At 46.3% G+C, this 72,089-nt stretch overlaps 1 long non-coding RNA gene across 1 annotated transcript; it reads right to left on the bottom strand.

Moving 5' to 3' along the window:
* Nucleotides 1-40,539: 40,539 nt before the first annotated feature.
* LOC126298711 (uncharacterized) lies at nt 40,540-65,679 on the bottom strand. The gene is made up of 3 exons (XR_007552657.1): nt 65,478-65,679; nt 51,029-51,637; nt 40,540-40,972 (listed from the first exon to the last, which is right to left on the bottom strand). It is a non-coding gene; the product is annotated as an uncharacterized LOC126298711 (long non-coding RNA).
* Nucleotides 65,680-72,089: the final 6,410 nt, after the last annotated feature.

The following is a 72,089-nucleotide window of genomic DNA, read 5'->3' as shown; positions in this document are numbered from 1 at the left end:
AGACCCGGCCGAACAGGTAGCGGGCGTTCTACAGGTACACCAAACAGGTAGCGCAACGCAGTTCAGCACTGCATCGGCACATCACAGTCGTCACACAGGGGTGCAAAACGATCGCTGCAGCGCATCAGGCAAAAAGCATGGGATCTACACAAGATCCGACCGATGCTGCAGGATAATTTCTGCAAGAACATCATTTGCTAATGAATGATGGGAGCAAATTTTTATTTGCAGAAGACGACAGAGGACCAAATGATAGGATATTGGTGCTCTCCAGCGAAAGGGGGGCATCCTGTTTAACAGATTGCAATTCGTTGTTTGTCGATGGAACGTTCAAAAGCTCCAGCAAGCAGTTTGGACAGTTATTTATTGTTCATGCCGATATTTCTAGTTCTGAGGAGGAAACAAACACAGTTCCAACCGTGTACGTCTTGCTATCCAATAAAAAGCGAGAAAAGTACGATCGCTTTTTCACAGCTGTTGAGAGCAAAGTACCTGGATGGAATCCTACAGCTGTCATGATGGATTTTGAAGCTGCAATCATCCAATCAGTAACACATTTGTTTCCTGATGCAAAGATTAATGGCTGCAACTACCGTTTCAGCCAGTGCTTGTGAAGGCAAGTGCAGAATTGTGTGCCGGCCTGAGTGGCAGAGCGGTTCTAGGCGCTACAGTCTGGAACCGCGCTACCGCTATGGTTGCAGGTTCGAATCCTGCCTCGGGCATGTATGTGTGTGATGTCCTTAGGTTAGCTAGGTTTAAGTAGTTCTAAGTTCTAGGGGACTAATAACCTCAGAAATTAAGTCCGATAGTGCTCAGAGCCAGAGCAGAATTCTGGCCTTGTTGCTGCCTACAAGGAAAACGAAGAATTTCGTTTTCACAAAAGATTGTGTCCCGCTTTGGCTCCCATTCCTCTGGACATGTTAGATGATGGGTGGCTATGCATTCAGGAGAGCACGCCAGATAATGAAAACCTGCAGGGTTTTTACGACTATTTTGTTGAACAATGGCTGGATAATGAAGACATGCCAAGAGATATATGGAACTGCGCAGGAAGGCGTCAGCGCACCAACAATGTTTCAGAAGGATGGAATCGGAGGATAAATACATTAATTTCGAAGGTTCATCCAAATTTTTACTCCTTAGTAAAAATTCTCAGAGAAGACGCAGTTTATCATGGGCACCGACTAGTTTTAAATCTAGGTGCGGCACGGAAATTGATTCACGATTCAGTACTGCAGGCTCCCCGATGACAAATCTCTAGAAAACTAATACCACCCTCAGGCCTCTAGTAGCTTGTAACTGATGCATCTCTGCCACTTTAGCGTAGTCGCTTCAACCTCACCTGGCGATGCGACAAAGAGATTGTTTCACAATTGCATGCTACAGCCTCCCTGTCGATGTATCTCTAAGAGACAAATACTACCCTCAAGTCTCCGGTAGCTTGCAACGGATCACCTTACTGTAGTCAAACTGATGCAACAAAGAATTTTCTAATCAATTGCATACTACAGGATCCCTGCTGACGTACCTCCAGGAGACTAATACCGTCCTCAAGTCTCTAGTAGCTTTTTACTGTTGTACCGCTGCCATTTTACAGTAATCCCCATACCCTAGAACTAATGATGCGAAAAAGAAATTGCTTCACGATTGCACACTACAGGCTTCATGCCAACGTATCTCCAAGAGACTTATATCACATTCAGGACTATAGCAGCTAGTTACTGATGCACCGCTACAACTTTACTGTAATCCCCACAACCTCACTCTGATAACGTGAGACAGAAATCGCTTCGCGATTACATACTGCAGGCTCCCAGTTGACATATCTCCAAGAGACTAATATCGCACTCACGTCTCTATTAGGTTGTGACTGATGCGAATGACGCACCGCTGCCACTATACGTAGTCGCCACACCCTCACAGGGACAATGTTCCACAGAAATTACTTCGCGATTGCATACTACTCGGTCCCTGCCGAAGTATCTCAAGAGACTTATACTGCTCTCAGGACACTAGTAGGTTAAAAATTATGCACTGCTACCACTTTAATGATGTCCCTGAACCCTCACACTGACTATGTAGCACAGAAATTGCTTCACGATTACATGCTACAGGATTACAGTCGACATGTCTCCAAGAGACCAAAACTGCCCTCATGGCTCTAGTAGGATGCAACTGATGCACCGCTGACACTTTACTGCATTCTCTGCACCCTCACAGTGAATATATGATGCAGCAATTCCATCGCCATTTCAAACAAAAGGCTCCGTTCTGATGTATCTAAAGGGCGTAATGCCGCACTCAGGATGCTAGTAGCTTGTAACGGATGCACTGTTGCCACTTTACGGTACACTGCACAGCCTCACACCTATGCGACACAAATTGCTTCGCGATTCGTTTCTAAAGGCTACCTATCATCGTATCTCTAAGAGATTAATACCGTCCTCAGGTCTCTAGTAGCTTCTAACGGATGCACCGCTGCCAATTTACTGTAGTCCCAACACCCTCTCACTGACGATGCGACACAGAAATTCCTCGCGAATGCATAGTACTGGCTTCCTGTCGACGTATCTCCAAGAGACTTATACCACACACGGGTTTCTAGTAGCTCGATCTGATGCTCCGCTGGCACTTTACTGCATTCCCAGCTCCCTCACACTGACCATGCGACACACAAATTGCTACGCAATTGCATACTACAGGCTACCTGCCGCCATATCTCCAAGACACTAATACCACCATCATACGTCTAGTAGCTTGTAACTGATCTACCGCTGACACCGTACTGTAGTACCCGTACACTCACACTGATGATGGAACAAAGAAAGTGAATCGCAGTTGAATACCACACGATCCCTTCCAACGTATTTCCAAGAGACTAATATCACCTGCATATTAACAGTAGCTTGTAACTAATGCACCGCTACCACTTTGTTGTAGGGCCCGATTCCTCACACTGACGATGCGACACAGAAATTTCTTCCTGATTGCAAACTACAGCCGCCTTGCCGACGTATCTCCGAGGGACTATTATATATCTCAGGACACTAGTAACTTGTAACTGATGTAGCGATACCACTTTACTGAAGTTCCCGTAACCTCACCATGACGATGCGAAAGTGAAATTGCTTCGCTATTGGAAAATACAGGCTCACTGCCGATGTATTTCCAAGTGACTAACACCGCTTTCCCTACTCCAGTAGCTTTTAACTCAAGCAATGCTGCCACTTTACTGTAGTCCCTGCACCACCGCACTGAAGATTCGACACGGATATTGCTCCGCGACTGCATACTACAAACTCCATATCGACGTATCTCCAAGAGACTAATAACACCCTCAAGTCTCTAGCAGCCTGTAAATGATGCATCGCTGGTACTTTACTGTAGTCCTCTTACCTGCACACTGACGCTGCGGCACAGAAATTGCTACGCCAATGCATACTGCAAACTCGCTCGCGACGTATCTCCAAGATACCAGTACCACCCTTACGTGTCTGGTAGCTTGTAATTGATGTACTACTGCTACTGTACTGTAGACCTCGCACTCTCACATTGACGATGTGACACTTAAATTGCTTCACAATAGCATTCTACATACTCCCTGCCGATGTGTCTCCAAGACACTAATACCGCCATCACGTCTCTTGTTCCTTGTAACGGATCTTCCGCTGCCAATTAACAGTAATCCCCGCATCCTCACAATGACAATGCATTAAGGAATTCCTTCGCTCTTCGATACTACAGGCTCTCTTCTGTTGTATCTCCAAGAGAATAACACCACCATGAGTTGTCAAGTAGCTTATAACTGAGGTACCGCAGTCATTTTACTGTATACCCTGAAAAATCAAACACACGATGCGACACCGAAATTGCTTCTCGACTACCTGCGGACGTTTCTCCAAGATACCAATACCATTGTCAGGTCTCTAGTGCCTTGTACTGCAACTTTACTGTAGATTCCTGACAACCACACTGACGATACAACACAGTGGCCGTGCGGTTCTATGGATGTGTGCGATGTCCTTAGGATAGTTAGGTTTAATTAGTTCTAAGTTCTAGGCGACTGATGACCTCAGTCGCATAGTGCTCAGAGCCATTTTTGACGATACAACATAGGAATTCTTTCGTTTTTGCGTACTGCAATCTCCCTGGCAACGTGTCTCCAAAAGACTACTACCACCCCCATTTTTCTAGTAGCTTGTAACTGATATACTGCTGACAGTATACTGTAGTGTCCGCACCCTACTAAACATAATGTGACACAAAAATTACTTCGCAATTGCATACTACAGGCTCACTGCCCACGTATCTGAAAGAGATGAATACCGCCCTCAGGTCTTCAGTAGCTGGTAACTGATCCATCCCTGCCACTTTTCTGTTGTCCCTGAATTGCAACACTGACAATGCGACAGAGAAATTGTTTAGTGATTGCTTAGTACAGGCTCCTTGCTGACGTATTTCAATGAGACTAATACCACCCTCGGGACTCTAGTACTTTGTAACTGATGCAACATTGTCACTTTGCTTTTGCTCCCACACTCCCACACTGACAATCCACAAAGAAATTGCTTCGTGATTTCATACCACAGGCCACCTGCTGATGTATCTAAATGAGTCTCACACCGCCCTCAGGATTATAGTAGTTTGTAGCTGTTACACCACTGCACATTTTATTGTGGTCCACGCACTCTCACACAGATGGTGCAACACAGAAAAGTTCGCGATTGCACAGTAGGGGCTCTCTGCTTACTTATCTCCAAGAGGGTAATACCGCCCTGTGGGCACTGCTAGTTTGTAACTGTTGCAACAGCCACTCTGGTGTAGTCCCCGCAACCTCACACTGGCGATGCGACATAGAAATTGCTTCGCTATTGCATACTACGGGCCTCATGCTGAAGGATCTCCAAGATACTAATACTGCGCTCAGGACTCTAGTACCTTGTAACTGATGCACCACTTTACTGTAGTCCCTGCACGATAACACTGACGTTACGACACAGAAATTGCTGTTCGATTCCATACTACAGGCTCCAAGCCGACGTATCTCCAAGAGACTAATAACGCCCTCAAGTTTCTAGTAGCTTGTAACTGATGCATAGATGGTACATTAGTGTAGTAGTCCTACCCTCAAACACGATGCAGCACGGAAATTGCTAGGCCATTGGATACTACAGTCCGCTCCAGACGTATCTCCATGAAACCAATACCAGCCTCAGGTCTCTAGTAGCTTGTAACTGTATCTCTGCTGCCACTTTACTGTAGTCCCAACTCCCTCACACAAACGATGCAACACTGAAATTGCTACGTGAGTGCATACTACAGGCTCGAAGGGACAAGACTCCACAAAACCCAATACCACCCTTAACAGTCACGTACTTTGAAACTGATGTACTGCTGCCACCGTGTTGCCACCCCGCACTCTCACACTGACGATGAGACACTCAAATTGCTTCGCAATTGCATACTACATACTCCCTGCCGATATATATCTAAAAGACTAATACCGACTTACGTCTCTAGTACCTTGTAATGTATCTTCCACTGCCAGTTAACAGTAGTTCCCGCATCCTCACACTGACAATGCAACAAGAAATTGCTTCGCCCTTCGACACTACAGGCTCCCTTCTGTTGTATCTGAAAGAGAATAATACCATCCTCATTTGTCAAGTAGCTTATAACTGAGGTACCGAAGTCGTTTTATTGTATACCCTGAACCCTCACACAGACGATGCGACACAGAAATTACTTCGCAATTCCATAGTATAGGCTCACTGCCCACGTACCTGAAACAGACGAATACCGCACTCATGTCTCCAGTAGCTAGTAACTGATGCATCCCTGCCCCTTTACTGTTGTCCCTGCATTCTAACACTGGCAGTGCGACAGGAAACTGTTTTGGAATTGCTTACTACAGGCTACTTGCAGTCGTATTTCAATGAGACTAATACCGCCCTCAGGACTCAAGTACATTGTAACCGATGCACCTATGCCACTTTACTGTAGTATCTGCACCCTCAAACTGACGTTGCGACACAGAAATTGCTTTGCGATTACAGACTACATGCTCCATGCGGACGTATGTCCAAGAGACTAATACCGTCCACAGCACTCTTGTACTTGTAACTGATGCACTGTTTCCAGTTTACTGTAATCCCTGCACTATAACACTGACGATGCAACAAAGAAATTGCTTCACGATTGCATGCTATAGGCTTCCAGTCGACGAATCTGCAATTGACTAATAACGCCCTCAGAAGTCTATTAGCTTGATGGATATGTACCACTGCCCCTCAAATGCAGTCCCCACACACTCACACTGACGATATGACACAAAATAGCTTCGCGGTTGCATACTACATGCTGACATACCACCATGAGAAAAATACCGCCCTCAGGTCTCTAATAGCTTGTAACTGATGCACCGCTGAAACCTTACTGCAGTCCCCGCACCCTTACACTGACAATGGAACACACAAATTGCTTCACCATTGCTCCCTTACGATGTATCTTCAAGAGACTAATACCGCCATCAGAACTGTAGTAGACTGTAACTCATTCGCCACAGTCACTTTACTGTAGTCCCCAGACCCTCACTCTTACGATGCGACACAGATATTTCATCTACACTCCTGGAAATGGAAAAAAGAACACATTGACACCGGTGTGTCAGACCCACCATACTTGCTCCGGACACTGCGAGAGGGCTGTACAAGCAATGATCACACGCACGGCACAGCGGACACACCAGGAACCGCGGTGTTGGTCGTCGAATGGCGCTAGCTGCGCAGCATTTGTGCACCGCCGCCGTCAGTGTCAGCCAGTTTGCCGTGGCATACGGAGCTCCATCGCAGTCTTTAACACTGGTAGCATGCCGCGACAGCGTGGACGTGAACCGTATGTGCAGTTGACGAACTTGGAGCGAGGGCGTATAGTGGGCATGCGGGAGGCCGGTGGACGTACCGCCGAATTGCTCAACACGTGGGGCGTGAGGTCTCCACAGTACATCGATGTTGTCGCCAGTGGTCGGCGGAAGGTGCACGTGCCCGTCGACCTGGGACCGGACCGCAGCGACGCACGGATGCACGCCAAGACCGTAGGATCCTACGCAGTGCCGTAGGGGACCGCACCGCCACTTCCCAGCAAATTAGGGACACTGTTGCTCCTGGGGTATCGGCGAGGACCATTCGCAACCGTCTCCATGAAGCTGGGCTACGGTCCCGCACACCGTTAGGCCGTCTTCCGCTCACGCCCCAACATCGAGCAGCCCGCCCCAGTGGTGTCGCGACAGGCGTGAATGGAGGGACGAATGGAGACGTGTCGTCTTCAGCGATGAGAATCGCTTCTGCCTTGGTGCCAATGATGGTCGTATGCGTGTTTGGCGCCGTGCAGGTGAGCGCCACAATCAGGACTGCATACGACCGAGGCACACAGGGCCATCACCCGGCATCATGGTGTGGGGAGCGATCTCCTACACTGGCCGTACACCTCTGGTGATCGTCGAGGGGACACTGAATAGTGCACGGTACATCCAAACCGTCATCGAACCCATCGTTCTACCATTCCTAGACCGGCAAGGGAACTTGCTGTTCCAACAGGACAATGCACGTCCGCATGTATCCCGTGCCACCCAACGTGCTCTAGAAGGTGTAAGTCAACTACCCTGGCCAGCAAGATCTCCGGATCTGTCCCCCATTGAGCATGTTTGGGACTGGATGAAGCATCGTCTCACGCGGTCTGCACGTCCAGCACGAACGCTGGTCCAACTGAGGCGCCAGGTGGAAATGGCATGGCAAGCCGTTCCACAGGACTACATCCAGCATCTCTACGATCGTCTCCATGGGAGAATAGCAGCCTGCATTGCTGCTAAAGGTGGATATACACTGTACTAGTGCCGACATTGTGCATGCTCTGTTGCCTGTGTCTATGTGCCTGTGGTTCTGTCAGTGTGATCATGTGATGTATCTGACCCCAGGAATGTCTCAATAAAGTTTCCCCTTCCTGGGACAATGAATTCACGGTGTTCTTATTTCAATTTCCAGGAGTGTATATTGCATACTACAACCTCACATTCGATATGTCTCCAGGAGACCATTAGCGGCCTAATGACTCTAGTAGCATGTAACTGATGCACAATGGTCACTTTACTGTAGACCATGCACCATCACACTGACGAATCGAGACATAAATTGCTTCATGATTGCATATTACATGCTCCCTGCTGACGTATCCCCAAAAGAATAATACCGCCTTCAGGACTGTAGTACCTTGTAACTGATGCACCAATGCCACTTTAGTGCAGTCCCCGCATTCTCACACTGACGATACGACACAGAAATTGCTTCGCTATGGGATACTCCAGGCTGCCTTGTGAAGTATCTGCAAGAGACTAATACCGAAAACATGACTCTTGTAGCTTGTAACTGATACTCAGCTGCCACTTTAGTGTAGTCACCGAACCCTTACACTTGAGATGCAACACAGAAATTGCTTAGCGATTTCTTGCTACAGCCTCCCTGCTGACGTATCTCCCAGAAATTAATACAGCACTCAGGCAGTAGAATCTTGTAACTGATGCCCCACTGCCACTTTACTGTTGTACCCACAACCTCACACTGTCGATGTAACACAGAAATTGTTTCACGATTGCATACTACAGACTCCCAGCCGACGTATCCCCAAAAGACTAATCCCACCCTCAGGACTGTAGTAGGCTGTGACTGATGCACCGCTGCAAATTTACTGTAGTTCCCGCACCCCTAGCTCCGTCTGTCTCATACTGTGGGCCCTCAAGCTGTGCGGGCTCTCGGTTGGTAAAAGGCAGTGTGGGGAAGGATGCGTCTCAAACAGCCTCTCCTTCTCAAGTGCCCTTACCTGCCTTCTTGAGGTGGAGCTGTTAAGCCTTCGGGCAACTGAAGGGTAGGGGCGCGACGGTGTGCTGAACAACTTGTACACTGGTTCTGATGGCTGCATTGGTTTGGTGGGATCCTGCCCCAAGTCGGCGAAGGCCACTCGCCTTGTCTTGGACTCCAAGGCATGCTCTGCCAAGCCAGGGAGTGGTGAAATGTCCCCAGTCAGGTTAGATGGGTCCAGACCTCCGAACGTCTGGGGGACCGGCCCGGCACCTGAGAAGGACCGGGTCCTTGGCCTTTGGTGGGAACCTGGCCTAGTAGGGGGCGAAGGACGGAAAGTGAATCCACTCTCCCGGAATGCGGGTGGCATTCGCCGATAAGGGAGCGGGTGAAAACTGTGGCGGTGTGGCTGTTGAAGAGGACTAGTGCGCTGTACCCACGGCGTGCTAAACCTGGCAGCTCAGTTATTGATAGCTCTTGGTCAAGGGGCGGGACCGGTGAGCGGGCTGCATATAGTCTCCCCCCATGCCAGAGAGGCCGGTCCGGGGCAAGAGACGGGCCTCCATTTTTCACTCTCTAATTATTCTAAAATGGCTGAGAATCTAGAGAGTGTTAATGCGTTAGATACTGGCGAAGTATCGAGTTTCGAGAATATCTCTGTCGCTGAGCGTCACGCGACATTCCTAAGACTACTGGATACGAGCATCAAAAACGGTAAGATAAGCAACTATGCTTTTAACCATATTACGGACTTCGTAGCCAACTGGGCAATCGCCCACTCTCAGCTAGAGGGTAGGGTAACTGAATTTGAAAAGGAAAATAAGAGACTCAGAGGTCAACCGGCCCAGACTTATGCTGCGGTTGCAAGAGCCCCAGTTGCCAAGGCACCGAGAGCGAAAGAAAGTATACAGGAGAACATCAAAAAAGTTACTCCTGCAGTGTTCATAAAACCTAAACATGGCGATGACATTAAGGCTGTTAAGTCAGTATTTGAGAAGTGCATTGATCCTAAGAAGGATAAAGATAAACAATGTACGTACTGAAAAAAGAACATGCTGATAGTAGAAACGGCCTCACAAGAGGACTGTAAAAAGATTTTAAACAATGAACAATGAAAAATTAAGTAACAAAGTGAAGTGTGAACCTCCTCTCAAGCGTCGATCTTTGATGTGTCTGTATGAAGTACCTACATTCATGACAGACAATCTGGTGGACGCAATATATACACAAAATTTTGATGTAAACATGTCAAGAGGAAAATTTGACGAACAGTTCAAGTTACGCTTCAAAGTAAGTCCAAGTGAGAAGTTGACAGTACACCACGTGGTAGAAGTCTCGCCAAGTTTATGGAAATTACTAACGAGAGTGGCTCGGTTGTGTGTTGGCTACTCTGCGTTGAACATAAAAGATTACCTGGCGGTGCCACGATGCACTAAGTGCCAGGACATGAATCATACTAGTAAGTATTGTACGCAACCCGATGTCATATGCGGCCATTGTGGCCTGTCTGGGCATTTTAAGAAAGGCTGTCCTAATAAGGACAAAGCAGCAGTATGTGTACATTGCAGAAGACGAGGCTGTAAGTGTGGTGGACCTAAAGACTGTCCAACCCACAAGTTGTTCTTAGACAGACTTATATACAGAATAGATTACGGAGATGTTTAAAATGGTACAAGTAAACGCAATGCGCAGCCAGGTGGTTGCGCATGAGCTAAGGAAACTAGCGGAACAAGAACAAATAGATGTTCTTCTGATACGAGAACCGAACTCCTGTGCGGGTCGAGTCCCTAGCTTTCCTGCAACAGCACAAGTGGTTTCCTCATGAGTGCAATTATAATATTGAACAAAACTATAAAAACTACGATATTAAGTCAATTCTGTACCGAGCATATTACGGTTGTACAACTCAATTTGTTGTCTTACAGTATGTACGTTGTTAACGTCTATTGCCAATTCAGACATGACATCAAGATTTATGTTGATTAGTTGCATTGGATACTAAGAGTTTTAGCCGGGCAGGCTGTAATTGTAGCTCTAGATTCCAATGCTAAGTCCCTACTCTGGCAAAGTGATGTACAGGACGGTAGGGGTGCGGAGCTTGTTGATTTGATAATGGAAATGCACATGCATGTGCTGAACTTGCCTGGGTACCCCTCCAACCTACTCAGGGAGAGTGGGAGCAACGTCAAATATTGATGTCACACTTGCAAGCGAGAGGGCAGCACCCCAAGTCAATAACTGGCAAGTAAGAGAACATTTGACTGTCAGTGATCATAACTGGATAACATTTGAAATAGCGACAACCATCGCGGATGTGCCAGGCGAGTGGGGGGACCGGTTTAATTATGCTCGGACAGACTGGGACCGACACGTGCAGGTGTTCAGTCCTCCAGAGTTCGGGGAGGACATAGGTAACATTGATGAAGCTGTGGAGGAGCTTGTAAGCTCCGTGCAAACAGATATCACACTGGCTGTACCTCGAATAGCGAGATACATCTAGTACAGGGACTCGCACGCTTGGTCGCCCCAGCACTAAGTCGTATTTACAACACCTGTTTACAAAAGGGCTATTATCCACGAAAGTGGAAAACTGCAGAAGTTGTAATTATCAGGAAAGACCCTGATAAGGATCCAACGATGCCGAAATACTATCGGCCAATCTGTCTGCTGGATGTAATGGGCAAGGCATTTGAAAAGTTGCTGGCTGACCGACTCTTGAGTCACCGAACTCTGCACGGTATGAGTGATAGGCAGTTCGGGTTCCGAAAGGGTCGCTCCACTCAGGATGCTATCAATGAGGTTTGCCGGATTGTTCACTCTGCGAGATCGAAGTATGTTCTTGGCATAATGATAGACATCTCAGGGGCCTTCGACAACCTGTGGTGCTCGGCACTCTTCTCTCGCCTAAGATAGATTGGATGCCCGCAGCTGCTGTATGGCTGTCTGGAGGCCTATTGTGATGGAATAATTGCTAAAATAAAGGCTCCTGGTTAGTAGGACATGTTTTGAGGCATCAACGAATCAAAATTTAGCATTGGAGGGCAGCGTGGAGGGTAAAACTCGTAGAGGAAGACCAAGAGATGAATACACTAAGCAGATTCAGAAGGATGTAGGTTGCAGTAGGTACTGGGAGATGAAGAAGCTTGCACAGGATAGAGTAGCATGGAGAGCTGCATCGAACCAGTCTCAGGACTGAAGACACAACAACAACAACAACAACAACAACAACAACAACAACAACAACAACAACGCTCCTGGAGCCGTCGTATCTAAAAGAGTATCCCGTGGTTGTCCCCAGATTCAGGGAGCACACCTAATCTCAAAACAAAACAGCTTTTGGGGCGCATATGGCTGCGGCAAAGCCCTGGTAAGCGTCAAATCTATACGAGAAAAAATGCTTGACATTTGGCAGGGCGAATGGGGTGGGTCCAGTACAGGCCGTAGAGTCCATGCGTTTCTCCCACAGTAAGGGAAAGACTAAAGAACAAGATAATGAAGCCCTCACAGGGCCTAGTTCACTTCCTTACAGGCCACGGTCCCTACCTCACGTACCTGCATAAAATAGGGAAAAGGCCAACACCGGAGTGTGACTGTGGTGCCCACGGACGATCGCCAGAACACACAGTGTTTGAGTGTCCAATATACGAACAGGCTGTCTCAGTTGAGAGACAGCTTCTGCAGACAAGGGATATAAATGATATACTAACAAATGGCCTATTGTTTAGCAATTTCGCAAAATTAGTGAATAAAATCTCAAGGGAGGTCCAGCGAGCCTACCTTGGGAGAGGGTATATGCGCTTCAGAGTTAATGCGCAATCGTAATTATGTAAATACTACGTTTGTTTAAGTCTTGAATTGTAGTAGCTAGTAGTTGTAGTTAGATGAGTATGGTGGTGGGGAGAATAAAAGAGTAGTATAAATGGAGTGGTTTCTTCTAGTAGTAGCGGCCCGCCTCCACGTGGCTAGGGACAGGAGACTCTCTGGCAAGATTCCAGAGAGGCTAAGAGGCCGATCATTCATATAGAGCACAACGTTGCGTAATAAACAGATAGTGTGCATGCATTAATAAACCACTTCTGTAGTACTAATAGCAGACATAGTTAGTCTTAATACACCCACTCAAAAGTGTCAGAAAGTGGGTTATGTATGTTTCAGAAATTTAAAAAGTTCCCGCACCCTATCACTGACGATGCAACACAGAAACTGCTTCGTGATTGCACACTACAGGCCCATTGCTGACATATCTGCAAGAGACAAATACCGCCCTCAGGACGCTACTAGCTCGTAACTGATGCACCTCTGTCACTTAATTGTAGTCCCTGTACTCTCACACTGACGATGCGACACAGAAATTTCTTCGCTATCGCATACTTTAGGCTCCCTGCTTAAGTATCTCAAAGAGAATAATAGCTAAATTCTAACTCTAGTAGCTTGTGACTGATGCAACGTGACCACTTTACTGCAGTCCCGGAAAATGTCACTGACGATGCGGCAACTAAATTCAGTCGTGACTGCATCCACTTTACTGTAGTCCCTGCATACTAGCACTGATGCTGCGACACAGAAGTTGCTTCGCGTTTGCATACTACAGGCAATCTGTGGTCGTATCGCGAAGAGACTTTTACCTAACTAAGGACTCTAGTAGCTTGAAACTGATGCACCACTTGTAATTTAGTATAGTCCAAGCTCCCTAACACGATGGGACACAGAAATTTCTTCGTGATTGCACACTACAGGCTCCCAGCCGAGGTAAACCCATGAGGCTTTTCCCGCAGTCATGACTCTAGTAACTTGTTACTGCTGCACTATTAAAAAAATGGCTCTGAGCACTATGGGACTTATCATCTGTGGTCATCAGTCCTCTAGAACTTAGAACTACTTAAACCTAACTAACCTAAGGACATCACACACATCCATGCCCGAGGCAGGATTCGAACCTGCGACCGTAGCAGTCGCGCGGTTCCGAACTGAGCTCCTAGAACCGATAGACCACCGCGGCCGGCGGCTGCACTACTGTCACTTTACATGCCCTCCAGCATAATTCTAGGGACCTAGGAAGCTGCTACACCGTACGTGCCATTTGGCTTCTCCCACCCAACACCAGTCCCTCTGAACTGCGGAGATGGGAACTTGCACTCCCACACATCCCTTTGATCCCTCCATCCCCATGGACTGAACCTAGGTTAAACAACCTCACTCCCATTTACTCTTCAGTCTTCTCCTCTTTCCCTTTCCTCTTTAGCCATTCACGCATCTTTTCATCCTACATAGTTGTGTTTATCTTTATACTATATACCTCTTTACTTCTGTATGCATACTCTTTGGTTTGAAGCTGGCACAGTACTTACAGTATAATATCTTTGCCTTCCCTCTGACAACCATGCCTCCATCCTTGCTACACTCCCTGTTTTCCTTTCCCTGTTGCTTCACAACCTGGGTTGTGAGTAACTGAATCTACTTTCCCTTCTTCCCTTTCTTTCCCCATTCTCATCCCTGATGAAGGAACATTTGTTCCGAAAGCTAGGAACTTAAATTTTCGGTTCTGTGTTTTGTGTATCTATCGGCTATACTGAGCTGAGGTAAGTACTGGCCAGCCCCTCTATCTCTTTGTTAGTTTTTGTTTCATGTCTTTATATGAGATTTTCCATTAACCATTTAGGGACTACAGTAAAGTGGTTGTGATGCATCAGTTAGAAGGTACTAGAGGCCTGAGTGTGGTATTAGATCTTGGAGGTCCTTCAGCAGGGAGCCTGTAGTATGAAATCGCGTAGCAATTTCTGTGTCGCGTCGTCAGTTGGAGAGTGTGAGATCTACTATGAGATCTACTACTACAGTCCTGGGCGTGGTTGTAGTGTTTTGGATATACACAACTGGCCATTAAAATTGCTACACCACGGAGATAACGTGCTACAGGCGCGAAATTTAACCGCAGGAAGAAGATGCTGTGATATGCAAATGATTAGCTCTACAGAGCATTCACACAACGTTGGCGCCGGTGGCGACACCTACAACGTGCTAACATGAGAAAAGCTTCCAACAGATTTCTCATAAACAAACAGCAGTTAACCGGCGCTGCCTGGTGAAACGTTGTTGTGATGCCTCGTGTGAGAAGGAGAAATGCGTACCATCACATTTCCGACTTTGATAAAGGTCGGATTGTAGCCTATCGCGATTGTGGTTTATCGTATCGCGACATTGCTGCTCGCGTTGGTCGAGATCCAATGACTGTTAGCAGAATATGTAATCGGTGGGTTCAGGAGGGTAATACGGAACGTCGTGCTGGATCCCAACGGCCTCGTATCACTAGCAGTCGAGATGACAGGCATCTTATCTGCATGGTTGTAACGGATCGTGCAGCCACGTCTCGATCCCTGAGTCAACAGATGGGGACGTTTGCAAGACAACAACCATCTGCACGAACAGTTCGACGAACTTTGCAGCAGCATGGACTATCAGCTCGGAGGCCATGGCTGCGGTTACCCTTGACGCTGCATCACAGACAGGAGCGCCTGCGATGGTGTACTCAACGACTAAACTGGGTGCACGAATTGCAAAATGTCATTTTTTTCGGATGAATCCACGTTCTGTTTACAGCATTATGACGGTCGCATCCGTGTTTGGCGACGTCGCGGTGAACGCACATTGGAAGCGTGTATTCGTCATCGCCATACTGGCGTATCACCCGGCGTAATGGTTTGGGGTGCCATTGGTTACACGTCTTGGTCATCTCTTGTTCGTATTGACGACACTTTGAATAGTGGACGTTACATTTCAAATGTATTACTACGTGTGGCTCTACCCTTAATTCGATTCCTGCGAAACCCTACATTTCAGCAGGAGAATGCACGACCTCATGTTGCAGGTCCTGTACGGGGTTTCTGGATACAGAAAATGTTCGACTGCTGCCCTGGCCAGCACATTCTCCAGATCTCTCACCAATTGAAAACGTCTGATCAACGGTGGCCGCGCAACTGGCTCGTCACAACACGCCAGTCACTACTCTTGATGAACTGTGCAATCGTGTTGAAGATGCATGGGCAGCTCTATCTGTACACGCCATCCAAGCTTTGTTTGACTCAATGCCTAGGCGTATCAAGCCCGTTATTACGGCCAGAGGTGGTCGTTCTGGGTACTGATTTCTCAGGATCTATGCACCCAAACTGCGTGAAAATGTAATCACATGTCGGTTCTAGTATAGTATATTTGTTCAATGAATACCCGTTTATCATCTGCATTTCTTCTTGGTGTAGCAAATTTAATGGCTAGTAGTGTATTATTAAATAATCATCACCATACAACTGTGTAGAATATGACATTCTGTAATTATAACAAGTTAAGTGCAGGGATGCATCAGTTACTAATTACTGGAGACCTGAGGGCGGTATTGATCTCTTTCAGAAACGTGGGCAGTGAGCCTATAGTAAGCAATTACGAAGTAATTCTGTGTCACATCATGTTTGGTAGAATGCGGGCACTACACTATAGTGTCAGTGGTACATCAGTTACAAGCTACTAGAAAAATGAGGGTGGTATTAGTTTCTTGGATACACATTGACAGGGACATTGCAGTACGCAAAAGAGAAAGAATTCCTATGTCGTATCGTCAGTGTGGTTTGCAGGTATCTACAGTAAAGTTGCAGTACAAGCTACTAGAGACCAGACAGTGGTATTAGTATCTTGGAGAAACGTCCGCAGGTAGCCTGCAGTATGTAATCGAGAAGCAATTTGTGTGTGGCATCGTCTGTGTGATGGTTCGGGGTATACAATAAAATGACTGCGGTACCTCAGTTATAAGCTACTTGACAACTGAGGGTGGTATTATTCTCTTGGAGATACAACAGAAGGGAGCCTGTAGTATCGAAGAGCGAAGGAATTTCTTAATGCATTGTCAGTGTGAGGATGCGGGGACTACTGTTAACTGGCAGCGGAAGATCCGTTACAAGGAACAAGAGACGTGATGGCGGTATTAGTCTCTTGGAGACACATCGGCAAGGAGTAAGTAGTATGCAGTTGCGAAGCAATTTGAGTGTCACATCGTGAGTGTGAGAGTGCGGGGTCTGCACTACAGTGGCAGTAGTACATCGGTTACAAGCTACTGGACACCAAACGGTGGTATTAGTCTCTTGGAGATACGTCGTTAGGAAAGCAGTACTATACAATCGCGAAGAATTTCGGTGTCACATCGTCAGTGAGAGGTTGTGGGCACTATTATAAATTGGCAGCGGTGCATCCGTTAAAAACTACTAGAGGCCTGAGGGTGGTATTATTCTCTTGTAGATACGACGGCTTGGACGAATCGCGAAGCAATTTCTGAGTCACATTTTCAGTGTGAGGCTGCGCAGTGTACCGTAAAGTGGCAACGGTGCATCCGTTACAAGCTACTAACATCCTGAGTGAGGCACTATTCTCTTGAGATAAATGAGAAGGGAGCCTTTTGTTTGAAATGGCGATGGAATCGCTGCATCATATATTCACTGTGAGGGTCCATAGAATGCAGTAAAGTATCAGCAGTGCATCAGTTGCATGCTACTAGAGCATTAGGGTGTTTTTGGTCTCTTGGAGACATGTCGACTGTAATCCTGTAGCATGTAATCGTGATGCAATTTCTGTGCTACATAGTCAGTGTGAGGGTGCGGGGACATCATTAAAGTGGCAGCGGTGCATCTGTTTTAATCTGCCAGCGTCCTGCGAGCTGTATTAGTCTCTTGAGATACTTCGGCAGGGACCCAGTAGTATGCAATCGCGGAGTAATTTATGTGGCACTGGTAGTTGAGAGCTCCAACGTAAGGAGCGTAATGGCGCCCCTTAGGGATATGGCAGCAAGACGGGGGAAGAAAACCAATGTGCACTCCGTGTGTATACCGGGGGGAGTCGCTCCAGATGTGGAAAGGGTGCCATGAAGGGTACAGACTGCACCCATCTGCAGGTGGTCTCTCATGTCGTCACCAATGATGTGTGTCGCTATGGATCGGAGGAAATCCTCTCTGGCTTCCGGCGGCTATCTGATTTGGTGAAGACTGCCAGTCTCGCTAGCGGGATGAAAGCAGAGCTCACCATCTGCAGCATCGTCGACAGGTCTGACCTTTGGTACAGAGTCGAGTGGAGGGTCTGAATCAGAGGCTGAGACGGTTCTGCGATCGTGTGGGCTGCAGATTCCTCGACTTGCGCCATAGTGTGGTGGGGTTTCGGGTTCCGCTGGATAGGTCAGGAGTCCACTACACGCAGCAAGCTGCTACACGGGTAGCAGGGATTGTGTGGCGTGGCCTCGGGCAGCTACAGAAAGGGCAACAGCCTCAAAGGGTGCGGGGCAAAGTCAGGACATGCGGGGACCAAGCAGCAATCGGTATTGTAATTGTAAACTGTCGAAGCTACATTGGTAAAGTACCGGAACTTCAAGCGCTGATAGAAAGCACCGAAGCTGAAATCATTATAGGTACAGAAAGCTGGCTGAAGCCAGAGATAATTCTGCCGAAATTTTTAGAAAGGCACAGGCCGTGTTTAGGAAGGACAGATTGCATGCAACCAGTGGTGGCGTGTTCGTCGCTGTTAGTAGTAGTTTATCCTGTAGTGAAGTAGAAGTGGATAGTTCCTGTGAAATATTATGGGTGGAGGTTACACTCAACAACCGAGCTAGGTTAATAATTGGCTCCTTTTACCGACCTCCCGACTCAGCAGCATTAGTGGCAGAACAAATGAGAGAAAATTTGGAATACATTTCACATAAATTTTCTCAGCATGTTATAGTCTTAGGTGGAGATTTCAATTTACCAGATATACGCTGGGACACTCAGATGTTTAGGACGGGTGGTAGGGACAGAGCATCGAGTGACATACTGAGTGCACTATCCGAAAATTACCTCGAGCAATTAAACAGAGAACCGACTCGTGGAGATAACATCTTGGACCTACTGATAACAAACAGAACCGAACTTATCGACTCTGTAAGTGGAGAAGAGGGAATCAGTGATCATAAGGTCGTTCCAGCATCCCTGAATATGGAAGTTAATAGGAATATAAAAAAAGGGTGGAAGGTTTATCTGTTTAGCAAGAGTAATAGAAGGCAGATTTCAGACTACCTAACAGATCAAAACGAAAATTTCTGTTCCGACACTGACAATGTTGAGTGTTTACGGAAAAAGTTCTAGGCAATCGCAAAATGCGTTTTAGATAGGTACGTGCCGAGTAAAACTGTGAGGGACTGGAAAAACCTACCGTGGTTCAACAACAAAGTTAGGAAACTAATGCGAAAGAAAAGAGAGCTTCACTCCAAGTTTAAAGGCAGCCAAAACCTCTCAGACAAATAGAAACTAAACGATGTCAAAGTTAGCGTAAGGAGGGCGATGCGTGAAGTGATCAGTGAATTCGAAAGTAAAATTCTATGTACAGACTTGACAGAAAATCCTAGGAAGTTCTGGTCTTACGTTAAATCAGTAAGTGGCTCGAAACAGCATATCCAGACACTCCGTGATGCTGATGGCATTGAAACAGAATATGACACTGGTAAAGCTGAAAATACTAAACACCTTTTTCCAAAGATGTTTCACAGAGGAAGACCGCACTGCAGTTCCTTCTCTAAATCCTCCCACAAATGAAAAAAAAATGGCTGACATCGTAGTAAGTGTCCAAGGAATAGAAAAGCAACGGGAATCACTCAACAGAGAAAGGTCCACTGGACCTGACGGGATACCAATTCGATTCTACACAGAGTACGCGAAAGAACTTGCCACCCTTCTAACAGCCGTGTACCGCAAGTCTCTAGAGGAACGGAAGGTTCGAAATGATTGGAGAAGAGCACAGGTAGTCCCAGTCTTCAAGAAGGGTCGTCGAGCAGATGCGCAAAACTATAGACCTTTATCTCTGACTTCGATCTGTTGTAGAATTTTAGAACATGTTTTTTCCTCGCGTATCATGTCGTTTATGGAAACCCAGGATCTACTGTGTAGGAATCAACATGGATTCCTGAAACAGCAATCGTGTGAGACCCAACTCGCTTTATTTGTTCATGAGATCCAGAAAATATTAGATACAGGCACCCAGGTAGATGTTATTTTCCTTGACTTCCGGAAGGCGTTCGATACATTTCCGCATTATCGCCTGATAAAGTCAGAGCCTACGGAATATCAGACCAGCTGTGTGGCTGGATTGAAGAGTTTTTAGCAAACAGAACACAGCATGTTGTTCTCAATAGAGAAACGTCTACATTCGTTAAAGTAACCTCTGGCGTGCCACAGGGGAGTGTTATGGGACCATCGCTGTTCACAATATATATAAATGACCTAGTAGATAGTGTCGGAAGTTCCATGCGACTTTTCGCGGATGATGCTATAGTATACAGAGAAACTGCAGGAAGATCTGCAGCGGAAAGGCACTTGGTGCAGGGAGTGGCAACTGACCCTTAACATAGACAAATGTAATGTATTGCGAATACATAGAAAGAAGGCTCCTTTATTCTATGATTATATGATAGCGGAACAAACACTGGTAGCAGTTACTTCTGTAAAATATCTGGGAGAATGCGTGCGGAAATATTTGAAGTTGAATGATCATATAAAATTTATTGTTGGTAAGGCGGGTACCAGGTTGAGATTCATTGGGAGAGTCGTTAGAGAATGTAATCCATCAACAAAGGAGGCGGCTTACAAAACACTGGCTCGACCTATACTTGAGTATTGCTCATCAATATGGGATCAGTACCAGATCGGGTTGACGGAGGAGATAGAGAAGATCCAAAGAAGAGCGGCGCGTTTCGTCACAGGGTTATTTGATAACCGTGATAGCGTTACGGAGATGCTTAGCAAACTCAAGTGGCAGACTCTGCAAGAGAGGCGCTCTGTGTCGCGGTGTAGCTTGCTGTCCAGGTTTCGAGAGGGTGCGTTTCTGGATAAGGTATCGAATATATTGCTTCCCCCTACTTATACCTCCCGAGGAGATCACGAATGTGAAATTAGAGAGATTCGAGTACGCACGGAGTCTTTCAGACAGTCGTTCTTACCGCGAACCATACGCGACTGGAACAGAAAAGGGAGGTAATGACAGTTGCACGTAAAGTGCCCTCCGCCACACACCGTTGGGTGGCTTGCGGAATGTAAATCTAGATGTAGATATAGATGTCCCTGTGAGGGTACGGCAGCTACGTATAGTGGCAGCGGTGCATCAGTTACTAGCTGCTATAGCTCTGAAGGAGGTATAAGTGTCTTAGAGTTATGTTGGCAGGAACCTGTAGTGTGCAATGGTTACGTTCTAGGGTACGGGAGTTCCTGTAAAATGGCAGCGGTATAACAGTAACAAGCAACTAGAGACCTGAGGATGATATGAGTGTCCTGGAGGTAAGTCGGCAGGGATCCTGTAGTACGCAATCGATTAGCAATTTCTGTGTCGCATTACTTTATTGTTGGGGACTACAGTAAGGTGATCCGTTGCACGCTACCGGCGATTTGAGGATAGTATTTGTCTCTTAGAGACACATCGACAGGGAGGCTGTAGCATGCAATTACGAAATAATCGCTTTTTCGCATCGCCAGGTGATGGCGAAGCAACTACGGTAAAGTGGCAGAGATGCATCAATTACAATCTACTAGAGACCTGAGGGTGGTATTAGCTAGCTACAGATATGTCATCAGGGAGCCTGCAGTACTGAATCGTGAATCAATTTCCGTGCCGCATCCTCAGTGTGATGCTGTGGAGACATCATTGAAGTGGCAGCGGTGAATGAGTTACAAGGTACTAGTGTTCTGATTATCCTATTAGTATCTTGAGATACGCTCTCTCTGGCTCTGGGCATTATGGGACTTAACATCTATGGGCATCAGTCCCCTAGAACTTAGAACTACTTAAACCTAACTAACCTAAGGACAACATACAACGCCCAGCCATCACGAGGCAGAGAAAATCCCTGACCCCGCCGGGAATCGAACCCGGGAACCCGGGCGCGGGAAGCGCGAACGCTACCGCACGACCACGAGATGCGGGCTTTGAGATACGTCGGGAGAGACCCTGTAGTATGAAATCATGATGCAGTTTATGTCATCCACTCTGTGAGGGTGCGAAACCTACAGTAAAGTGGGAGCGGTGCTCAGCTGCAGGCTATTAGATACTGGAAGGTGGTATTAGTCTCTTGGAAATAGATCAGCAAGGAGCCTGTAGTATGTGAATACTAAGCAATTTCCGCGTCGCATCTTCGGTGTGAGGGTGTTGGAGCTACAGTAAAGTGACAGCGGTGCATTAGTTACAACCTAATGGAGACCTGAAGGTGGTATTAGTCTTTTGGAGATATGTCGGCATTAAGATTGTAGAATGCAATCATGAAGCAACTTTTGTGTCATGTCGTCAGTGTGAGGTTGCATGGACTACAGTTAACTGGCCGCAGGACATCCGTTACAAGCTACTAGGGACTTGAGGGTGGTATTTGTCTCATGGAGAGACATTGGCAGGTAGCCTGCAGTATACAGTCGTGAAGCAAATTATGTGACGCATCGTTAGTGTGAGAGTGTGGGGTCTATAGTAAAGAGTCAGTGTTACATCAGTTACAAGCTGCTAGTCACTTGACGGTAGTATTACACTCTTGGAGATAAATCGGCAGTCAGCCTGTAGTATGCAAACGTGATACAATCTGTGTCAGGTCGTCAGTGTAAGGGTGTGGGACATACAGTTACAAGCTAGAAGATACCTGAAGGTTTTTTACTCTTAGAGATACGTCGGTAGCGAGCCAGTGCTACGCAATTACGAAATAATTTCTGTGTTGCATGTTTAGTGTGATAGTGCAGAGACTACAGCAAAGTGGCAGGGGGAAGTGCATCAGTTGCAAGCTACCAGGGTAATGAGGGACGTATCAGACTCTTGGAGATGCGTCGGCAGGCAACATGTAGTATGCAATCGTAAAGCCGTTTCTGTGTTGCGTCGTTAATGAGAGTGTGTGGCGACTACCCCAATATGGCAGCGATGCATCAGTTGCAAGCTGCTGGGGACATCAAGGCGGTATTAGGCTCTTGGATATACGTCGGCAAGGAGCCTGTGTATACCATTGTTAAGCAATATCTGTGTAGCATCATCCGTGTGAGGTTGCAGGGACTACAGCAAAGTGGCAGCGGCGCATCATTTACAAGCTACTAGAGAACTGAGGGTGGTATTAGCCTGTTGGAGATACATCAGCAGGCAGCATGCATGTGCAATCGTGTAGCAATTCCTGTGGTGCATTGACAGTGTGAGGGTGTGGGGACTACAGTAATGTGTCAGCAGTTTGCAGTTACTATAGTCCTGAGGGCGGTATTTGACTCTTGGCGGAACGTTGGCTGGAAGCTTATAGTATGCAATCACGGAGCAATTTCTGTGACGTATCTTCAGTGTGAGGCTGCTAGGACTACAGTAAAGTGGCAACAGTGCATCAGGTACAAGCTACAATTGTCCTGGAGGCAGTATTAGCTTCTTGTAAATACGTTGGCAGGAATCCCGTGGTACGCAATGACGCCGCAATTTTTGTGTCGAATCGTCAGTATAAGGATGTGGGGACAACATTAATGTGGCAGTGGTGCATCAGCTACAAGCTACAACATAACTGTGGGCGGTAAGAGTCTTTTGCAAATACCTTGGCATGGAGTCTGTAGTATGCAATTGCGAAAAATTTTGTGTCGCATCATTAGTGTGAGGGTTGGTGTCTGCAGTTAATTTGCAGCGGATTATCCGTTACAAGCTACTAGAGACTCAGGGTGGTGTTGGTTTCTTAGAGATACATTGGAAGGGAGCCCGTTGTATGAAATTGCGTTGCAATCTCTGTGTAACATATTCACTGTGAGGGTGCAGAGAATACAGTGAAGTGTGCAGCGGTGCACAGATGGATGCTACTAGAGTCCTAAGGGCGGTATTAGTCATTGGAGATATGTCGCATGCTTAGTGTGAGGGTGCATAATCTACAGTAAAGTGGCAGAGGTGTGCAGTTGCAAGCTATTACATTTGGGAAGGCGGTATTAGTCTCTTGGAAATATGTCGACAGGGTCTGTAGTATGCGATCGTAGGCAATTTCAGTGTCTTTTCGTAAGTGTGAGGGTATGGAGCAAACAGCAAAGTGACAGCGATGCATCACTTACAAGTAGAAACATGAGTTTTATTAGTCTCTTGGAGATAAGTCGGCAAATTGCCTGTCGTACTTAATAGCGAAGCTATTTCTGATTCGCATAGTCAGTGTGAAGGTACGAGGTTTACAGTATATGGCCAGCAGACCATAGGTTAGAGGCTACTAGAGTCCTGCGGCCAGTAATAGCCTCTCAGAGATAAGAGGGCAGGGACCCTGCTAAATGGACTCGCAACGCAATTTGAGTGTCTCATCACCAGTGAGGGGATGCGAGGATCACAGTAAACGGGGAGTGTTCATCAGTCACAAGCTACTTGAGTCATGCGTTCGGTATTAGTCTAATGGGAGGACGTCCGAGGCTGGCTGCCGTATGCAATCGTGAAGGGATTCCTGTGCCGCATCGTCAGTGTGAGTGAGTGAGGATCAGAGTAAAGTGGTAGCGGCTCATCATGTACAAGCTACTAGAGTCCTGAGGGAAGTAATAGTCTCTAGCAGATACGTCAGCAGGGAGTCTGGCGTCTGCAGTCGCAAATAAATTTCGGTGCTCATCGTCAGAGTAAGGCTGCGAGGTTCACAGTAAAGTTGAAACGGTTCATCGATTACACGTTGCTAGGTTTCGTGAGGGAGGTATTAGTCTATTGGAGATATGTAGGCAGAGATCCTGAAGTCTGAAGTTGCGAAGCAATTTGATCGTCAAATCGTCAGTGTGAGGATACGAGGATTAGAGTAAAGGGGCAGCGGTGCGACTGATACAAGTTATTAGAATCCTGAAGCAATTTCTTGTTCGCATCGTCAGTGTGAGGGTGGAAGTGTAACATTACAGGGGAAGCGGTAAACCCATTACAAGCTACAAGAATCCTGAGGGCGGTAATAATCCTTTGGCAGTACGTCGGAAAGAAGACTGTAGTATTCAAATGCAGAGCAATTTCTGAGTTGCATCATCTTTGTCAGAATGCGAGGCAGAGAACCTGTAGCATGCAATCGCGAAGCCTTTCTGTGTAGCATCGTCAGTGTGATGCTTGCGAGTATCACCGTAAAGGGGAAGCAGTTCATCGGTTGCAGCTACTAGGATCTTGAGAGCAGTATCAGAATCTTTTTAAACACGAAGGCAGTGATCCTGCAGTATGGAATCGCAAAGCAATTTCCGTGGCATATCGGCAGTGTTAGGGATCAAGATACACCGTAAATGGCAGCAGTTCATCAGTTATAAGTTTCTAGAGTCCTGAGTGCGGTGTTGGTTGGTTTGAGGAATAAAGGGACCAAAAATAATAATAATGGCACGAACAAAAATCGGGACAACTGACAACATAACAATATGTATAAACAGGTATTATAACCCTAGAGCATATGGCCCGGGCTCGCTGATCACAAGAATAAGAGAGGACGAGTCAAACACTCAGGGATACATTAAAATTCCCTCCGCAAATAGAAAAGCCGAGATGAACACATAAAGGGAAAAGACGGACTCCAAAACAAACAAATGCAAAGTCACCGAATTAAAATGGAGAGAGGGAGGAAGCCTCGGAGAGAATGGGAGATGGCCACCCTTAAATGGTACGATAAAAAAATCCCTCACGAATAAAACATAAGACTATATCTGATGTTTATCCATTGTCGCCCAAAACCGAAGGTAGGGTGCTGAGAAGGTTAAAAATCCGCCGCAGGCAGTCCAGCAAGATGTAGACCACAGTCAGAAGGGAGTCACAGCATGACAGCTGGGTTCTTGCAGCAGAGAAGGTAACCATGTGTTAGCCACGTATGGCAAATGCAGAGCCCACAAACGACAACAGATTGCTTGGGAGGGGCTCGTATGGATGACCGCCAGATATTCGTCGTCTCCTTGATAGCACGGAGATTACTTCTCGTGCTCAGTGTGTGCCATTCAGTGTCCCAGACAGCGAAAACTTTGCGGCGGAAGGATGCTCGCAAATCGGTCTCCGGTAAGCCAATCTCTAGAGATGGTTTACTGGTGGCCTGTTTGGCCAGGCGGTCATGTTCATTGCCCGGTATCCCGACATGGCCTGGAGTCCAAATGAAGGTCACTGAGCGTCCACTGGTGCAGAGGGCATAATGGTACTCCTGGATCACCAGTACCAAAGGATGCCTAGGGAAGCACTGGTCGAGAGCTTGTAGGCTCCTTAAGGATTCACTACAAATGGCCAAATGAGGGAAGACACACCAGAGCGAAAGCGGATATGTTCAAGAGCGCGATAGGTGGCAAATAAATCTGCAGTGAAAACGCTGCAGCCATCCAGCAATGAGGGTTCTTCCGTATGGCCAACGTGAGCATAAGTTAAGCTAACAAGGCCGTCGACCAGTGATCCATCTGTGTAGATTATTTCTGAGCCTTCAAACTCGGCAAGAACAGAGTGAAAATGCCGGCAGAGGACCTCAAGTGGGACTGAGCTTTTGCGGCGTTGCTATAGCTCCTGCCAAAGCTGTGGCCTAGGTATGGACCATGGAGGGGTACAGAAGTGGGCCTGCAGGGAAGGTGGTAAGGGGGGAAGCGTCGATTGGTTGGTTGGTTGGCTTGTGGGGGTTAAAGGGACCAGACTACTTAGGTCATCGGTCCCTTGTTCCACGACCATAATAATACACGAAGAAAAGTCCAACAAGCAATAAACACATAACGGAGACGACAAGGGACGACACAGTACAAGAAAGACAGAGACGAAGACCAGAGAAAAGAGATTAAAAGACACACAGAGTGCGACGGTCATTGGCAGACCATGAAAATAAAACTGGAAAGGCCAACAACCAAGGGACACATTAAAACACCACAAACTAAAACCCCAGGCCAAAAGCCACAGTCGACACTAAAAAAAATAAAAAGGGACTCTCATATTGAATGATAAAAACCCCCTGCTCGAATAAAACGGAGAACTAAGTCAGCCATAGTAGAGTCATCGGTTAAAAGAGCAGGGAGTGTATCAGGCAGCGCGAACGTCTGCCTGAGGGCAGTTAAAAGTGGGCAGTCTAGTAAGACGTGTACCACGGTCAGGGCCAATCCGCAGCGACAGAGAGGCGGGTCGTCACGGCACAAGAGATACGCGTGGGTAAGCCGGGTATGTCCTATGCGGAGCCGGCAGAGGACGACAGCGTCCTTGCGAGACCCCCGCATGGAGGAGCGCCACACACTGGTTGTCTCCTTGACTGCCCGAAGTTTGTTGGGAGAGGGCAGGGTGCGCCACTCATCACGCCAAGCAGCAAGGACCTTCTGCCGCAATACGGATCGGACGTCACTCTCTAAAAGACCGATCTCCATGGCCGGGGAACTGACCGCCTGTTTCGCCAGTTCGTCAACCCGCTCGTTACCCGGGATGCCGACGTGACCCGGGGACCAAACAAAGGTGACAGAGCGGCCGCAACGGACGAGAGTATGGAGGGACTCCTGGATGGCCATCACCAGACGGGAACGAGGGAAACACTGGTCAAGAGCTCGTAAACCGCTCAGGGAGTCACTACAGATGACAAAGGACTCACCTGAGCGGGAGCGGAGAAACTCTAGGGCACGATAGATGGCAACCAACTCGGCAGTGTATACACTGGAGCCAGCTGCCAATGACCGTTGCTCACAATAATCCCGTAGAGTGAGAGCGTAACCAGTGTGACCAGAGACCACCGAACCGTCGGTGTAGGCCACCGCCGCGTTCGGAAACTCGGCCAGGATGGAAAGAAAGCGGCGGCGGAGGGCCTCCGGAGGCACTGAGACCTTCGGACCCTGTGCCAAGTCGAGCCGAAGGCACGGTCGGGGCACACTCCACGGGGGCAGACGGAGATTGGCCCGGAAAACAGGCGGCAGAGGAAAAAAGTCAAGGCCACGGAGAAGGTCCCGGAGGCGAACCGCAATGGGACACCCTGACCGGGGCCGCCTGTCTGGAACATGGACGATCGAGCGCGGGAACAGGAGACGGTAGTTTGGATGCCCTGGCATGCTATAAACGTGCGCGGCATAGGCGGCCAGAAGGCGGTCACGCCGGAACCGCAATGGAGGAACACCAGCCTCCACAAGTATGCTGTCGACGGGGCTTGTCCGGAACGCTCCCGTGGCGAGGCGGATCCCGCAGTGGTGTATGGGATCCAGCAATCGCAATGCTGAAGGCGAGGCAGAACCGTACGCCACACACCCATAATCAAGGCGGGACTGGATCAGCGCTTGATATAGGTGGAGGAGGGTGGACCGGTCGGCACCCCACCTGGTGTGGCTTAAGCAACGGAGAGCGTTTAAGTGCCGCCAGCATGTTTGCGTCAGCTGCCTAATATGGGGCAGCCAAGTCAACCGGGTATCGAACACCAGTCCCAAGAACCGATGCGTCGCGACCACAGCAAGAGGTTCACCGTCAAGGTAAAGGCGCGGCTCAGGGTGAACCGTGCGACGCCGGCAGAAATGCATAACGCAGGTCTTCGCGGCCGAAAACTGGAAGCCGTGCGCTACAGCCCATGACTGCGCCTTGCGGATGGCACCTTGCAGCTGCCGTTCAGCAGCGGCGATGCCACTGGAGTTGTAATATAGGCAGAAGTCGTCCGCATATAAAGAAGCCACGACGGACGACCCCACCGCCTCAACGAGCCCATTGATGGCAATTAAAAACAGGGACACACTGAGGACAGACCCCTGTGGGACCCCGTTCTCCTGGACCCGGGAGGAACTATGCGACGCAGCTACTTGCACGTGGAAGGAACGATACGAAAGAAAATTCTGAATAAAAATCGGGAGCGGGCCCCTAAGGCCCCACCCATGAAGTGTGGCCAGGATGTGATGGCGCCAAGTCGTATCGTATGCCTTCCGCATGTCGAAGAAGACGGCAACCAGATGTTGGCGGCGCGCAAAGGCTGTACGGATGGCAGACTCCAGGGAGACCAGATTATCGACGGCAGAGCGGCCTTTACGGAACCCACCCTGAGACGGAGCCAGAAGGCCCCGAGACTCGAGGAGCCAACTCAACCTCCGGCTCACCATACGTTCCAGCAACTTGCAAGGAACGTTGGTGAGGCTTATGGGGCGATAGCTGTCCACCTCCAGCGGGTTCTTGCCAGGTTTCAATACGGGGAGGACTATGCTTTCCCGCCATTGAGACGGGAAAACACCCTCGACCCAGACGCGATTGAAAAGATCTAGGAGGCGTCGCTGGCAAGGCACTGAGAGGTGTTTCAGCATCTGGCTGTGAATGCGGTCTGGTCCAGGAGCCGTATCAGGGCAAGCAGCAAGTGCGCTCTGGAATTCCCATTCGCTGAAAGGAGCATTGTACGACTCCGCGTGGCGCGTGTGAAAGGAAAGCCTCCGACTTTCCAACCGCTCTTTCCGGGAGCGGAAGGCCAACGGGTAGTTCGTTGACGCGGAACACTGAGCAAAATGCTCTGCTAACCGGTCCGCAATCGTGTCGGAGTCGGTGCACACTGCTCCATTCAGCGAAAGCCCAGGGACAGAGACAGGTGGCCGATAGCCTTGGAGTCGCCGAATCTTGGCCCAAACCTGCGATGCGGAGGTACGGACGCCAATGGTGGAAACATAACGTTCCCAGCACTCCTGCTTCCGTTGGCGAATAAGGCGTCGGGCTCGGGCGCGGAACTGTTTAAAAGCAATGAGGGTCTCCAACGACGGGTGCCGCTTATGGCGCTGAAGAGCCCGCCGGCGATCTCGAATCGCCTCTGCGATCTCGGGCGACCACCACGGCACAGTCCTCCGCCGAGGTGACCCGGATGTACAGGGAATCGCAGATGCCGCCGCAGAAACGATGCTGGTGGTGACCGACTGAACCACCGCATCAATCGGATCAGTGGAAGGAGGTGCGATCACTGCGACAGATGTAAATAAGTCCCAATCAGCCTTATTCAGAGCCCATCTGGAGGGGCGTTCAGAAGAGTGACGCTGTGGCAGTGACAGAAAGATGGGGAAATGGTCACTACCACATAAGTCGTCATGGACCCTCCAGTGGATGGATGGTGAAAGTCCGGGGCTGCAAATAGAAAGGTCAATGGCCGAAAACGAGCCATGGACCGCACTAAAGTGGGTCGCCTCTCCCGTGTTTAAAAGGCAGAGGTCAAGCTGTGACAGAAGAGTCTCGACATCTCTGCCCCGTCCAGTAATCGCGGCGCTACCCCACAAGGGGTTATGGGCGTTAAAGTCGCCCAGCAACACAAAGGGAGGCGGCAGTTGTCCTATCAATGCAGCCAACACATGACGAGAGACATCACCATCCGGCGGAAGGTACAAACTGCAGACAGTAATAGGCTGAGGCGTCCACATCCTTACAGCGACAGCCTCTAAGGGTGTATGAAGAGGCACACACTCGCTGTAGATAGAGTTAAGGACGTAGACGCAGACTCCACCAGACACCCTCTCATAAGCTGCCCGGTTCTTATAATAACCCCGATACCCTCGTAGGGCAGGGGTCCGCATTGCCGGAAACCACGTTTCCTGGAGGGCAATGCAGAAGAAAGGATGACTGCTGACGAGTTGGCGGAGCTCAGCAAGGTGGTGGAAAAAACCGCTGCAGTTCCACTGGAGAATCACTTTGTCCATGGGCGAAATAGGCGTGAAGGGACCGAGGAGGCAGATCACGTCACTGGGTCACCTGCTGTCACCGATCGAGGACCAGTACAGTCGGCGTCCTTGGCGTCTGAGGGTATGGCGAGATCCAGGTCCTCAGCGGACGCCAGGATCTCCACCTCATCCTCAGACGCAGAGCCTGTATGGAGCGGTGGGGTGGATGCCACCGCGCGTTCCTTGGCCTTAGAGGCCTTCTTCTTCTTCGTCTTCTCTCTCTGCTCCTTGGGCTTTACTGGCTGGGAGGGCTCCACTGAGTCAGTCTCCGGGACGGAGGAGGAGCGGGAAGCCCTGCGACCAGCCGCTGGCCTGCTTTTCAGCCATTGGCTGACGTCACCCTTCCCAGAGGTGGAAACCTGGGAAGGGAGGGACCCGAGGGATCCCTTGCGAGAGAGAGTCGCCGAAGAAGTCGGACGCTTCTCCGGCTTAGAGTTGGGGACTTGTGTCCCCGATGGTTGGGGGGTCGTTGCTCCTGAGGTAGGTGGTGCAGGAGCAACAGATGGGGAAGTGCCCCCCACCATCAAGGGGGCAGGTGTAGTATTCCGGCTCAGAGTGTTCAGTGGAATCGGTGCAGCAGATGACAAAACTACTGTTTTGGCAGCGGTGGCATAGGAGCTGGTCAGAGCCACAGGATGTAGCCTCTCGTATTTCCGCTTAGCCTCAGTATAGGTCATGCGGTCCAGGGCCTTATATTCCATGATCCTTCGTTCTTTCAGTAGAACTTTGCAGTCTGGCGAGCAAGGGGAATGGTGTTCGCCGCAGTTCACACAGATGGGAGGCGGCGCACATGCAGTATTAGGATGTGAAGGGCGTCCACAATCTCTGCATGTCATGCTGGAAGTACACCGAGATGACATGTGGCCGAACTTCCAGCATTTGAAACACCTCATCGGGGGAGGTGATACAGGGCTTCACATCACATCGGTAGACCATCACCTTGACCTTTTCGGGTAGGACGTCACCCTCGAAGGCCAAGATGAAGGCACCGGTGGCTACCTGATTATCCCTCGGACCCCGATGGACGCGCCGGACGAAGTGAACACCCCGCCGTTCTAAATTGGCGCGTAGCTCGTCGTCTGACTGCAAGAGTAGGTCCCTATGGAATATAATGCCCTGGACCATGTTGAGACTCTTATGGGGTGTGATCGTGACGGAAACATCCCCCAACTTGTCACAAGCGAGTAACCGCCGTGACTGTGCAGAGGATGCCGTTTTGATCAATACTGCCCCAGAGCGCATTTTGGACAAGCCCTCCACCTCCCCAAACTTGTCCTCCAAGTGCTCGACAAAAAACTGAGGCTTGGTCGCCATAAACGATTCCCCATCGACTCGTGTACAGACTAAATAGCGAGGTGAATAAGGTTCGCTGCCAACCGTAGCCTTTCGTTCCTTCCATGGTGTGGCCAGGGAGGGGAACGATTGTGGATCATATGCCTGAGCGTTGTATTGAGGCCGAGAACGCTTAGAGACTGCTGGCGGCTGGCCGCCAGCAAGAGATGATGTACCACACTTCATCGCGGGTCATCCGCCCTGATGCCACCTACTCCGACCAAGGGCCCTCCCCACGGGCGCCACCCAGCCTCAGCAACGACCACCTGGCGGGATGGCCATTGCCGGGAGTCCCGATGCCCCAAGGAGACAGGCATCTACTCCTTGGCATACGCGGGGAGTTAACGGCGCAGGCATCAGTAGAGCGATCCCTGTGTTGTCAGGGGGCTACAACCGACAGGGTACACGGCGGCCCCACCACGACGGACTGGCTACCGTGCTGGATTTCAGGTGAAATGTAGTCCATGATCGTCATTGGCGCATAAAGCGACACAGCAGAGCAGACTGCAAAAACCGCACCCAAGAACAAAGCCACGCCCTAGAGATGGTGAGTGGGCGGGACAGCTATGCGACGACGACCAACCAAGCTAGAGATGGTAATGAGCGATGGACACATTGCACCTTGTAAGGCGCCCTTCCCCAATCAGCTCGCTCTTCGGAAGAATTTAGAAGATGGAGGTCAAACCCGGTAGGGGACCATCACATAAGGCCGAAACGTTTGAGACTCCTTTTAGTCGCCTCTTACGACAGGCAGGAATACCGTGGGCCTATTCTTACCCCCGAACCCACAGGGGGGGGGGGGGGGGGGGGGGGGGGGAAGCGTCGAGTTCATGAAGAAGTGACCGGACACAGACAGCAAAGGGATTCCTAGTTCTGGGCCGCTGTTGTGGGAGATGGACCACCGTGTTGGGGAAAAGACAGTAATTTGGATGGCGAGGTGAACTACGTATGTGGGCGGTATAATTTGGGAGTAATATGTGCCGCCGGAGCCGCAATGGAAGAACGCCAGCTTCTACAATGAGTCATGTCACGGGGTTAGATTGGAAGGTTCCTGTTGCAAGGTGAACTCCACAATGGTGGATGGGGTCTAGGAGACTCAGTGCAGAGTGGGCAGCTGAACCGTACACCACGCTCCCATAATCAACACGAGACTGTACAAGGGCTTGGTACATTGGCAATAGTGTACGTTGACAGCGTCCCAGTCGGTGTGGCTCAGGCATCAAATAAGATTAAGATGCCACCAGCACTTGTCCTTAGGCTGACAAGATGGGGAAGCAAAATTAAGCGTGCGTCGAAGACCAGTCCCAGAAAGCGGCAAGTCTCCACTACATCTAGTAGTTGGTCATCGAGGTAAAGTTCTGGATGGTGGTGGACGGTACGACGACGACAGAAGTGCATCACGCAAGTTCTGGCGGCCGAAAACTGAAAGCCGTGAGTGAGGGCACACGACTGTGCTTTCCATATAGCTCCCTGCATACGGCGTTCAGTCACAACAGTAGAAGAGGAGCAGAACGAAATACAAAAATCGTCAGCGTATAGTAGGGGAGAGACTGACGATTCTACTGCTAATGCGATGCTATTGACGGAAATTAAAAAGAGTGGGTCATTCTGGACAGAGATCTGTGGGACCCCATTCTCTTGTATATGGGTTGCCCTATGGGAAGCACCGACGCGAACTCTGCAAGTGCGGTATGATGACAAGTACTGTATAACAATCTGGAGTGGGCCCCCAAGACTCCACTCATGCAGAGTAGCGAGAATGTGGTGTCGCCCAGTGGTATCGTAGGCCTTCGTGAGGTCGAAATAGACAGCAATTACGTGCTATCGCCGGGAAACAGCTGAGCGAATGGCAGACTCCAGGTACACCAAGTTGTCGATGATGAAGCGTCTTTGGCTAAACATACGCTGGGACGAAGCCAGAAGGTCCCAAGACTCAAGGAACCAACACAGCCGGCAGTTCACCATACGTTCAAGCTGCTTGCACAGAACGTTGGTGAGGCTGATGGGATGATAGCTGTCAACATCTAGTGCATTCTTCCCAGGCTTTAGCACCGGAATTATTACACTTTCCCGCCACTGCGATGGCAAGTCGCCATCGCTCCAAATGCGGTTGAAGACAGCAAGAAGACGGCGTTGGAAATCTACTGACAAATGTTTTAGCATTTACGAATGGATGTGATCGGGACCAGGAGATAGGCCAGGACAGTCGACAAGCCCACTGAGGAATTCCAACTCACTAAAGGGGGCGCTATAAGGCTCAGGGCGGCGTGGAGCAAACGAGAAGAGTTGTCACTCCACTCTCTGAGTAGACGAAAGGTGGAATGATAATTTTCCGGCGCAGAGATGCGAGAGTAATGCTCAGCAACATGTTCTGCAATGACGTCGGGGTCGGCGGATACAGCTCCACTTTTGTAAATTTCAGGTACACCTGGTAGGTACCGGTAGCCATAAAGTCGGCGGACCTTGGTCCCAACGTGGAAGGGGAGTTCCTGTTCCAATGGTAGAGACATAGCGTTCCCAATACTCCTGCTTCCTCGGTTTCATGAGGAGGTGAATCTCCGCTAGGAGTCGTTTGAAGGCAATAAATTTTTCCAAGGAGGGGTGGCGCTTATGCTGTTGGAGGGCCTGCCTACGATCTCTAATGGCCGCAGCGATTTCAGGCGACCACCAGGGCACTGAATTCCGCCGAGGGCAACCGGATGAGCGAGGGACTGCCGATTCAGCTGTGGAAACAATGGTATTACTGTAGACATAGATCACTTCATCGATGGTGGTTGAAAAGGCTCTAAGCACTATTGGACTTAACATCTGAGGCCATCAGTCCCATAGACTTAGATCCACTCAAAACCTAAGGAAATCACACACATCCATGCTGCAGCGTGGTTCCAGACTGAAACACACAGAACAGCTTGTCCACAGCGGCCAGCCATCGATGGTGGAATGCAACGGATATTCTATGTTGGTAGCTGATGTGGAAGTGTTCCAGTCAGCTTTGGGAAGAAACCACCTGGGCAGGTGTCGAGATGAGGGATGCTGCTGTAGGGACAGGAAGAGTGGAAAATGGTCACTTCCAGTGGATAGACCAGAGAAGGCCAGGACTGCAAACCAAGAGATCAACGGCCAAATATGTGACATGTGCCACACTGATATGTGCAGGGGCACCTTTACTTAGGAGACTAAGGTCGAGGCGAGTAAGTAGGTCCTCATCTTTGCCACAGCCATTAACCTTGGCTCCACACCACAAAGGGTTATGGGCGTTAAAATCCCCCAGAAGCAGAGAAGGTGGTGGGAGATGCGAAATGAGTTCAACCAAAACATGGGATGGTGCTTCAGCATCTGGAGGAAGGTAGATGTTACAGTTGGTGATTTCCTGAGGTTTCCTCACTCTGACAACCGCAGCTTCCAAAGGTGCTTCAAGGGGTGTAAGTTAGCTACAGACAGAGGTGAGGACGAAAATACACACTCCACATGACAGTGTCACAGGAAGGACAGTTTTTGTAGCCACGAATGGCGGGGGTTTGCATTGTGGGATACTAGGTCTCTTGAAGGATAATGCAAAAACCAGATGAACTGCTGAAGACTTGACATAACTCAGACAGGTGGGAGAAAAAACCGCCACAGTTCCACTGGAGAATTACGCTTTCTCTCGTCTGTGGTGACATGGAGTGACCAGAGAGGCGAATTAGGTCTCAGCATCATCTGTCGCCATTGGTTGAGTGTCGTCATCCAGTACCATTGTATCGGAGGAATCAGTGAGATCTAGGTCCTCAGGGGACGCCAGAATCTCCACCTCGTCCCCAGATGCAGATCTGTGGGGTTGTGCTTGTGTAGGGGTCACTGGAGGCTCCCTTTTATTAGTGGACTACTACTTTGAAGTTCTGCCCTCTTGCTGCTCGTTGGGGACTTGCCAGGAGGGCTTCTTGGAAGTAACTTCAGGGACAGAGGACGACCTTGAAGCCCTTCGACCAGCAGCCAGTGGCACTTTCAACCACTGGCTGGTGTCCACAGGGCCACAGTTGGGGGGACTGTGGAAGATAGGTACCAAGGGAGCCTTCTGCGGAAGAGGAGCTGGAGGAGGCTCTTGTTTCTACAGCCTGGGGGAGGAGAAAAAAATCTTCGGCATTTTGGGGTATGATGCTCCCAAATTAGAAGTTCTGAGAGTAACAGAATAAGATGTCCCCCCAGCCAGCTGCACGGGAGAGGAAGATGGGAGGTCCTGAGGACCCACTGGAGCAACCTTAGAGGGGGGACGTAACATTGTCGTCGATTGCTACGCCATCGCGGCGGCAGCATATGTAGATAGCATGGAAACAGGGTTTAATCGTTCATATTTTAATTTAGCCTCACAGTAAGATAGCCTGCCCAGGGCCTTGTACTCCATGATTTTGCGCTCCTTTTGGAGTACCGGTCAGTTGAGCGAGAAGGGGAAGTGATGCTATCCACAGTTCACACAGGTGGGAGGGGGGCGCACATGGAGTTTTGTGATGCCGCAAATGGCCGCAGTCTCTAGATGTGTCATTGAATGAGCACCAGGAGGACATGTGCCCAAATTTCCAATATTTAAAGCACCGCATAGGGGAAGGGACATAGGGTTTGACGTCACACTGGTAAACCATAACCTTGACCTTTTCAGGTAATGAATCACCCTCAAAGGCCCAGATGAAGGCACCAGTGGCAAACATATTGTCTTTGGGTCCCCTGTAAATGCGGTGGACGAAATGAACACCTGATCATACTAGCTTGGCATGTAACTCCTCGTCAGACTGTAACTGGAGGTCGCGATGAAAATTAATTTCCTGGACCATATTGAGGCTGTGTGGAGAGTGACCAAAACAGGGATATCATCCACCTTGTCACAGGCGAGTAACGCGCAGGACTGGGTTGGGGATGTCTGAATCAAAAGTGACCCATTGTGCATTTTGGATAGTGCTGTCACTTCCCCAAACTTATATTACAGATGCCCAACAAAAAACAAAGGCTTCGTTTCCATGAAGGAGTATCCATCAGTTCTGTAAACTAAGTTACTTGGCGAATAAGAATCCTGTCGCTCTGAAGCCCGAAGTTCCTCCCAAAGTGTTGCTAGAAAGAGGAACTATTTAGGGTCATAACTGTCAGCGTTGTAATCAACCTCTCCTTTCTTAGAGACTGCTGGGGCCATTCGGTCCTCATCAAAAAATGACTTAATCCGCTTCATATCGGGTCATCTGGCATGATGCCACCCACTCTGATCAGGGGCTCTCCCCACGGGCGCCACCCAGCCACAGCAAAGGCCACCTGACATGATGGCCATTGCAGGGAGTCGGGATGCCCCAGGACGACAGGTATCTACTCCTCGGCATACATGCGGAGTTTACAGCTCAAGCAACAGCAGTGTGATCCCTGTTTACTCAGGGAGCTATCACCAACTGGGTACATAACGGCCCCACCAACGGGCTGGCTATTGTGCTGGATATTAAGCGCACAGAAATCCGGTCTTGTCATGGGAACAAAAGAGGACAGGAGATGGAAGAAGATGACATCATGGAGAGTGTCCTCGCCAAGATAGTTGAATTGCAGGTGGAGATGCAAAGCCATGACAAGAGGTTCAGGAGAACCAAACTAAGGGCAGTATGGATAACTCATGCAACACATAAGGCATCCTTACCCAAGTGTGACAAATGACAGGATTTGGGCTGGACAACACTGAAAGGAAGGCGTTTTTCGTTGTGACTGAATATTCTCACAAAATTCCAATCGCCAACTTTCCCACCGAATGCGAAGATATTTTGTTGGTTCCTACCTATGTGGGTCGGTGTCATCACCACGATAAAGTAAGGGAAATCAGAGCTCGTGCGGAAGAATATGGGTGTCCACTCTTTCCGCGCGCTATACGTGATTTGAATAATAGATAATTGGGAAGGTGATTCGGTTACCTCTGTGCCAGGCACTTCAATGTGATTTGCAGACCATCTATGTAGAGGAAGAAGTATTATAGTTAAAATGTGGATTTATTATATGTTAGGATTTTGATTTCTTAGTCGTATCTTTTCATAGTTAGCGAAAATTTGTGGCTATGTCCATCCATTAATCTATTGCTGAGACGAAAATTCATGTAACTCTGCTGTTCACTGTGTAATTAGCATGCTTGTCAGAAATTAGGTAGGCAGCTAGCTAGCGTCTCTCCAACAGCTTCAATTTGACAATGGGTACTTCAGCGGACGATGGGTGTATAGAGTCCGCCAAGCGTAGACTATGTGATGGGTTGAAACCACGTTCAATCCTTCAGCGCAGGCACTGAAGGTCTAAAGACAAAATATTTGTTTTAACGGTTCCTAAAGAGACTGGCTAATGAGGATCCAGTAAAGATCTAATTTCAAGGTACTGGTCGGCTTCTCTAATGTGAGAATGTATTTCAGCGGGCTACAAAGGGCTGAAGCAATCGTTATCTATGTGGTTAGATCAATATTTTGTTTCATCTGTACTGATACATTGGTATTTAATATCGTTTTTGGTGTGTTCTAGTAAATGATACTCAGGATCCATTCCAGACAGTTAACACCAGTGCGAGTGTGGTGGCAGCCGTGTTGGAAACTACTTCCTATTCTATATAAATCCACGACTTGCCAATCACTCGCTTGGTTAAAATCTTATTCCATACTTTCACCTGCTAGCGCAGTCTTACCTTCGGTTATGGAGACTATCTGAAAGCCAAAGTCTGAACACAGAGTCTTAACCGGTCACGTCGCTTGGCGCCTTGATTACAATTCAGCTGACTCACATGCACCCAGACAAAGTAATTCCTTCCTAGGCTCTGAGCCAATGAGGCTACACGTCCACTGCATGTTCAGGTTTTTGTAGACGACCACACTGTATTGTGGATTAGATAGGCATTCCTTAACTGCAGCTTACAGGTGGTTTTGAGAACATTTATTGCTTTCGCTACATTTACACAGTTACATTTTGACTATTTTCTGGTGTAACCGTGTACAATTTGTAGAAAGTTAGGCCTCAGTACCATTCAGAGCTATCTAAACAGCCAGTGATCAATAATTGTTCTTCATTGTCATTCGTTCATGTATGTACTCCACCGTCTCATTCGTCGATTCAGATAGTATTAACGGTATTTTAGGATGTATGTGATTTTCTCCTCTTAACATCTTATTTCCAAATGGTCCATGTGTTGACTTATCCGCTATACTGGGAACCTTGTAAATGTATCGAATATTCCAAATTACTTCGCACCTGCAATGTTTAATTCAGGACCTCTTGTTATCAACATGGGAAGTGCTCCTTTAGTCTTCGGTAGCAGTAGCAGCTGGTGCTAAGTTATCATACTACAAACCAAGTAAGAATACAGTTTACCGACGTCTCGAGTTGCAGAGAACGAGACTATACCTAGCGAATCCATCGCAAAAATTTGTTTCAGTGGTAAGCAAGCGAAGGCAGTTTTACCATGTTTCTAATTTTACTGTCTGTATGTTTCCGAGTCCTTTATGAATCCCTTTAAGCTATGGCAGTTTTTTCCCCAAATTTAATTCACTGTGAACATACGCGTTAAATTTTACAGAGCTATCGTGTGTGTGTGTGTGTTCATTTTCACCGGAGTTAGCTGCCAGACGCTCTTATGTTGAATAATAGCGAGAATTATTTACTTTCCTGTGGAACAGCCTACGTACTTTGAAATATCTTATTTCATGGATTGATCTAGTACCGAGCTAGATAGCTACCGTACGTCAATGGAGATTATCGTTAAGTGTAACTTACGTTAGTCTTCCTAGTATATCCAGGCCGTTACGAGTGTTACATACGTATCGGACAATACCTCTCATCAATCCCGTACTCTGTATAAGAGTAGTGTGAACAGATTTCCCTAAAAACGTGAAGAGGTGATCTGCCTAGGAACAGTGAGGATATATAAAGAATTGGGAAACCTACAAGACATTTTTGTTCTGCATAGTCATGTGTTACTTGAAAGTGAACAGTATTTTTAGCCAAATTGAGACTGGTCATGTTTAATACTGATTGTATTCTAAAACTAACGTTGAACAGACCGATGTTCCAAAAATACAGATGTACCACAGCGCTAGGAAACGCAGTTTTCTCAACCAAAAGGTAAAACAGAACCCTGCAAAACAAGTCTCAAGTATCACTTTAACAACTTGTCTAATGTAAAATATTTTTCTGTTACTCATAACTTTGATCATGTAGAAAGTTTCGTTGAGTAATGAAGAACAAAATTTTTATGTTTTATGTTTGTACGTGTAAGCTGTACTAATTCAAAAATGGTTACTCTGATGTGGAAGTGCTGAAATTACGCCGTCTTATTTTAATTTATAAAATTCAGTTCATATTCTGTAAGGATATTTACTACACTATTGTCATGTGCAGTTATAATTATCTGAAGAAACCATACAGCAGCCTCCGGCTCTTCCTCTTACACATTCATTTACGTGTCTTTCGATGCCAATGCTACCAATAATACCGGGTAATTATACCTTTTACTGCGTTGTCTGTAGTGTACTGAAACTATCCAACCATAGTCATGGTGGCGCTGAACTATTAGCTACATTCTTCACACTATACCACTGACGAGACAGTTACCTAAGGAGCACATGTGTTATTTTTTACAATTTTAAAAGAAAACAAGAGGGACTGCCCTATAGTTTCTACTTAGCGTTGCACAATCGTAACGTAAGAACGCTTCGTTGTTCGTATGCATTGAAAAGTTTTAGTAATATGGATTAGAGTAAGTTCACACCAAACAGCGTAACTAAAATTTTAAGTAACTTTATTGCACTATAACACTAACTGTAATTAAATAGATCGCCTGCAATGAATTGACTTTTTTTATCTTAACTTTTAATAAGAAAATCAGACCTAGTACTTAAAATCAGATCATAGCTTACAATTTAAATACATAGAAGACATTTTAAAAAAAAAAGTAAAAAATTCATAAAATCACTAATTATTCTCTATTACAGTCTTGCCATTTTACTGTTAAAAGAAACTTGGGACCTTGGGTCTTGAGCACATTTAAAAAATAAAATTTAATAACCTAGCAGTGTTTCACACAGGGCACAGGATGTTCGCCATGGCTTAAGAGTCGCCCCCTCTCCTGGCGTTGGTCTGGGTCCACCGCAGGCCGAGGACGTCTCCATACTGCGCAGCAGTGACGTCACTTGTTGCTGGCCTCTGTTTCTGGCGCTGTAGATATGGTATGGGTTAGTATATACCTCTCAGTATGAATACCATTCAAACTAACATTCCAAAATTTGAAAGAATTTGTCTTTGCATATGGAATTTTAACAGTTGATAGAACATCTTAAGCATTTAAAAGTGACCTGTTGTTGACGTTAACAGGGCCGTTGCTAATGTTCCTCGTTTCACTGGTATTTCGGTATTTTCCTTGTGCAGTGGCTTTTTCGTGTATAAATAGAGTTACCTTGCAGCACATGTGACGTTAAGCAATGGTGGCTATGTAACTGTCTGTGGTATGAAGCAGTATGCTGTGGGAAGGAAGGACCTTACGTGCACTCACTGGGGATGACTATCAGAATTCTAAATAATGATACGAGAAGTGTCAGGGGAAGCGGTAGTGACTGGTAATTGTCGATTTATTACAATGCAGTAAATTTCAAGTTATGCTAAACTAAAGACGCGTTCCCAGTCCCCACAATAGAAATGGCATCAAACATTACAAGGTGCAGCAATGGTGCTTACGATCCAGCCGATGTCTCCCTGTTGAGGAGTGTGACTTTCAGTTTTGGCGCTGATCATGCCGAGTGATATCTTAAGTGGATTATGGTAATATTCATTGAGTTTAATAATGAACAGCACGTGACCAATTTATGACTACCCTCAATCTCAGAAGACTCATGCAGCATAATGACACCAACGACCACCAGGGACTTCCTGAGAAGTAACATTGGACTGAACACTTGGCAACCATGCTAGCTCCAAGCTAAACTAACTTCACCTTACGCCTAGAAGCAGATAGCCATGGCGAACTATTTCGTTCCCTCTAACGAAAGTATGGGCTATCAACGAGACATACGCAGCAATGCCACTTCTTCTGACCCAGACAGTACACACCACTGCTAGGTTTTGTCTCACGATCGTTTCGACAATTACGTTCAACAATGAAGTCTGCTGTCCACCTTAATTTTAAATAAACGTTAACAGGATATATGTCACAAATGGTAATGTAAAGAATACTGTAACAGCGGATGCTCCGATAGTAGTCTTCGTAGCCCTATTTAACTATTAATTTCCATCACAACTGTGTTCTGACAAACACCTCATGTATGCCACTAGTGAGGATGTTCGCTAGTTGATTCCACCACTCTGCAGAATTTTTCAGTCAAGAGAACCCCGTGGCAGTAGACGAATGAGTAGGGTACGTACGCAGAAAAGCTTATTTAGCGGGTCTTTGGAGCCAATACGTTACCACCTACTACAAAAACACAGCTTTCTGCCATGCGAGACTCACGTAGTTTTAAGTAATACACGGATTCCAGCAGTGTACAAGTTCTTATTTAAGCCAGTGCCTGAAGTCAACCGCTACCACAAACGCTGCGTCACTTCGATATCAAGAAATGCACGGACTAAGAAATCGGGTTTGTTGGAAAAATATTTGTGTCTGATACCATGTAAGTTGCTTTAGCTACAGATCAGGAGACGACCTGTTATAGGCAATAATGCACATGGCCACTTGACACCGGCGCAGCAGTTCGCCCTGTTTTTCCTATGCTCGAAGAAGCCGTGCAGCCAAGGGGTAGCGCCAATCTTGTTGCAGTGTTCTGAACATCTCCCACTGAGTGCCGATTAAGCCTATCGCAGCAGTCAACGTGTTCAATGTAATGCCACAGAGGATTAGGCAACCTGGTTGGTTGGAGATACTTAGGCCTTTGCTTACTGTCCTCTCGTTGCTGAATACAAGCAATGATCAAAAGACGCAAGTGGTGTGTACAATTGTTCAATCTTGCAGATAGTACCGATTACCTCTTTGCTGCTTAGAAAATGTCAATGATAACCGTTATCTTTTTCTGCTGCATCATCTTTATGATCGATTCATGAGGCAGCTCAACTACGCAGCTGTGAATGCAAAGTCTCGTAAGATGAACTACGAGTTGTACCACGGATGTGAGAGCAAACTAACAATACAGTTCGCTCGGGAACAGCTTTTCCCACGCCAGCGCTAAGGACTGCGCTAACTCACTCTTGCCAGAGATTAGCATTGTAAGCGTTCTGATACGCACCTCTAGTGTTACCGTATGGAAGGATGCACCCACTCCACGGCAATATGGAGCATCATGGCATTATGTAAATTTCAAATGGTGGCAAACAATTTTCGATTCAACTAAATGTTACCTACTCAGTTATTTAGAATGTGGCTGACCGCTTCCTGTAGTACATGCCGTATTAGTAATTTCAACAAATTGGCATTTTCACACTACTTACCGAAAACTTTTCGCGCCTCTAGGGTGCCGCCTGTAAATTACTGCCTATACAGAATCCTCTAACAAATAAAAGCAGAAGTTGGAAAATAGACAAATCTACTGATGCTCAACAAATTTATGCCTGCCAGAGATTTGTTTTCCCGAATTGATGCTACTTCTGTGAAGTGTGTGCATATAGAGGCTGCATATATCTCACACGGAGTGTTCTATCAGTCAGTAATGGAGAAAAAAAGATGTGGCCGTCAAGCTGCTGCGTTGGTTGGACGTCTCCCTTCTCTTCCGGCAAGATCATCCTGCCATTAAATTGCTGCACATATTAACTGACCACACTGTCGTTTTATGTCAACTTTTTAAGGCATTTCCTGCCGTCTGTAAAATGCCGCTACTGTGGCTTCCAGATTGTCCTCCTGCACTTAGTAGCAGCCTTGGATGCATTTAGTATTATATTCAAGTATATGTAACTGCCCCGCGACGTTCAACCACCAAAGAAACTGCATTACTGCCTTACCTGCCGGCCTTCCGTGACAGTTTTGTCAAAGTCGAGCGACTACATCGAAGGTTAAGTTACATCCCTAAAAATTCTTAAAATGGAAAGAAGTGTTCTGTTCGAATGATTTGTAGATATTCAGTCCCGTACCATGTGCCACTATAGGCAGATTTCGGATAAATGTCATACGTTCACAGCCTGGTGGATCCAATACGTCACCTAATCCAACCGAGGAATTACATTATATGCTGCTTGTGATTTCTGTAGTGGTCAATCTTTTGTTCCGTGATCTTACCGGTTCTGTTTCGACACCGAGGACACGTTTAAATTCAGTTCTTTTATTGCTACTTTTGCTTCGGCAGCTTTCTACACCAACACCGAGTTAAGGCTGTGTACCACTCCTATGCAACAGTTTATTTTACCATAAAACAAGCACATATTAAGGCGACGTTCCCTACACATGCGTGAATATCCTAAATTTCTTCTATGGTAGTTGTTTGAACAATTCCCAAAGAATTATCTGTTTGCCACTTTCTACTTGTTAGTTAATAACAAGCAACGTTCAGATCAATTGAGTCGTCATATCGCCACACACCATTCAGATCAGCCTACAAGTCATGTTGAACAACTTATGGACACTGGTGTCTCCCAAAACTCTCTATTTCGTGTATCAACATTTAACTTATTCTTGCTCATTTCTACGTGGAGTTTTGATGTGGATTGGTTGGTTTGTGGGATTAAAGGGACTAGGCTACTATTGTCATCAGTCCCTTGTTCCATAAAAACTAAAACCACCCGAAGAGAATAAAAAACGAACAACAGGAAAGAGCAGACAAAACAGGACATGAAATACTCTGACAGAGACCAGACGAAACAAATTAACACACAGTGTGACAGTGGTTGGCCGACCGTAGAGAAAGAGGAAAAGTCAACCACCAAGAACACTTTAAAAACTGTTTAAAATTAGAGGCTAAAAGCCACAATCAACACTAAAAAAAACTCAGATTAAAGGATAAAAACCCCCTGCCTGAATAAAACATAAAACCAAGTCCACCATGGCAGATTCATCTGATAAAAGAGCAGAGAGCGTGTCAGGCATTGCAGAAGTCTGCCTGAGCATGGTTAAAAGGGCGCACTCCGACAGAATATGGACCACTGTCAAGGACGCCCCACAACAACAAAGAGGGGGATCCTCATGACACAGTGACTGCGCGTGAGTCGGGTGTAGCAAATGTGGAGCCGACAAAGGACGACCTAGTCCCTGCGGTTGGCTCGCATGGATGACCGCCACATAGTCGTCGTGTCCTTGACGGCACGGAGTTTGTTAGGGGTGGTCAGATCGCGCCATTCAGCATCCCAAAACGAGATAACTTTGCGGCGTAAGACTGCCCGCAAATCAGCCGCCAGGAGGCCAATCTCCAGAGATGGCGCACTGGTGGCCTCTTTCGCCAGGCGGTCAACAGTTTCATTGCCGGGTATACCAACATGGCCTTGGGTCCAAACAAAAACTACTGACCTGCCGCTACGGGCGAGAGTATGCAGGGACTCCTGGATAGCCATCACCAGACGAGAACGAGGGAAACACTGGTCTAGAGCTCGTAAACCGCTCAGGGAATCGCTACAGATAACGAAGGACTCACCTGAGCAGGATCGGATATACTCTAGGGTACGATAGATGGCGACCAGCTCAGCAGTGTAAACACTGCAGCCAGCCGGCAACGAATGTTGTTCAGAATGGTCCCCTAGAGTTAGTGCATAACCGATTAGACCAGCAACCATCGAACCGTCTGTGTAGACAACGCTAGAGCAATGATACGTGGCCAGGATGGAATAAAAGCGGCGTCGGAAGGCCTCCGGAGGGACCAAGTCCTTCGGGCCATGTGCCAAGTCGAGCCGAAGGCAAGGGCGAGGCGCACACCACGGGGGTGTACGCCGAGGGGCCCGGAAAGGAGGTGGAACAGGGAAACACCCAAGCCAGCAAAGAAGCTGTTTGACATGTACGGCGATCGGACAACCCAACCGGGGCCGACGTTCTGGCAGATGAACGACGGACTGCGGGAAGACGACACGATAATTTGGATGCCCGGGCAAGCTAAAAACATGGGCAGCAGAAGCAGCCAGTAATTTTTGGCGTACTAACCGCAGTGGAGGGACACCTGCCTCCACAAGTATGCTGTCCACAGGGCTGGTTCGGAGGGCACCAGTGGCAAGGCGTATCCCGCTGTGGAGGATTGGGTCCAACACCCACAACGCAGATGGGGATGCTGAGCCATAAGCCAGACTCCCGTAGTCCAGGCGGGACTGGATTAACGCCTGGTAAAGCTGTAGGAGAGTAGATCGGTCGGCGCCCCATTTTGTGTGGCTCAGGCATTGCATAGCATTTAAATGCCGCCAACACGCCTGTTTAAGCTGCCGAATATGAGGCAGCCAAGTCAACCGGGCATCAAAAACCATCCCCAAAAACCTATGTGACTCCACCACTTTAAGAAGCTCGCCGTCAGGATAAAGCCGCAGCTCCGGGTGAACAGTGCGTCGCCGGCAGAAATGCATAACGCAGGTCTCGGCTGCGGAAAACTGAAAACCATGCGCTACAGCCCACGACTGCGCCTTGCGGATTGCGCCCTGCACCTGACGTTCAGCAGCTGCAAAGCCAATAGAGCTGTAGTAAAGGCAGAAGTCATCAGCATACAGGGAAGCGGAGACAGTATTTTCCACAGCCGCAGCGAGCCTGTTAATAGCTATTAAAAACAAACACACTGAGAACAGAACCCTGTGGCACACTGTTCTCCTGGACTTGGGAGGAACTATATGAGGCCGCGACGTGCACTCGGAAGGTACCATACGACAGAAAATTGCTGATATAGATAGGCAGAGGGCCCCGAAGACCCCATCCATGAAGCACAGAAAGGATGTGATGCCGCCATTTCGTATCATACGCCTTCCGCATGTCGAAAAAGACAGCAACCAGATGATGACGGCGGGCAAAGGCAGTACGGATGGTCGACTCCAGGCTCACCAGATTGTCGGCCTTTACAGAACCCACCCTGAGACGGAGCCAGAAGGCCTCGAGACTCCAGTACCCAATTCATGCGCCAGCTCACCATCCGTTCAAGCAACTTGCTAAGAACGTTGGTGAGGCTAATGGGATGGTAGCTGTCCACCTCCAAAGGGTTTTTCCCTGGTTTCAGAATGGGGACAACAAGACTCTCCCGCCATTGCGACGGAAACTCACCCTCGACCCAAATGCGGTTGTAAAGATCGAGGAGGCGTCGCTGGCAGTCCACTGAAAGGTGTTTCAGCATCAGAGAGGATGCTATCTGGCCCAGGAGCGATATCAGGACAAGCGGCGAGGGCACTTCGAAATTCCCACTCACTGAATGGAACATTGTACAATTCAGAAGAGTGAGTGCGGAGAGGAAGACTCCGACGTTCTATCCGCTCCTTAATGGAGTGGTAGCCCAAGGGGTAGTTGGCAGAAGCGGAATTCATAGCGAAGTGCTCTGCCAAGCGGTTTGCAATGACGTCGGAGTCAGTATAAACTGCTCCATTCAGTGACAGCGCAGGGACACTGACAGGGGTCCAATAGCGCGAATCTTGGCACAGACCTTCGATGGAGTGACATGGAGGCCAATGGTGGACACATACCACTCCCCGTGAGTGGAGAGGTACAGACTCGCTGTGGAGAGAGTTCAGGACAGATGCAGACGCCACCTGACACCCTTTCATATGCTACCCGGTTCTTATAATAACCCCGATAGCCATGGAGGGCGGGGGTTCGCATTGCCGGAAACCAAGTTTCCTGCAGAGCAATGCAGAGGAAAGGGTGAAGGCTTGTAAGTTGGCGGAGCTCAGCTAGATGGTGGAAGAAACCGCTGCAGTTCCACTGGAGGATGGTGTTGTCCATGGCTGAGAAAGGCTTGACGGGACTGGGAAGGGAGATTACGCCGCTGGATCACCTGCTGCCTCCGATTTAGCACCTGTCATAGTGCTTTCTATGACGTCTGATGGACCGGCGAGATCGAGGTCCTCAGCGGACGCCAGAATCTCCACCGCATCCTCAGACGCAGAGCTGGAAGGTTGCGGTGGGATGGCTGCCACCTGGAGTTCCTTGGGCTGAGAGCTCCTCTTGGGTTTCTCACGCCGTTCCTTGGGCCGCACCAGCTGGGAGGGCTTCACCGATTCAGTCTCCGGGACGGAGGAGGATCGTGAAGCCCTACGACCAGCTGATTGTGGGCACTTACGCCATTGTAGGTCGTCAGCCTTCTCTCTGGCGGAAACCTGGGAAGGGAGGGACCCAAGGGACCCCTGGCGAGCGTGAGAAGCCGAATGGGTGCGATGGTGTTTCTCCTGAGGTAGGTGGCGCAGGAGCAACCCGGTGGGTAGAGCCCCCACAGGCGAGGGGGCAGGAGGAGTTTTACTACTTGTCAATCCGGCCACAATGTGAGAAACAGACGGGGCTAGCACAGGTGTTGTAGCAGCAGCGTAGGAAGATATTCTCACAGGATGGAGTCGGTCGTATTTCCCCTTGGCCTCAGTATAGGTCAGTCGGTCCCGGGGCTTGTATTCCACGATTTTACGCTCTTTCTGGAAAATTCGGCAGTCTGGCGAGCAAGGTGAATTGTGCTCCCTGCAGTTGATACAGATGGGAGGCGGGGCACATGGAGTATTGGGATGTGATGGGCGTCCGCAATCTCGACATGTGAGGCTGGAAGTGCAGCGAGAAGACATATGGCCGAACTTCCAGCACTTGAAGCTCTGCATCGGGGGAGGGATATAGGGCTTAACGTCGCATCGGTAGACCATCACCTTTATTTTTTCCGGTAATGTATCCCCTTCGAAGGCCAAGCTGAAGGCACCAGTAGCAATCTAATTTTCCTTCAGACCCCGATGAACGCGCCAGACGAAATGTACACCTCGGCACTCTAAATTGGCGCGCAGCTCATCAGACTGCAGAAGAAGATCCCTATGGTAAATAACTCCCTGGACCATATTTAAACTCTTATGGGATGTGAACGTAACGGCAACATCCCCCAACTTGTCACAAGCGAGTAACCGTCGTGACTGGGCAGAGGATGCCGTTTGTATCAGGACTGACCCAGAGCGCATTGTTGACAAGCCCTCCACCTCCCCAAACTTGTCTTCTAAATGCTCGACGAAGAACTGAGGCTTTGTGGAGAGGAAAGACTCCCCACCAACCCTCGTACAAACTAAGAAGCGGGGCGAATAACTGCCACTGCCATCCTGAGACTTACGTTCCTCCCACAGTGTGGCCAGGGAGGGGAACGTTTTCGGATCGTACTTCTGAGCGTTAAACTGAGCCCGAGAACGCTTAGAGACTGCTGGCGGCTGGCCACCAGCGAGAGACGATGTACCACGCTTCATTGCGGGTCATCCGCCCTGATGCCACCTACTCCGACCAAGGGCCCTCCCCACGGGCGCCACCCAGCCTCAGCAACGACCACATGGCAGGATGGCCATTGCCGGGAGTCCCAATGCCCCAAGGAGATAGGCATCTACTCCTTGGCATACGTGGGGAGTTAACGGCGCTGGCATCAGCAGAGCGATCCGTGTGTAGTCAGGGGGCTACAACCAACAGGGTACATGGCGGCCCCACCGCAACGGACTGGCTACGGTGCTGGTTGTTAGGTAACATGTGGTCCATGGTCGCCGTCAGTGCAGAAAGAGGCACTGCACAGTGCAAGGTGTTATCTGCACGCAGAAAATGAGTCATGCCCAAGAGATGGAGAGCGGACAGGACTGCAGTTCAACGGTGTATAAGCTGGCGAAAGGTCTGATCGCAAGGTGGACACAATGCACCAAGTAAGGCGCCCTTCCCCAATCGGCTCGCTCTTCGGAAAATTGAGAGATGGAGGTCAAACCCAACAGGGGACCATCGTATAAGGCCGAAAAGTTTGAGACTCCATTTAGTCGCCTCTTACGACAGGCAGGAATACCGCAGGGGGCAAGGTGCCACCAAGGAATTTGCCTGCAGAGACTAAGAGGCATCACAGAAATGATATCTGATGGGCCCACAAGGGATTCGAAGCGTCGTCCTCCGAAATGCGAGGCCAGTGTGCCCTACCTCGCTCAGCCAAGCTTACTACAGATTGGTTTCTTGGTTACTGTTCAGTATTTCATTGGAGTCTGGCTTCAATTTTCCTTTTATTCTCATTTTTCTTTGAGACCGAAGCAGCATGCCGAGTCATACATACATCGAAATGATATTAAAATTTTACACACAATTTCATTTTAACTACGTGATCGGTTATTTGCAGCAGAACACACGAATTTAATTGGGGTTCTTTGTAATATGAGGTCACGCGAGTATTAGCGATAGCCGTAGGAATGCATGCTTTAGATTCAGTGTCACACCCTATCCCGAGACAGCCTAAGCTAGAGCAGTGCACTGTTAATATTTACGGCTCTTACACGGTTTACTTAAGGATGTGATGAACCGAAGCGAAACATTAGAGGGACGCTGTTATCTTACGCGATAATGAGGGACACTGGTAAATATCCAAGGTAAGTAATGTACCTTTCACGTTTATGGCAATTGCTCCAAGTTTACCGTAACGATTAGCCCGGTTTATTTTAAGCGGTTCCTTGACAAAGGTTCATTCATTTTGATCATTTTCCACCACAGAGAATCACATGACTTGTTTTATAAAATTCGTGAAAAGTGTCTGCCAATATGAGCTAATAGATCACCAGTGGTTAGCCGACCGTAGCATATGCGGAACCATCATTTCTCATTTGCTTAATGCTGAGTAATCCTTACATGCGATAATGCTTTTGGTATGCTGCCAATTTATTTTCGTAAAAAGAGCAGACCTTACCTAACGTAAACATTGTTAAAGATTTTGCACGCTTTAGCCATAAACAGCGATAGCTGATTATTAATACTAGGTTTTTCGTTGATGGTATTGAAAATTTTACTGTTTACTACACCCTGCAAGGATTTAATGTTTCAGGTGAAAAGTTCTGAAGATTCAGTTTTGTTCAAGGCCCATTTGACATTTGTTTGAAGGACTTAAATTTTCCCTTTTTATAGAATCATAAAAATCCATTTTCAGTTAACAGTGAATCACATGAGGATGCAGCCATAGAGATGTCTGCAATGAAGGATTTCTAAACTGCTAAAGCGGCTTTAACAGTAGTCATTCACCTTTTAGTAAAAAAGGAGTCCAATGTTCTTAAATATCACCAGGAACCCATTTAACTTTTACTCTACCTTACCACCACCACCACCACCACCACCACCACCACCACCACCACCACCACCACCACCACCACCACCACCACATAATTCATTACCTGAAGAAAGCCGAGAAGTCTAGAATTACATCCACTGCCGCGGCGAAATCTGCACGGACATTTGTTCAGATACCGTCATCATCTGATATTCTGCAGTCATTGTAGTTGTCTTCTCCACTCTGTGCTGCCTCACCACCTGGAATTGAGGGCTGGTAGGGGCGTTGAATCCCATTGCCTGGCACTGTCTACTCGAATTGTTGAGCGGCACGAGAGACATTTGTGGTACTGGTTCGATGCTGAAACGCGACTTCGAGCAACCGCAATGCGAAGGCGGTGCGCGCTGCGAATCGCGACGGGAGGGCGATATCATCGACAGTTCGCACTGAAATGGCGCTGTTCTAGAGCGTCCCTGCTGAGAGAACGAACTGCGCGAATGATCGCGGAGCGAAGGCGATTTCCGCACTGAACGACACTGGCAGCACGAATTCCGCCCTGAATCCGCCTGGGACAGTGCTCTCCACGGCGAATCGCACTGGCAGCACGATTTCCGAATAGGGCTGCACTGAAGGATGGAATCTCTCAGTGTTGATGACAGTGGACTGCAAGCGGCTGAATGCTGCATCTTAGATATCCTGTGGGGCTGACCAGTTGACTCCTGCCGATATGAACCTGGAAATATCGTACTTTTTTAATGGTCGATTCCAATATAACAAATAAGTAATTTTAAGACATTGTCACTGTGCATATTTATGTTACGCCTATCTGCCTACTTATCAAGAAACGGAAGGCATCTTAGGAACACCATATTTTCCTTCGACCCAAACTATTTTATTACACTATCACATACTCGACGACACTGCTTATGTCCATGCAAAGACGAAGTCCGAAGTTTTTCTATCAGTCACACTGTAAGCCGTATTTCTGATCTCCACGCCCGTTACCTTATTTTTGGTGTTACTTAGTCACAGTAATTGAAATATTGAATAAGGAACTGCCAAATCTCAGCCAATAATTTTTAAAGCTGTACCATAAATGCAAATCCTGGATTCAATATTTTTAGCTCCATGATCATTTTAAAATTTCCTCCGATACAGCCTGCACTATCAAAATTATCCTTTATTTGCAGTGGTGTTTATCAGGGCTCTTACATTTATTTGTGAACTAAAGATTTCTGAAAAATATGGAACGAAGTTACGATGTTGCTGAACAATCTGAAAGCTTATGGGAAAATCCTAACGCTGTGTCTAACAGCAGCGTTAATTTATTGTCAGGTCACCTAAACGTAACAACATCTAATTACCAGAATGATATTTTCACTCTGCAGCGGAGTGTGCGCTGATATGAAACTTCCTGGCAGATTAAAACTGTGTGCCCGACCGAGACTCGAACTCTGGACCTTTGCCTTTCGCGGGCAAGTGCTCTACCAACTGAGCTACCTAAGCACGACTCACGCCCGGTACTCACAGCTTTACTTCTGCCATCTAATTAGCTGCTAGGGTTCATCTTTTTTACTCCCTTGCTGCAGCAACTGTAACTTTGTATTCACAGGGGCTGATCAAATGCCACTTGTAAACTAGGCGTATATTCGAATGACCGAGAGATTTTAACTCACAGGTACATGGCTAAGGCTGAGTCTCTTTAGTAACCACAGCCGTCATGTTTTTTGTGGAAACTCATTCGGTATCATTGTGACGCTCACGTATGAGTATTAATACTCATTGGAAGTAACAAGTGCTCTCCGTTTTAATGGAAGTGAGAACCGTCCCATATTTTTTTTTTACATTCCACCTGACGAAAATCAAACTAAGCTTCATCTCAGTAGTTCATATGTACGGCAGCGTCCTCAGTAAATAGTCCACAAGTGTGCAAATAACTACGTATCTTTTTTAATATTGACAATGTTAAGCATTACTACAACAATTCATTATGTAACGTGCCACAGCGGTGCCCTCCTCAGTTGTCTACTCAGTTAACATAGAATCTAGTAGCAGGAGGACGGTTTTGAAGTGTATCATCTCAGTACATACACATTAAGTAGCACCACTATGTACGACTGAAGGATTAGTGCACTCCTTAAGGAACCTTTGGACTGCCAAAATTTGCTCAGCATTAACAACATACTTCGTATCAACGTTGAGTACGCTCAACTTTTGTTTCGATATTTATAGTGATCCTGCACCTCTTTGTTACATATCAGTAAGGCAAGTAAAGGAAATTTGCAGACATTCGTTCGGATTCGTTTCCAGATTATGTACCACCGAAGTTTCTTGGATATCCCATGAATCTCTTCAAAGCAGGTATTTGCACAAGAAAATCCTGTAAGAAACCCTTACTTCTGTCACGGCCTTGAAGTAACTATGATAGGCAAGTGATAGCTGTTTCAATATGGTAACATATTTAAGCCTCTCTATCCAAATGCCAATAAATTGCTAAGCTGGCATCGCATATATTTATATTTTTTTTAATTATTGCTTCGCAAGAGGTAGGTTCGACGGAAAGAATTTGTAACTGGTAGAGTACCGCGATGTTTATAGAAGTCGATGGTGGAATGTTAATGTTTGGATATTGTTCAAAGGCCGAAGTCTGAAGGTCGTTTTCGGGAAGAGTGAAGCTGACAATTCACAATATTCACAATTTTTGAAGCACTATCCTGTTTGTGAAAATGGCAGTATTTCACTGATGGAAGGAAATTATCCACACAAAAATTTTGCTTTCCGTCACTCTGCTTATGCTGCAGCCGCCGCCGCCGCAGCCGCCTTCGCTGAGCTTCATAGATACTGGCTGTTTCAGAGAAACTTTTTTCGGAAAAAAGTACGTATACTTACTTTGGACAAGATATTTGGGACATAGCATGCATTGAATGAGTGAAGCTACTTCTTCCATGGTAATTATTAGCATCGGAGGGAAAATTAAGGCACAGTGTCTTTCGCTTAAGTCTACGACACTGTGGGATTCGTGGTGTTTATGCTCCTCGTTGTGGAATCCGAAACGTTAAAAATTCAGCCTGACGAGAACTTTAGTAGTGACAGCGTTTAATGAGGCACCAATTTGGCAGTTATTGCATTATATGGCAGACTTAACACTGTGCTTGAAAAGCCAGTTGGACATTGATGAGATTCTCACGTAATAAGAAACGCACTGCCAGATGATTTAATATTGATAACGGTAAGTGATGGACCCATCCAAGCAATGCTGTCATCTGTTTCGAATGTTTGGTTTCACAAAATCCTTTGAAGGGCATTTTTGCTACAGCAAGCAGATCAAAGCCTTTTGCTTTTGACAGCGGTACCTAATGAAGACCAGATTTCAAGACTTCACCGTCTAAACCACCCCACAATTCACTCTAGTGTTTCTATGCTGTCGCAATATTTTAATAAATTTACAAGGAGAAAACCATTAATAGCACAGAAAATGTGACCATTCACTGAAGAATCTGCACCTTCTCAGAAAGTAGCTGGTAAATAAACGTTTTACATTAACTTTTAGAAAGCATGAAAGAAAAAAATTCATTCCTGATATTTAGACAGACGTAGTCAAACGTAAATCCACTTTTACGATTAAAGTAACCAGTTTATCGGCTCGGTGAAACAGTATGAAGCAGGCTGATTTTATCAATTCAGACGCGTTAAACCAAGGAAAGCTAACTAAAGTTTTACGTTGTGAATTTACAAATTTGATTAAGTATTCTACATATGCTCGACTGCGGCGTTTCTGTTTACAAAGAAATTTGTTCTAATAATTACATACTACCTAAGTTAAAGTTACCTAATTTTAACCGTAGTCTAAGTTCAGTGAACAATGTATAGACGTTTTAACTCTCGGTACAGCTTCCAAGATTGTATTAACTAATTTGAGACCGATGTATCGCGAACCACCACAGCATTCAATACTATCAAGTGTAGATTTCCGCGTTTCTGTTTATCTTTCGTTCGATAGTAATACGCAGTGACACCTAGGCAGGTAGTCAATTCGGCGGCATGATCACGTCACAGCACACACGTTAAGACTTTCTTTTCTGAATGGCGATGGCTGAACACAGGGTACTCCACGATAGTACCGTGCATCGCAACAGGGGAGTGGAAACAAATCTTATACAACCAACTGCACTGCATCACCCAAAATATTGCTTTCACAATCTATCACGGAATGTTGTAGATATGCGAAAGGAACGTCATAACCGACAAGGCCGTTATTTGTGAATTGCACAGAAGACGACAGCCGATTTAGCGTTGAGCCGTGGAACGATCTGTTACTAGACAGTGGAGCCGTCTGGTAGCTACGTACATCTCTGGAGTAGCCGTCAAGTATTTTAATTCGTATGTTGGTTGAGATAGTTACTGCGTATTTCTAGACTACGTAAAAGCTGTGATAGTACGAAAACAACCTGACAGTTTGCGATTTCACTATCTGCATACATTTTGATATTACTTTATAATATTTAGCGCAATCACCAACTACGTGAACAGATTGTTTCATGAACCTGAATAGCAAGGTGCACTGAGGCTACGTCTTATCCAATCAGGGACTACGGGAAATACTGGCCTAATAACAGACTTCTGTCCTCACAGAAGCCTCATCTGCAGACATCAAGAACGCTGATCTACATCTGGGGCCAGGCAGGGGATGCGTCATTGAATGACATCCGTAACTGATGTGTGATCTATAGCGTGTGTAAACGTGCAACTATGAAGCACTGAATTATTCACGAAGACAAACACTTCCTGCTCAAGACGGTGGCAGCAGCTCCCAACCGTGTATGCCACGTGCTGTGACGTACGCAGCGCACTCTGCATCGTGGGCCTCTCGTTCCAGGTGATTACCATCTTTGCAATACGCGACACCCTGAGACGCATGGCGTCACCAAGCAATAGAGACTTACAATGCACATGTATCAGTGCCACAATAACCGAGTCTATTCGAGGGCACTCATTACTGGAACATCACATTAAATCTTGACAAATTATTAAGGGGATTGATAATATTTCAGACAAAATATCAGTAAGAATTTCATACAGTTTATGTACCCTGCTACGTTTGGGCTGTTTCACCTTCACGTTCCATCTTAACGAACATACCAACATATGGCATTCTCAGATGCCAGAAGAATGTAGTGTGACATCCGTAACGATCGACTCCTTTTCACAATGAAGTTTCATAAATGTTTGTAGCAGGAAAAAGTTTAGGATGGCGTAGTCTTAGCGCAAACTGAAATTCGTAGTAGATTCTGGCGGGTTTCTCTAGAACATGTCGTTCACCGTTCTCCCGGCTATGTATTAAGACTTCCGGGTAATTGCTCACTTATCGAGAATTTTATGATCGGTGATGCACTCTGCTTTTGAAGTTCTAAGATTCGTGTAGAGGCACAAAATCTTTGAAGGCATCAACAGTAAGTGGTTCACATTTAAGCTACCAGAAGGCCGTGGACGATCTCATGCTGTTTTCCAGGTGCGTCGTCTGAGTGGGGACAAATTCCTACTGGCGTTCCACACGGTTTAATAAAGGAACTACTTGGGTCCTTCCTGCGTATGTACGACTTCTCTAACAAGCTTTTATCCGTGCTGATCCTCGAACTGTAATAACTACAAGGCACGTAACTATACTAAGAATGAACTGTGTTCGCAATGTAGATTTAACTTGCCCATTCACTTCTGTGCAATGCGGACTTATTAGCAGCGTAGTGTGGGGTAAAGGAAATTAGTGAAAGAATCGAAACGTGTGGATTCGTACCAGAACTAGATAGATTATTGCACATGGCGGCCACTGAGTGACGCGCGTTTCCTCGGCTCGCGAGTTTTTCCGCTCATTGAAGGTGTTACAGAGAAGTGCGACAGTCCACAACGTGTGCATCTGACTAAACAAGTGTTACTTGCCGTGGTGTATTGTTCTCCGTCGATTACCACAAGTGATAAGTGATAAGTGAGTGAAAAATGGGAAGAGCACGAGTAAGCGGCAGCAGGCGAGGCTACAGGGGCGCAGGCAGCGCGGGCGCCCGGTCTCCGGCGGCAGGTGAGGCCCCGCTTCCCGACATCGGGGAGCTCGTCCGGTCCCAGGTGAGTGCGGCGCTGCACAGCAAAGACACGCTAGACGTAATCGTCCAATCCATCACGGACTCTGTGACGGCCGCGGTCATGGACAAACTGCAAGAGTCTGTCGGGCGCAACAGCACCGAAATCCAGTCTCTTAGAAAGTCCTTGGCCGCACAAGAGAAAAAAGCCGCCGAGCTAGAAGCTAAACTGTCTGCTGCCACCGATGAAATTGAGCAGTATCAGCGAAGGAACAGCTTGCGCTTGTTCGGGGTAGCTGAAAACGATCGCGAAAACACCGACGACCTGGCCATTAGCCTCGTGCGTGAGAAACTTGGCGTGCAGATCGACGTGGCCGATATTGACAGAAGCCATCGTGTTGGGCGCAGGATACCAGGCGCCACGAAACCCAGGCCTATAATAATTAAATTTGTGTCGTACCGGAAAAGAGCTGAAGTGTTTGCTCAGAAAAGAAAACTCGCCAAGAGTGGGGTTACCCTGAGGGAAGATCTGACGCGCGAAAGACTAAAAGTTTTGAACGCTGCGATCACACAGTTCGGCCTTCAAAATGTATGGACCCAGGACGGCAGGATCGTAGTCAAGACGGAAGGAGGGAGGAAAACGGTGACGAACATGTTCGAACTGAAAGACTGAGCGAAATCTCGCGAGACAAAGTCTCATATTGTAATCTGTTTAATATAAGTTAATTTTTATTCTTTCTTTTCATGTTTTAGCTTAAATATAGCTCCGTTATTTCTATAAGTACCATAAGTACTCTAAAATCAGTCAATTATTTCACATAAATATTGTTTGTCTATCATAAGTGCTCATGTATACTCATATTGTCAGTTAAATGGGAATTAACATTCTCCATTAACAGGAATCTGCTTACAACCGCCTTTCTATATCTGTTATTTTCATCTTCGCCACTACCACTACTACTACTACTATCTTTTTCGTAACCACTACTGCCACTTTCCATCTTTCTTTTCGCTCCCTTCTCCGATACTTCCAGCGTGTTTTTCACCTTTAGTTCACAGACGCTTGAGTCAGTCACGACCTTGGACACCTGTAAACATGTCTTCCCCCGCGAAATCCAGCTTTTGTCCCTCTTCCGGCCAGCAGGTAAACGGAGCGCGCTCGGTCCTACAGGCGGCCACAATGGGACGGACCGGTTCCGGCGGCGGGCTCTTTGTGGCCCACGTGAACGCGCAGTCGCTAACGGCTCACTTCGACGAGTTCTGTGACCTGTTCTGCCAATCGCTGTTCCACATTATCCTCGTCTCTGAAACTTGGTTGAAACCAAACATTTCTTCCGACGCTATCCGAATCGCTGGTTACTCTCTCCTAAGGGCAGATCGTGAAACACGACGCGGGGGTGGTGTGGGTGCCTATGTTCGCTCTGATCTGACACCTACTGTACTATGCACATCGGATGCAAAGGGCGAAGGAGAAGCAGAGTTCTTGTTTTTCGAAATAAATACATCAAATCAGAAACTGCTAATTGGAGTAATCTATAAACCTCCAAACGTCGGTGCCATGTCCTCCTTTCAGTCTGCCCTGTCCTCACTCGTGACACAGTATGAACACATAATCATTATGGGCGACACAAACATCGACTTACAGTTAAAATCTCCCTCTGCCGAAAAACTAAGGCGACTGTTCCACTCCAATGATATGAGTTTAACACCGCTGGACCCAACTCACCACACGTCACACAGCCACACACTCATAGATATAATAGCAACAAAGCGACCAGATAAAATAATCCGCGCCAATCAGACATCCGCTCCAGGACTCTCTGCTCATGACGTGATATTCTTAAATTACTCAGTGCATACTACCAAAGAAAAATCTCACCTGGTAACCTACAGAAACTTAAAAAATGTTAACCATGACGCTCTTCAAAAGGATTGCTCAGACATCCCTTGGCATGATATAAGCAATGAACCGACTTTAGACGGAAAAATTCGGCAATTATGTAGCAAAATTATTGCACTGTATGATAAACATGCTCCTCAACGCACTGTCAAGGTAAAGAGAGCTCCTGCTCCATGGCTCACCACTGCATTACGCCAGTTAATGAATAAACGTGATGCTGCACACAGGGCCTTCAAGCGTAACCCAACTCCCGAGGCGTACGAAGCTTATAGGAAACTCCGAAACAGAACGAAGCAAAGCGTGAGAAATGCCAAAATCAGACATGCCCGCTCTGTCGTATGCGGCATATCAAAACCTGCTGCACTGTGGAAAAAGCTGCGCAGTTTCGGTATAGGGAAGCGAAGATATGACGCTGTTTATCAAGCGTCTGCAGAAGAATTAAACGATTTCTTCTCAACAGCTGTAATCTGCCACGCAGCGACAAATTACCAGCCCCAAGATATCAATCTCTTGAGAGACAAGTTTTTCCTAAAACATGTCACTACCGGCACAGTACACAAGGCAATTATGAGAATCTCTTCCGAGGCAGTAGGAAATGATGGAGTGAGCATTGGCATGATTAAAAACGTCGTAGCCACTATTATTCCAGTTATCACAGACATCTTCAACCTGTCTTGTCAGTAGTATATATCCTACTGAGTGGAAGCAAAGTTTAATCCAGCCTATACCCAAGACTGACAATCCTAAGTCGCCAGGTGACTACAGGCCGATCAGCATACTACCTGCAATATCTAAAGCCCTAGAATACATCGTCCATGAACAGCTGACGGATTACCTCAAAACTCATAACATCCATGACGAATATCAGTCAGGCTTTCGAAAGCACCATAGTACAGCAACTGCATTAATCAAAGTAACTGATGACATTAAACATGCTATGGACAGACGTGAAGCTACTATCCTAACACTGCTTGACTTTAGCAAGGCTTTTGACACAGTTGACTTCGATATATTACTAATTAAAATGAAACAGCTGAATTTCTCAATCAGCGCAATACACTGGTTCGACAGCTACCTCAAAAACAGAAGTCAACAAGTCGTTTGTGGGTCGGAAAAGTCATCATGGAAAAGCGTGCACTCTGGAGTTCCCCAAGGCTCCGTCCTTGGTCCACTACTCTTCTCACTGTATATTAATGATATTTCTTCAGTGATTCACTCCTGCAGCTACCATCTATATGCTGACGACATCCAACTGTACATAAGTGCAAGCCCCAAAAACATTGCTGGCGCAGTAGCGAGTATGAACGCAGATCTTTGCTCTGTTTCTCGATGGGCACAGAACCTAGGTCTGAAACTAAACCCCAAGAAATCCCAGGTCACACTTATATCTCATCCGAAGTTAATCAGCCGGTACTTTCGCGAAACGGTCCCTAAAATACTCCTCAATGGTACCCAACTACCATACCAAAAAACAGTAAAAGACCTTGGAATAATCTTGGATGAACACCTAAACTGGGAAGAACAAACAGTCACAGCTTGCCGGAAATCGCTCTCCTCCCTACATGCAATTCAAAAATTTAGAAAAATATTTCCAACCCATGTTAAACAAAAATTAGTCCAAACACTAGTCTTGCCTAATCTTTACTACTGCGATGTAGTTCAACACGGCACGAATAGTGAAAATTCTAGATGCCTCGAGCTAGTGATGAATGCTTGCGTCAGATACGTGTGCAATATTCGGTTGTATGATCATATCAGTCCTTCATACTCCCAGCTAGGTTGGATACGCCCACATAAGGCACGCGATCTCCACACGATGTGCTTACTTCATCGATTTCTTAGCCACTGGTGCCCTCAATACTTATCTTCTCACATTAAACATCTATCATCATTCCACAATCGCAATACCAGATCGGATACGTCTATCATCTTGGCTGTACCTTTACATAACACAAAATCTTTCTCCGTGTCATTCTCCATCTCAGCCATACGACTATGGAACGCACTCCCCTGTGATCTGCGTCTTATCCAGAACTACTCAACATTCAAGAGGGAACTCAAAACTTACATATTAGGGACGGTATAGCCACCATTGTTGTGCCCCTAACATCTCTTTCTTTCTTCTCTCCATCACAGCTTCGAATTTTACCATTCTTTTTCCCTTCTTCAAACCTATCTACCTCATATATCTCTTTCACCCCATTCTATCGTCTTATGTCTCTGCTCGATGAGAATAACTCACAAGCTGCAAGAATATAACGAGAAAATTCCCAACTAACTGACATTCACAAAAGAAATGTATGTTTACTTTCATATAGTTAGTCACTACTACTACTACTACTACTACTACTACTACTACTACTACTATTATTATTATTATTATTATTATTATTATTATTATTATTACTATTATCATTATTATCGTTGATTGTTATAATTATTTTTATTGTTATAACTATCATTGTACTACTGTTATAATCTCAATTTTTTTTCGTTTGACATCAATACTGCATAATACGTTAAATGTTCTTAATGTTATTTAGTAACTGTAACTCGTTCAATCTGAGTATGCCTGGTTAGGTGTAAGAGAGGGCCTGAAGGCCCTAATCTTGCCAGGTAAAATAAATGCATAAATAAATAAAATAAATAAATAAACCTGTATTACCGTTGTTTCCGCTACGTGTAATAGCTGATTTTATTATGTTGGCTTACTCTGCCTAATTAGGGATTAAGTGCCTCAGAGTTTTGCAATGTTACGCGTCACTCATCCTTTATGTAGCCCACTAAGCACATAACGAAGCAGCGATTTTGCCAGTAACAGCAGCCATAAATGTTAGGTGCAAATAGCGACGAATATTACACGAACAGTAAATTTTGCAGGTACAACGCCATTAGCCTCTCTAATGAAGTTGTGGCAGACAAAAACGCATCAACGTTTTAATCTCCCTTGGTTGACATTACTTCCGTAATCTCGCATTAAGTATCTGTAGTGGTTTTACATTTTTGTAGATCGTTATTGTTAAAAGTTTAAGCGTAGGAAATAACTTCACTAAAAACATTACCGTAATGGTAACCTAATAGTCTCATACGGAATTCTGTATATCTGTAGAACAGGCAAGTATATTAAGCAAACGTACTTCACTATTGGTCACCAGCACTAAATAGATGGCTCAACACCACATAACTGTGCCCTGGTTCTACGTCACGATGTTCAATTTACTGTACCGACCAACACCACTGCTCCTTTATCCTATCAGCCTTATTTCTATTACCATTGACGAAGTTAACGTTTACTAATGCGATGTGTGTGCACATGCCGAGCAGATTATATTCCTAGCTACAACGTCCGACATAGGCTCACTACGTCACTACACAGTTGGGTTGTCTGGGTGAAGTGCCTTATGACGAAGGCGATGTTATGATTTCCTTTACACAAAGTGGTTTTGCACGAGTTGGCAGTAGGTTGTGTGTTCCTTAATATAGTGACGGTGCGAGTCTTACTAAACCAAGCTCCGGCAATCACTTAGTAACTTACGGTAAACGCGGAGAAAAATCGTGCGCCTTTGCAGCAACGAACCAAAATTAAAAACCGAATCAGCCTTGTTACACTGCGTCTTAACACCTTGTTGCTACCGGACAATCAAGGTTAACAGTTATCAATCAATGTTAGAATTTTAACACCATGTTTAAACTTTTAGATACTAAGTTCCCTGCTTGCTCCCGCTCTGCCAGTGACCCCAAACTGTTTCCTAGAATTCAATATATCATTTACCGTCTTATAATATCCCACGGACGAATCTCCAAGCTCCCTCAGTTAAGTCTCATTTAGTGATACACGTTATCCAGTTGTAAATTATCTGGGAATAGCTTTGTACATTCGATATTTATGGTGTTTCTGAATCTGAAATGGAAAGTTTAAAGCGATCTAGTTATATTTTCTATTGCCTTCTGTCCAATTTAAATTTATTGTAAAAACTTTATACAAGTAATTGTCAACTGAAGAAGGTAGCTCTTTTAGGCAATAGTTAATGCCCTTTAAACGGCAAACACAGGCTAATAGCTATGTGAAAGTCAGATGGGACACAGTTTCTCAGTGTTTGAACAGTTCAAGAAAACGAGTTATTTATTCTACTTCGGATGTAAGATGATGCACCCCACGGAAGCTGTTGTGTTTACTACAGAAACCAGTGGCAGTGTTCTAAGAACGGAAGCCCTTCCTTGAACTATCTTTCTCTTCGTAATACAGAAAGCTTTGCAGAGTTCGTTAGAACAGAAGTCAGATCTTTCACCAACAGAAGGCTAAAATGAATGGTTAGCGTCATCTTTCTGGGATAACGTGAATGAAAATTAGAGGAATATCTGTATTCCTGGAGACAACGTCCTCCGAAATGCTTCTGTTAGCAAGAAGTAGAGCTAATCGTTTCGGCATCTACTATTATCACATTAACTACCATGTATTCGTAAGTATTTTTCTAGGAAACAGTTCACCGAAGCTGCTTGGTTTGGGCACCGGGAGCAGCAAAAATTTCCCATCCGCGAAAATGCTGCGTAGATGTGTACATGCTAACCACGGCAATTAGAAAGCAGTGTCAGTATCTGAAATATTTTCATGTCCTCAGTGCCCGTTCTATTGGAGAATGGAGATCGCTTATTGGTTCCACCTAACGCGGTCTTTGGCCTCTTCTAGCCGGAGATGAAATACAGGTAGCGCAAGTGCTTCTAATTAGTTGACCATTACTATATATGGACCAAAATCCCATTAATACAATTTATGACAATATAAGCAGAAAATCAGCTTACGTGGTACAGCTGATCTAGTCTGAAACGTTCTTTTAACGATTTTCTCCCCACTTCATGGAGGTAATGAAAATACTGATAAATCAGTTCACAAGAAACTAGTGATCATTTTAACCTGTTAAAATCGTGTATGCATTAAAACAGTCAAGTAACTAACGTTACTAATGCTCTAACTGGAATAGTTGCTAAAGGCCGTAGTATACGTAAACGCTAGTTTTCTACCACATGACGTTCGTGAAACGTTTGAAGCCTCAGCTCTTTTCTGAATAGTCATGCTATCCGAGCTGCTTCACGATATTTGTCGGCTCCGCCAACAACCAATCTTCCACCTTTGTACAACCTCTACCGCAGACTACGCTAACGACACCACATCCTACATTCTAAACACAAGCGAAATTAAAGTTTACGTCTAATCTATTCACTGTCAAACACCCTAAAAAACAATATCAAGCTGACTTATTTGAAAGTTAACTGAGAATGTTAACTCATTGCCACACAGCTTTTCAAACCGAAATCCGTTTAAGTCAACGCAACAGCTAAGTAAATTTAAAAAAATTCAGTTGGCACTGTTTCAGAGTACTACGGCACAATTTTCCAACACCAATTTGAGATCCCCCTCAGTTCCACTGACCACGGCTGGTCGGTAAGATAACAGGTTACTACGACGAGCAAAACACCGAGCGCCGCTTTGGATCCTTCCAGCGTGAGCTGTCATTACGCTGCAGGGGGGGATTGTAATTTAACTTGCATTTTATTAGGATTAAGAACATTAAAATCATTTATGAAACCGTTATGAATTAATGTACGCGTTAGGTGACTCAATAGTTGCCGTAATGTGGATTTTACAGCGATTTGGGTACGGCTAATTCATATTTACTTACTTCACGCTTACAGTCACTTCGCGTCCATTTGTCTGGTACGACCGAGAAAAAGTCTAATCCTTGCCAGATGAGTTTATTTACGGTCGCTTAATCACTGCCAACGAAGCAGTAAAACATGACAAGAGTCACTTGTAATTATCAAATCTTTTTCTAGAACAGACCCGGTTATCTTTTAACCCAAAAACAACATACCTGTATTTCATTGCCTTTATGGAATGAAATTATTGCAGACCCTCTTGCTACATGCCATGAAAAATCACCTCTCTTCACAGAGTACAGAAAACGAACTATGACACCTAGAAAATACACTGCTTTACTTACGTATTACCTGCAGCTTCCATGAAACTTGGAGATAAACACTACAGCGACGCCTTCCATTTCGCCTCCTAGGTACAACATATATATACTGTTTAAAAAAATTGAAATTTTTCAGGGTTGTCTTAAAATACACGGCTTTCTTTTTTTCTAGTATTCGCAGCAATCAATGAAGTAAAAAAAAACAATTCTTCGCGATTGTTACTGTAATATTCCTTAGTACATTAAAATTCCGTCTTATTGAACGCTGTTTTACCCCCGGTAATAAAATTAGCCATGACTATGTTTGGTAACATTTTAGCCACGCTACGTAATCTTCCTCGCGACGGTTTGCTCATCATACGCAATGTACGTTTACAATTTATTTTTCATTTAATGCTCGTTCAAATAATCCACGCAATAAAACGTATCAGCGTAAAAGGAACCATTTCCACAGTTCACCTAAATATAGACATTAGTTCGAGAAATAACGCCGTCACTTAATAAGATAGAAGTCTGTCAACAAGGACGTTCCCCCTGGTATTCCAAAGAAATTACACAGTCTTACATTGAACAGCGAAAACTTTCTACGGAGAATAACACTGAACCCATTTTCCTATAAACAGGACTTACCACAACAAAAACTAACTTCCTCACAAGTAAGACGAGTCTCCAACTCCGCCTCTGCAGCAACTGACAACGTCTCCCCTGTTGACTAAAGGAAGGTATCGCCAAAGATTACCTTAAGGAGGCGGCACACCTGATTTTATAGTTTAGTTTATCTTAGGGACCATGATCTAATTCGTAATTACAAACAACGTAACTACTGACAAACGTACGTAAGTCAGATTACTTATTACTTCTGTATTACGGACTCGATAAGATTTACTACAACCACACTGATATACCAAGTTGCTATCAAAATATTTTAAAAAGTCACAGGGAATTTCAGGAAAGGTGTAATGCTTTAAAAACGTCCAGACAGTATTTCAGATTATTTACAGAAGTCATTGTGTCATTATTTCTTATAAAGTATAGTCTTCTCTCTACCGATCGGTGATGACAGCTGTGCTTTCGGCCCAGAGGTGTTAGTAGGGTCAACCGACCGACCGAAAAATTGAACGTGTGTAGGCTTTTTGACCGACTGGCCGACCGACGGACATTCCTTAACCCCCACTCCACGCGACAAATTGTAATGTGTGTAGATCTGTCGTGTCATCGCCCGACAAAAATTCATCTTCTGTGCCTACGCGCGTGATTAAATGGCTGTTCTACTATAGACCTACAGTACATGACAAGGTGTGAGGCAGATGAAAAGTGTAGGACAGAATTTCTGGAGAAATTTAAAGACTGCAGATATTTGTGCGACATGTCGCGAGAGGAGTATAACAGGCGCATTACAATGTAGATGCAGGATATCAAGCACTTTTTTTATAAATTTTTAGCGCATCCATAAAAGTTTCGTGTGGCGCATAAAGAGAATTGAAGTCCGTTGATCTTCTGTATTTCTATTTCTACGTTTTATTTCCGATACTTATCGAAAACTAAATTTAGAAACCGAAATGCAATGGACATTAATTATAAAACATACTTGCTTCTCTGTTGTAAGTGTTAAAAAAAAGTCCAGCCTATTCAAAGTCCTCTACTAGGAGGAGCAAAGTGTGGCATTTAATTACAGCCCGAACAGTTGTTAAATGCTTCGTTCCTTATGCATCTGCTGTTCTATTTATTAGATGATGTGTGCTACCACTGTGTGCAGTCTTTCTTCTTCGAATCCGAAATGCATTCCTTAAACTTACAGGTCATCTTTTATGCTACATACAAAAATAATTTTGTAACGTTTTCATGAATATCTGTTTTACTTATTTCGTTTACCATGACGTATTTCTTCAATGTACTATAAATCATGTTGCAGGTTTCAGGAATTATTTTAGTCAATAATGTGGGGATAAAACTCCACTGAATTTGTGGTCCTCTTAACTTCTGCCATTCTGAAAAATGAAGAAGCCGCAGGACAGTTACTGAATTCACAATATTTTATAGTGTACACGACAAGTTTCACAACACTTAAAGTTCAACCACCTGATGTAAAACATAAAATCACTTAATCACACCTGAGGTCATCTTCACCGCAATGTTGTCATGGAACCAAAGGTTCTGTGTCAGAGTATGAGTATTCACGGTAGAGGGAATGTCCTCCTTCCAGAGTTGAGGAATGTGTAGTTGCAGATGGCATCTGCATTTACATATGAGTTCAGTAAGCCATTGTTTACCGCGTGGTGGAGGTACTTCGCACAATTATTAACCTATTTCTTTCTTGTTAAACTGTCGTGCGGCGCGAGGAAACATTGACTGTATGCTTTCGTATGCACCTTAATCCTCATTACCTTAACATGATTCTTATTCGGAGTAATCCCTGAGGGTAGTCTGATCTCTCTACGGTGTACATCGATCAGCAGTTTTCGATTTATCATACAAATCTTCATTGTACCTAATATTCTCAATAAAGTTGCCCTTTTGGGTAGGCTATACTACTCTTTTATGCTACCTTTCCGGCCCTGAGTTCTTTCGACGTCATTTCGTTTTCAATGCCGTTACAATAATTTCGTGACACTACGTTCCCGCAGACACCAGCGTAGTCAGGCAATAATATTGGATCGCTTCTGGCACCATCTGAATAGCCAATGTTACTTTCGTTTGCATTGAACTTTCTCCATCCAATATAATATTCCCCGTTATAGCTGTCGAGAACTATAATTTTTTTATAATCACATATCTTCTTATCCGACACTTTTCTTATCAAAATTTTATAGAGACCGAATCTAGCCCACTACAATTACTATCTGCAAGATAACAAGTTGTAACTCATCGTATTACATCTTGCTATAGCGTTGTTAGTTATGTCAGAAACACTTCTTGTCCTAAATAACTGTCCTTGTGTTCAAAGTTAATATATCCTTAGCAACAGATATGGGTGTTGGAAGGTTGATCCAAGAAACATTCATTTTCATACCAAAACAGTCCAGTGACATGGAACTAAGGGGTATTGTGTAAGTCCTTTATTCACAGTGACGTTCACTTTGGACCGCCGGTGTGCCGCCACGATCAACCCCATAGTGATAACGAAGTGGATTAACCTGAGGTCACTTAAGGCCAAGTTTTGACGACAGATTGTAAGAGTATTACACATTTCATAGGCTGAAATCAGTTATTTGATGTCGCTATTTAAAGGAGGCCCCCTTAAGTGTGGAATACGGAGTTATCTTTCAAAGACCTAGAAGGTTTTTTCCAGCATAAATACGTAGAATCCCTAGTGAAGCACATGAACTGTTAATTCGCCTCGAATCGAACGGTATACACATTTACATGTACATGTAATGTTTCATTTAAAGTGTTGGCTTGGTATCAAAACAATGAGAGGACCAAATATTTAGGAGTTGTGTAGGAGTATATGAGTGCGAAATTAATTATTTTCATCTACAGCTCTCCCATTCCAAACTACAGACTCATCAACAGCTAGCATTGTGTTTAGCTCAGTACCTTAAGAGCCAAATTAAATTTGTGTTGTGGTTGCAATATTAATATCTTCGCTGACCCTCCAAGGAGAACAAGTTTTCGGTATGTCTAATTCAGTATGACAACTGATACAGATGGAGGGCTTTCAAACTACAATGCACAGAAACGTTATCACACTCATAGATAACAAATCCGTAGAAATTCTTTAGGATTCATTGTATGAAAAAGAGTAACAAATTCACCTTTGATTTTTGGGTTGCTTACATGCAGGGCATGGCAACGATGACATAGTCCAAGGCAGCAGTAAGCCACTTCCCCCTTTCCTAAGCCAACTGCCTTTTTTTTTTTTTTTTTGGAATAGGCCAATTAGAGAGCTCCACACCCATAGATCTCATCACTGTACACTATTTTGGCGGTGACTAAATGAAATACGCAATTACATACTTTAACTGTCACTAAATAAAAGAGCCAATCACAGCTCTGTTTTCTCTTGCTATTAAAACGAAACAGAGAAACACAATGTAACCCCAGAGCCACAGTTTGGCCATGTATATAAGTGTAGGAATGATCTGAATTGAGCACCATGTGCAAAAGTATTTGAACGATCTGTAATATTAATCAAAAATATGTGATGGGTGTAGTGTACAGGCTAACATGCACTTATCAATGAGCATAATTCAATTATTGTACCACACTTGTTGTAGTGTTATTACCAGGTCTAAAATTTCTGTATTATAGTTCTTTAAAACACATGTTCCCTAAAACAACATGCCAACCACAGGGAGAGTGTAGTTATTGTGTAATTTACATTTGCCGCCTAAAACATGACTGTAGACTCTCAAATTAATTTCTCCAATAATATTTCCACAGTTAAATTGTCCTCTAACACTAAAAAATACGTGCAGCTAAAACTAATGTGGTGCAGAAATAGTTGACACTCGCTCCTAGGCCTAAATGAGGCTATGTTACAAAAAACGTACTGACTAAGGGACATTGTAGGAGGTGGGTGGAGGGGGGGGGGGAGAAGATAATACATCACGAAAAATATAATGTCAATTGTTACCATGTATAAAATGTCAGCATTATTTTTATTATTTTTCTCTGAATCTAATGTTTGCTAAATAATGTGACAGCTACTGGGAGAGCGCTACTACTATATAACTTAAACTGTTGCGTAAAACCTTACTATGGACTCTCAAACAAAGTGCCTTAACATTATTTCCATTTCTTAAATTATATGTAAACGTACAAATACACATACTCCGCTAAAATAACATGCTGCATTAATAATTTGCACTTAACGTTAAGTCTAAATGAGGTTATATTACAAAAAGGAAACCACTAAGCAACAGCTTAAGGAGGAAGATGATAAATGCATGTGCAAATGCTGAATAAACCTGCGTTAAGTGTAGTTAGGGTTCGTCATTCATCTAATTACACCTTCTTCTGCGTGACATTATTCTGGTGGAGACGCTGGGTATTGGAACTTGTGATAGTGCACACCATCGACGACAGTGGCTCCCATCAGGCCACGACACAGCCGCCGTTTACGTGGCGAGAAACCCGAGTTCGAGCCATATTCAACAGATCGCAATCTGTCGGAGACAGCAGACGACGTTACTATGACAGTAACGGTGTGCCACCACATGAGACATCCTGCAGGGTACTCTGGTAACAATAGCAAAGATCCAAAGAAGTGGCTGAAGGTATATGAGCGTATAGCCAAATTTAACAAATGGGATGACACCGTGTGTTTGGCTAGTGTATTTTTCTACTTGGAGGGCACTGCCAAGCAATGGTATGAGAACAACGAGGAGAAGTTCACAAGCTGGGAAGTATTCCAGGCGGAAATGCGCAAGTATTTCGGCGACACACAACGACAGAAGTACAAGGCTGAAGACAAATTAAAGTGCAGGGCACAGCGTTAAGGAGAAACTACAGCATCCTACATTCAAGACGTCTTGGAGCTGTGTGAAATAGTGGATCCTAGAACGAAGGAGGAAGATAAGGTTGCACATTTCATGAAGGGTGTTGCTGAGGACAAGTATCAAGCCCTACTCTTGAAGGAGGTTTCGACAGCAGACGGCTTCATATAATGGTGCCAGTATATCGAGACAATGCATCAAAAAAGAGTTACACGCAAGACGTTTGAACGGCTTCCAAACGTCGTACCGATGTCTGGGATGGAGGAGGAAACTGATTTCACAGTGTTCTTCGTCAGATAGTGAGACAGGAAGTTCAAAAGGCACTTGGATTGCACGGCGAGCAAAAAACCGAGACGCTTAAAGAGTTCATAAGGGAGGAAGTGGAACAGACATTGAATCCAGTCACCTTCATTTCCCTTTAAAACGGCGAAAAAGACGAGACCCAGGCGAAGTTACGTTCCTACAATGCCGTACGAGGAACGTGTTTGGGCACCAAGGAAGACTGACGTCTGGAGGCCCCAGGATAACTAACCAGTATGTTTCCACTGTGGACGACCGGGAAACGTGGTGCGCTATTGTCGAGAAAGGCGGCGGATATTTGATAACGCCCGCGCCAGACGACAGCAGACCGATCTTAGCAGACACCAACTCCGGAACGACGAAGATGAACAAGAAGATGTGGGTGCAGGGCAACGTAGGTTACCATCACCGCAAGCTAGCCGCTGGAGAGGACGCTCTCCTACACGCCGATCAAGGTCTCCATCGCCGTTTAGAAGCTCCAGCCGATCACCTAGCCACCGCAACCTGGAAAACTAAAGGGTGCGACCTTCCCTGGAGGTGAGGCCGCCGAAGAGAAAAATCCTCCGCCGTCGATCACTACAAGAATGATAGGGACCCCACGTCGATATCCTCATGGATGGCCGACCAGCCCCATCTCTTGTGGATTCTGGAGCATTATATTCAGTCATTTCGGAGAAGTGTCGTCGCCAGTTGCAGAAAACCGTATTCGTCGACAACAAAACATCTCTACTGAATGTGGCCAATGTGCAATATGTAAAACCTACAGGAAGATGTGTCATTCGTATGGGTAGAAAGTGGCCACACGCAGTCCTTAGAATTCGTCGTCTTACAAGAGTGTAGTCATGACATCATTCTTGGATGGGACTTTTTAAAATCTTCTCAGGCAGTTATAGATTGTGGTCGCTCGAAGATTGCGCTAGACGAGACAAGGTACTGTGGACAGGAAGCTGTGTATCCAAGTGTGTGGAGACTATGTGTGCTGGATGAAGTGATCATTCCTGCAGTCAGCGCTAGAAAAGTAACTGAAATGTGTCATGCCATGCACCGACCCATGGATCTTGTAGTGGAATGTAAGAGAAGCACACCACTGAAGAATAACTTGGTCTCGTTTAAGAACTGATTCGGTGAACTTTGGATAGTTAATTGTCGCCGAGCACCGCAGATACTTCCAAGGCGCATGTGCGTAGCAAACGCTGAGCCCTTAATTGAATAACAGCTGAACGTCATAGAAAGCTCCCACGATGAGTCTGGGGCGAAATTGGCGCTGCCACTACGAGACAAGATCTTCTAGCTCGACTGTCACCAGATCTCACTAAGGCACAACAGAAGAAGCTACTTGCCGTTCTTCAAGAGTTCTCTGAATGCTTCAAACCACAGGTAAAGAGCAAATTAGACAAATCGACGGTGAAGCACCGGATTAGCTCTGGAGACCATCAACCAAAAAGCCAGAGGGCATATCGTGTGTCAGCATCGGAACGTCGAATGATTCGCGATGAGATAGACA

Source organism: Schistocerca gregaria, chromosome X (genome assembly GCF_023897955.1).
Source record: "Schistocerca gregaria isolate iqSchGreg1 chromosome X, iqSchGreg1.2, whole genome shotgun sequence".
Taxonomy (NCBI): Eukaryota; Metazoa; Arthropoda; class Insecta; order Orthoptera; family Acrididae; genus Schistocerca; species Schistocerca gregaria.
The sequence above is the reverse complement of the archived record's forward strand: the minus strand, read 5'-3'. Positions and strand labels throughout refer to the sequence as shown.